Raw genomic sequence first — 72,089 nt, 5'->3', positions numbered from 1 at the left:
AGGAAAAGAAAGAAGAAGAAAAAAAGGAAAAAAGGCAAAGGGAGGAGGAAAGGAGGTGAAGAAAAAGGAAGAAGATTCTTTCCCCTTCCCCCCTTCTCCCTCTCCCTCCCCCTTAAAGAATTAAATTTAAACACCAATACCCCCCAGCCTTTGATGCCATTCTATTTTACAAACTATATCTATAACCTTAACAACCTTACAGTTTAATAAACAACTTTACATTTCAATACCATATCATCAATCTTATATTCAAGAAACAGGTCTACACTTCATTCGCAGTATCCTAGATTACTACTACTACTACTACTACTACTACTACTAAAGGAATATAGTGTTATATAATAATAAAATTTAAAATAAACCTTAAACAGTCAGTTATATATTTTATATTTTATACTAGATATATAAGTACACATTGTACCCTCAAACAATTAATTTAAATACAGCATACCATATCTATTTTGAAATAAAAAATATAAAGAAAAGCAAGAAAAAACAAAAGATGAAAGAGAATAAATGAATATATATATAATTTATCTTCTGACCTAGCCTGGATCATGTAGACTAAACACATGAACAGTTAACAAAGCTTGTTTAAAGATTCCAGTTCATGGGGTTGTAACAGGAATCTCGCACATTTTTACATTCAGCCATGCTGCCACCATTTCATGATTTATAAACTTCTTCATCTGACCTTCAGACACAATACAAAGTGTAGCAGGATATTTTAAGTAATATTGTAAGTTCATTTGTTTTACCGTATTTTTTGCTTTGATAAATTGCCTTCTTTTATTCACCACCTCTTTGATGTAATCTGGAAATAACATAACTTTATCTTGTTTCCAGGAAAGGCTTCCACCCTCTCTTGCCAAACGCAGAATATAATTCTTTGTGGAGACTTTTGCAAATTGGACTATGATGGTATAGTCAGTCCCTTTTGCATTTGGCACGCGAAATGCCTGCTCAATATCAAGTAAATATCAGGTGGGATAGAGAGTATCTCATGCAAAAGCGTATCCACAAAAATAGGCAATTTTACATCATTAGACAGCTTTTTAATCCCAATAATACATATATTGGATCTTCTCATGAAGGCTTCCAGTTGAGAAATTCTGTCAGGTATTTTTAAAACAAATTTTTGTTGAAGTTTCATTCCCTACTACTCTGTCTTCTAGCTCGTTAATTCTTATCTCCATTTTTTGCCATGACGCATTAATTAAATCGACAGCTCCTTGCAAGGCGGTGATGGAATTTTGGATTAAATCCAACCTTTTGGCTTGCTCCGTAAATTGTGAAGATAAAGTCTTTATCAGAGTAACTAATTCCCCTATATCTTCTGTTTTCGAAACTTTTGACACAGGAGGTACGGGGGGAGTTGGCGGTGAAACCATCCCCTTTCTTCTCCTCAGTGCATTCATGTTTCTCTCAAACAGATCTTATAGGTCCTGAAATGTTCTCAGATGTTAATATTAAAATCATCCCACAGGAGTTGTTGATATTTCTTGAAGCATATATTATTATTATGGAACACATTAGCCCTGTTTTCTTCTATGAAATAGGAGTCTCATCACAGCTTTTTGCATTGGTAAAGCTCTGGGGAGATAATCCTGGAATCCAGCCCCCCCCCACTAACTCGAGTGGGGTACTTTTCTCCAAGATGTTGTCCAGATGCCGCCTTGCCTCCCGGTTTAATTCCAGGGGGGAGATGAAAAGGTTTTTCAACCTTTTAAAAAGCTGTTTGAGAAAGCTCCCACTGGAGAACCCATGGGAACCTGCCAGAGCAACATCGGTTCTAACCAGAAGTCCCCCAGGTCTTCTGTTAAGGGTGGTTCCATGGTGTCATCTGGCTCTGGGAGCTCTAGCTGCTTAGAAGAGGAGGATTCCTCCAGTGGGGGCAAGGCAGAGACGGTCTCAAGAAGAACTACATAAATAACTCTTACTTAACACCCAGTTTCTTAACACAAAGCAGTTCTTCCATATTTTCTGAAAGTATTATTTATATAGTGCCTTTGATGTAGATAGCATTTTACAGAGCACATGCTTGGCATGCAGAAGGTCACAGATTCAATCCCTGGCATCTCCAAGAATGGCAGGAAAAACTCCTTCCTGAAACCCTGGGGAACCTTTGCCAGTCCATGTCAACAATACTGGGCTAAATGGTCTGACCCAGTATAAGGCAGCTTTGTATGTTCCTATATACCAGGGTAACAGATGCAAAAAAGACAAGTCCTAAATGCAAGGAGTTTATAATCTGTATTTTGATAGGGGCAGGGAAACAACGAAAGGGTAGCAGAGGGAACAAAAATTCACTTTTAAATGTAATTAAGCAAATGCTTTCAATCCTAATAAGATGAGATTACAGTATATTGGATCAAAAAGTGTTCAAGTAATCAGAGCCATTCTTATGGTTTAGCAATTCTTCAAAATGGTACTGTCTCCACTCTTTAGGATTATCTCTCACCTATGTGTCTTGGAGAAAATGACAGTTCAGAAGTCAGTGTTACATTAACATACCTAAATACGTGAAAAATGAAGTTAAAATGTGTTTGGTCTGGTGTGATGGAAGTCTCCTGCTAACAGCATACTTCTTGCACCACGGAATGCTATACTGATGTCCTCAAATAACCTTTGCCATATCCAGCAGTTCATTTCTAATGAGAGGCAACAGACCATCAAGAAAGAGGAACGCATTCGCAATCATAGAGGTAAGGCTGAAAAGTATATAGGAAGACAACAGCCCAGTGCTGAAACCAATGAAAGAATTTGTTTCCTGCTTTGCTGTGAAACCTGTTCATCTGTCCTTGGCAAGACACCAGCACACATTTCTGCAGAGCAAGACAATGGCACAGGTCTGCAAAGTAGAAAATCTAAGGAAACTTTTCAGTATGTGGGAGCAGCACCCCTCAGACAGCAGATCCGTCTGGAAGGTGAGAAAGATTAGAAGGTGCACACACAGCATGCAGGGCATCAGCAGTCTCGAGTGCTTGGCCAGTTACATAAGACTATGTCTTGATTACATTTTGAAAACAGCTGCAAGCAACAGAACACAGAAAGAGCCACTGTATTTGTTAATTTTGTTTACCAGAAAGCAACATGGTAACGAATGGAGCCAAAACCAAACTGAAGTGCATAAAACAGGATACGAACGCACAGACTCCTAAAATCTTATTTCTATTTGAATTCCAGCTCTTTCAATCTTGGTCCAAATAAGATCAGACAGTCTTTCCAGATGATGGTCGGGTTTGATGAGCCACCAGAGAAAGGAAATGTGCAGTTGGGGGGCAGTCTATAGGAACATCTATGTACCCTTGTCACGTGGACTTTGTGTACTGATCAACACCAACAGGATGATCTTGGAGTTTGCAACTGGAGAAGCAGGATGAGAAGCTATTTCCTGAAGCTATGAGGGGCCCAAGCAGCTCAAGGCTTTATAGGTTCACATCTTGAAATGAGCCTAAAAAGCAAGATGAAGCCCACGTAGACCCCAGAACACCGGGGGAACATCTCTCAGGCGGGGCCCTCCCCCAGCCTCTCAAGCTTATTCTTGTTATTGCAAGAAGAATTAAAAGATATGATCTTCAGTTGCTGCAAATATTACATCATGGTTATAATAGTAGTGCTGAGCTGAAGTCAGGGTGTATGTTCCGCAAGTAATTTCATGTCATCCCTAAAATCTATCTGCCCTTTTAGCAATTCTCTCTCTTGTAAAAGGTGCCAAAACAGCCAAGTTAACACCCCCTTACCTCACTCTATTCACACATAGTAGACTATTTCGGCCAGAATGTGGAAAGGAATACTAATTTGGATGAACACCTGAATGCACATCCCAGTGAAATGTCACCTTCTGTGCTACATTATATTCAATGGGATGTGAATTCAACTACTACCCATGTTCTGCCCAACTACACACAACTAGAGTTAGATCAGGACAGACTGTCAGAACGTAGCAATATAGCAATCATTGGCCAAGTTTCCTGGGCAACAAGGAAGCATTCCCCCTTCTTCCCACGTTCAGAATGAGGGCAACAGGAGAGGTTCATTGTCCCTCAACGTCATTACATAGCATAGCCAAATTTGATAGAGTATATGACACTATGACATCAGTATGTTCTCTATATGATTGATTCCTGATTGCCTGGAATTGTGTATTGAAGAAGCATTAAAAAAAAAATTAATGCAGAGGCAGCAGCAGATTGTCGACACAATAAGTGAAAACAGATGTGAAAAATGGACAAAAGATTAGGAGGTAGGTGGGATTTTTTAATGGATTCTTTAGCCCCTCAACCTTCACAGAAAAAAAATTAAAGCTCACAAAAATCCAGTACAACAGTAGTCATGATCCCATAGGGTAGATCCAGATGACCATCTATCAAGAAGTAATTTACCATGTTATGTTTGTAACTATTTCATACAAGTGGACAATTTTTGTGGTATGGTCAGCAGAAACAAAATATTCATATGAAACCTCCCCAAAGCTCCTAATTTTTCCCCTCCATTTCTAAATTTTTTGAGCCCCCCTAAAGAAATAATTTTAATTCCGTTATGTAGTTTGTTTTTATTGGCCAGACAGAAGACAGCCTCAGATGGCCAAGAAGAATAAACGTCTGTCAGCTCATTTAACCCTCAAGTGTCATCTCATGCCGCCTAAACTATATAGCAGCATGGATAGCCTCAGTTATAGTCTCTGTGAACGATAAACCAGGGAAGGGAAAGTAGAAATAAAGCTAACACTACATTTGTGATATGATTTTACTCTACTTGTAATCCACTTCAATGCATATGTTTACAATATCTGCAATAATAATTATTAAATATAGTAAAATACCTCCAAACTTGGCTCCTAGTATAATTGTACTTCTAGTGAGAAGGGAAAAAAAATCTAAAGTTTTGACAGCATGCCACTTCCTCCTCCCCCAGCTTTTAACAGAAGCAGCCTCCAGTGAAATAATCCAAGCTGTGTTCAAGAAGTTGGCAAGTGGGTCCAATTAAATGTGGTTTTAGTGTATTCTGGCATTTGCATATCTACTGTGCCAAGATGTAATGTTTTTTTGTTTTTTTTAAATCCTGCTTTTGTCCAGACACAGTCAAACAGATAATGCTGCATTTTCAAAAATAAGAAATTAAGGCTGGAATCCTAAACATACTTACCAGGGAGTAAGCCCCATTGGACACAGTGAGTCTTACTTCTGAGTATACATGCATAAGATTGTGCTGTAAGAAGTTCCACTACCCCATTCGCAGTTTGTAATGTGTTATAGTGTGGCATATTTTCCCATACATTACATGTGAATCAGTAATATGAAACAAGACACACATTTTTATCTTCCAATTCATCTTTTTAGGAAATCATAATTATATTTTAGAGCGATTAAAAAACTTATTTTATACTGGTTCAATAATTATAAAGGCAGGCCAAGCAATTTTATATATCCTTTATTCAGGACTGTTATTTGCACAAAATTTATACACAATCACAGTTGTCGTGTGTGTTTAAAAGATGGACATTTTCCCATTAACATCCATCTTCATGTGCCATACCACAGCCAACACGTATACAGGTCTGAACATCCATTTAGCTCAAATGCATGCAATACATTTAAATGAAGTCCTCATTCACTCTCCTATCTAGCTCCCCTCTGTTAAAAACAAGAGAGGACCAGGCACCCAATACTTTTATATTTTAAAGTAAATGAAAAAGATCAAACCTTTCTACAAGCAAAAATATCATCCCCAGTTGGGTGATAGTTTAAAATGAATGCAGAATGCAATCACACAGAATCCCAATTCCTTTTATTAAATTAACAGTGTATTAGCAAGACCAATTTCGCAGTAAAACTCCCCAACTCCAATCGGTGCAATGGAGCAGTTAATTTCTTTTGGACTCAGGCTATGGCATCAAGCTGCTTTTTCCTCCCTGTTTAAGAATGAAATCTTCACCCAAACAAACAATTAAATAATCAACAAATAAGAATATTTAACCAAAAATAAACACACAGAACTACCAGAATCTGAAAAGCTACAAATTAAATTTGTCCAGACACAAAAGAAGGTTGAGTCACCCACTAAGCAAAGGAAAGCTGAAATGCATTCTGTTTCTGATGGGGTTTTTTTTTTTTTGAAGTTGGCTACCTCAGAGACATTGAACATGCAGATGCCCACAATGGCAAGATTCTGAATTTCTCAAGGACAATTCCCCCTTCACCCTGCAGCTCCCATTTCCCACCATTTTAGAGGCTTGGGGAACCTTCAGAAAAGTGCTGGAGGTGTCACAGAGGCTGGAGGGGCAGGGAGAAGTGGTGGAAATCACAGTCATCTCCCTCCCTGTTCACTGACAGAAGCCTCCCCTGGATCAAAGAGGCTTCTATCAGCAGAGGGACAGCACTGGATACAACCCAGTGGTGACTGAAGATCATCTTGTGATGCTTTAACAAAAAATGCTAAGAATTCCTTTTATTATGAAATGCATTGCTTGAGAATGCAATAAAGGAAGTCAAAGAAAGCCATCTAAAGATCAAATACATTTTAGTCAATGTACTTTTTTTCATGAACGGATTCAGGAAATGCAACCCCTCCCCCGCCCCATGTGAAATGTCTTTATGGAAACCAAATGAGGGCCTAAGGCCCTCATCTTTAAAACAAGCAAGCAAGCAAGCAAGCAAGCAAAAACACTCAAGTTGATGGCCTTTGACTTTGATAGAACTACCAGCATGAGCGGTGGTTCCCCCCCCCACCCAAGCTTTAAGTTAAGAAAAAGAAATTTTGCAAACAGGATGAAAGACTATTGCATGAGCTTAATGGCCAGTGTTTATTGTGGCAATTTTGGTGGAGATTTTTGACTTGCTTCTAGATTAAGTAGGTAAATTAATACAGAGCTGAAGGGGGGGGGGAGTTTTGTTCAGTTCACATTAGACAAATCATATTTTTGGTATTAACAAGTATGGAATTACACAGCAAATGTGTCTGCCAATTATCATGAATGTAGGGGCAAGGTAGAGCATTTGAAGGGGGCGCTTGGTGGGATGAGGGAAGTTCTTAGTCCTTCCCACACCTACCAGTGTTCTCCTGCAAATACTCCCACTTCCCCCTTCGTCTGGGGGAATCTCATCTCAGATTTCCTCAATCTCAGATCCTAAATGGGAGAAAAACAGTTAAAAATGTGTTGTTCATGTGTATATATATATATATATATGTTTGCAGTGGTGTGGTGGAGCCAGGCCTTGCAGGGACACTGTGCCAACACTTTTTGATTAGCAGGGACACCAACATCATCTGCCAACCCACCCCGCAAAATCCCATTCCCTCTGAGTTTAGCTGCAATCCTCACAGTAGCTGGAGTAGGAGGGATGAATTTTCTCAGGTACTATATATAATTGTGAGCTTTCCTAGCTGTAATTCTAGTGTTTTGGGGTGCCTGGTCTTGAATAGGCTATTAAGACCCAGTAGCTTTATAAAAGACCTGATCCTGGTAGAGATCTGAAAACTGCTAGAATGGATTTGTTTATATGGATCAACACAGCAGCCTGCATTTTGGGGTCTCTCCTTGGGGGCATGGCAGTGGGGATCATCATGATGAATGCTCACACTTCGAAATTTACCACCACCACTGCATGGTGGTGGTGGTGGTTTTCAATCATTTGTTTACATTAATTTTAGTGTGTTTTTCTGTCTCTTGCTTTTATTTTAATTTTTTGTTGCTCCCTGTGTGTGCCAGAAACAGAGCTGATTTGTTTTTCTGGTGATCTCCCGGTGGCTACCATATTTCCCCATTGCAACAACCAGGGCATTCTGGAAAAACAAAATGCCAGTCACCAAGATATTCTAATGGAATAAAGAGACTAAGGGGGCAATCCTATGGTGATTGGCAGCCGCCTCTGAACTCGGAGGCGACTGCCTATCTAATGCAGCCTCCGGGGAAGAGGGTGCCGGATGACTCATAGGATGTGTCATACCGGCATTTCTGCCTTCCCTGCCCCAGAATGCCCCCCAGAACGCCCCGTTTCCACTGCTCCATGCTCCTCTTCCATCTTTGGTTCCATCTTTGAAACTGCTATACGTGTTACGCTGACTGCACAGAGAAGACTTGACATAGCTTCAGTGTGGCCAGTGCTCCTTGCTGCAGATGAAATGTGTAACGCCTCTTACCAGGTAGAATATAGCCACCATGCAGAGATCCTCTATGCTGTTGTCACATGTTCCTGACTGTAGCCTAAATTGGCATGGTCATTCGACACGATAAACTGGTCTAACCATGATAGCTGTGGCTTAAAGGCTATTTGCAGTGCCCTCCATGTGGCAGATATAACATAGATTGACCCCAAGCACATAACAGGAAGAAACCTGGCATCCCGCTCTAGCAATTCAGAAGAAACTCTGCCACTTGATAACCAGGCACAAAACTCTGTCTGAAACACATTCTGGAGGTGTTACATATCAGCTGCACATAAATCATTTTCATCTCTGCCTGGTGCACACGGTCAACGGGACAGGGTTCTTTTCAGTACAGATCCCATACCTGAAACCTCCACCACAAAAAGAGCATGGCCATACTGCTCCTCAACCTATTCAGATGTTAGTAGGAGGTTGTGATGTTTAGCAAGATCAAAAGGTCCACTCTTGAATACATTAAAGGATAAGCCACAAAAAGCAGGATATTTTAGAGCATTTCTCATTATTTTTAAATACCTCATTACTATAGCAATGTTGTTGGTACAGGACCAAAAAGACAACCCTTTTATTAAGCTATGGCATGTGCACCTTCATCCCATTAATGGGTCTATTTGTATCAGTCACTCATGGCCCTTTCAGTTGGAGGGCTCCTAGTGCTACCACTCAGAAGACCTTGTGAAACTATTCCCTCTTTCCCTCTTTAATGGATTTTCTGCAGTAAGGGAAAAGATGGAAGAAGTGGGGGAACAACATGTGAGGGCTACAAGTGGAAGACAGTGCCATCTGCACCCCCTGTAAAATTCTGTGAACGAGGCAGGGAGATGCCATGATAAAAGCCTCATCTCGAAGCACCCTCAGTATGCAGAACCAGCGAGTTGGCCAGGAATGTGGATGCTCTTGAGGAATTATCCAAATCGGTACACAGGGGGAGGAGGTGGACGGATGCCGTCTCCTGTATACTGAGATCACACGGTCCTGTCATGTGGTAAGAACGATCACCAGTTCTGACTTTTCATCTTACAAAGAGCCTAAAGGCTCAATCCTATGAATGTTTAGAAAGAAAAAAGTCCTACAACTCCCACCATTCCCCAGCCAGCATGGTTGGTTAGGGAATGCTGCGAGTTGTAGGACTTTTTTCTGTCTAAACATTCATAGGATTGTACCTTAAATGGAGCAGACTAGACACCCTCACTATCACATGGCTGTACTATTCACAAGGCTGAAATCTGGCTGAAACTACTTTGCGTGTATCAGTGGTCAAAGACTACTGGCCCCATTTAAAATCGCCAGATTTTGGAGTCTGACCCTTAGTGTTCAGCTTTGAAACTGCTGCATACTATGGTTTATGGCACAAGTAACTGGTAAATTACTTCGTCAGAAATACACTGCAGAAAAAAAAAGACTCTTATCTCAGATGGAGACAGGTGGGCAAATCTGAACAAGGCACAGTGTAGTCTCATGGAGATTGTTTTAGGGCTTGGGCTAAAGTTTAGATGTTTCCCAGGTTGGTGAGAACCTTCCCATAGCAGTAAAGCAGCCTTCCCCAACTACTGTTCTCCAGCTGTTTTAGACTTCAAGTGCCATCAGCCCCAGCCAGTATGGCCAATGGTCAGAAATGCTGGCAGTTGAAGTCCAACACATCTGGCAATCTACCTTCTGCCCACTCTTGTTGTAGAGGAATGTCCATTTTCTGAGATCTCCTCACTTTTTGAGTTTCAGGTGAGAAACTGCAAAGGGGAAAGTGTTGCTGGGGTGAGGGTGAAAGAAGTATGATTCGGTGGAAGAAATGGCAGGTGGGGAAAATATTAAGCACTCCTCTCCAGCCCCAATCACCCTCTCTGAATGTATCAAAAAAAGGGCCTTCAGGCTACAGTTACATGTATTTGCATATAACGTGCCTTGGTCCTTTGTCCACCTTTAGGATTGATTTGTTGAGTCTCTATTTCTTGGTGCATCGGTTTCTCTTATTATTTAAGTTATTCTTTCCCATTTTTAATTTTGTCTCTTTTCCACTCTCTACCAGTTTCTGAAACTAAAAATATGATGGCAAATATTTGAGTAGAACTTCATATAAATTACTTTGGGGGAAAATGTCCATGTCCCCAGTTCCAAAGAAATGTCTAGTTTTAGTCATAGGTTCCTCAGAGCCTTCCGTGCCCCCTCCCATAAATACTGTAAAAAAACTGATACTCATCTAAGGAGGCTGACATATGGATTATGTTGAACAGGACAACATAGGAGGTATTAGTTTACTATTCAGTAGACAAGAATTATCATATAGGCAGCTCATTCATTTTGGCTTTGAAAATCATCCCAGCGATATAATTACAGAATACTGTAAACAGATGACTATTTGGAAGAACTTTACTATGCAGTTTTGTGAGATGTTAAGTCCTTTTCTTGGGAAGATTTTTCCTACTATTGAAGTTGCCTGTCACTTGAATGCATTCCCATAAATATTCTACTACATAAATTATCCACATATTAAATACTTAAGAGGAAAACATTGAATGTATGTGGGATCTTAATTATATGCTACACTTAAAAAAGAGTATGATTAAAATTATTAGTTTAGTTGGAATTTGTACTTTAAGCAGGTTATGTTATCAAGTATTGAGCGAAACAAATATTTGTTAAACAAATACTGAAAGCACATTTTAGCTGTAAGTGATCATTTATTGCATTGCTACATGCTATTGCCACTCTTTTTTTTTTTTTTAAAGCACCAAGCAGGAGGTTAATCCACTTGAAAATGTGCTTAGGTTTTTCAGGGGAAAACAACCTAGAAATGCTGTCTCACTTTTACTAGAGACTTCTAAGCTAAACATGCTGCCCTTAAAATGGTAGTATCCTTAAATAAATGTCAATCACATTTTCCTGTTTTAGCATCAACAGAAAGTACATTAGCTCAACATTTATCAGTAAGTAACACTGTAATAAAATCCTTAAAATGCAAGTATAGTTATTCAAGAAGTTTATTCCAGATATTAAGCAGTTTATATTTCACTCTGGCTAGAAGTCACGTCCATTCTCAAAGATCTTAATTAACTTCATCACCCTGGAATAAAAACTAACAGGATACGCTATGGCCAATTTATAAACTCAAATAGGAAAAGAAAGATAACACAACCACTAGACAGTTTTCATACTCAAGCCCCAATGGAATTAATGGGAGTTTAGCAAGAGCAGCTCATTACTTGAGTAACATCCATTCAATTCAGAGGAGCATGTTTAAGAATCCTAATGGAGTGTGATCATTGCTTCTGAAATCGTATTTTTAATACTCTCATCTAAGCAATATGCCTCTTAAGAGTTCCATAAATGTTATCTCTATGGGTTGGATCCAGATTTAATAATTCTTAGAGCAGACCCATTGAAATCACTGGAACTAATAATCATGACTAAATTTAGTTCTGTTGATTTCAGTGGGTCTACTCTAAGCATGATTAAGTATGGGTCCATCCCTATGCATAGAAACAATTTAAGACATCCCAAAATGAGTTTAAATACAAAACATTCCCCCCTTTAGTGTTTAACTACAAAAAGCAGGAAACATCGAAATATAAAACATGTTTAACAATGTAAGAACAGTGAAGTATGCTTTTAGGAAGTTAAAGGACATATTTTGACATATATAGAAGAGATTTGTTTTTTTTTAATGAGGACATATTTTGAAATATAAAGAAATTTAAATGTTTTCATTTAAAATGCTTCATTTTTTTAAAAAAAGTTTAATTTTCCAGTTTCTAGGTTACATTTATCCAATATAAACTTTTCCTAATTCAAAGACAGGTTTCATGCCCTAATCTGAAGACTGAAGATCACCCATATCAATCTATATGAACCATATACCTATGATTAAAAAATGGAATATATTAACTCAAGAAAAAGTATCATCGTGCAACTATTACAGGATATCATGCCTTCTATAAATCCTTATTGAAATTACCCCAAAATGCTGTTTGATAGCACGAACCTATACATGTCTACTCAGACATATATCCCATTGCACTCAATGGGGCTTACTCTCAGGTAAGTAGGTATAGGATTACACTATAGATAGCTCTCAGCAACAGAGTTTATACTCAAATCACATCCACCAATGTTATAACAAAATATTGTATTAAAATATGCAATGTTAAGTCTGAAAATAGTTTGAGAACGGAGTATTTGTTTTCATAACTATCTTTTACATCTGTTAAGGTTTAAATAAATTAAATTGAACTAAGTTTATTACAGGCCCAATTTGTGTATGATCCCCGTGAATTATGAAATCTTTAAGAACCATGGAACTATAATTTGGCAGAACACAGAAATGTGGCAGGACAGAAAAGATGCATAAAGTTTTATTGGATGCTCATCACTCTCACTCAAGACAATTTTAAAACACAGAAAACAAATTTTAACCAAATCATGACTACTGTTTAACCCTAAAGCATCTCATAGAAGCAAGAGTAAGGAGGATCCCCATCAAACCACAGAATGCAAAACGGCAACGATGTATGAATTAATCCGAGTACAATGCAAGTACTATTTTAAAGTATTAATTTTAAATGGAAGAAATCCAGGCTGATATTTCACCTAATTTTGCAATATCTGTTGGTACGTAAGCGTGTCCAATGAAATGATAAGCCACAAACTTTTGATTCTTTAAAAAAAAAGATTTACAGCAAAGATGTGCTGTGTAATCCCATACATGTCTATACAGAAATAAGCCCCACTTACTCCCCCATAGGTGTGCATTGATTGCAGCCTAAAATGAGGGTGAAATACCATTTGACAGAGCAGCCCTGCTGGTACTGAAAATCTTCAACAGTTAAAGCCATTTTTTTCAAACCCATAATGACAAAAATGATTTTAAAAAACCCATACACATGATCTGTCATCAGTAAGACCCTTTAACAGGTTTAGTTGGATTTTATCACACTAGAATGATCTTCTAGCTCTAGGCTTTAACCATACAGCATTCTTTTTCACAGAGCAGTTGTAGTGACAGAATATAATACTATCTTAACTCTTCACTAATAACTTTAAAATGGGAAAACAAAAGTCAGTGTTGTTCTGCCAGAGAGTGAAATTAACTTCAGCGTGCTGAATGATCCAAATTATAGTGCTCAGTTCAAAATATCAAATGGCTACATTGACAAAGTGTACAAGACAACACTGGGGAAGATAATATAGTCTAGATCAATTTTGACTTAACATTAACTACATCCTCTTATTTACCATATCTTAAATTATGGAAGAATTTTTGATGCCAACCATTCTTTATTACTTTCAATAAAAGCAAATTATCATAGCTGGATCAGTAGTCCAGATAATCTAGATGTCATGCATGCTTCAGTACTGAAAATGCGTGCAAAAATAGCCGCACATTTAATTTTTCATTTAGAACAGCTAATTCATTGAGTTTAACTTTGTACTGGCAGAACCATAGTTTTTAAGCAAACTTTCTACCATCAAGATATCAGCATTATTCTACATAATGTAGCATTCAGAATAGGATTTTGTATCATTTTGTTTTAAAGACAGTTCACAGTAGGTCTGGGGTAACTAAAAGAAGCAAAATACTCATGATCATGTTAAAAAGTACAGAACTTAGGAATGATGATACATTTCTCAAAGACTGCTTTAGCTTTAGCAGCAAAGCAAATATTTTAATTCAGCAAGAAAAATGAACCTGGGTATACTTCATGAATAGGTGAACAAATGCAACTGGTAATAAGAAAAGCAAACCACAAAGTAAATAGTTTATTTTATATTCATTTGTACAGTCATTTCATTTTGGAAACTGTATTATCTCGCACCATTGTTTAGCAGGGTTGTAGATTATTTCTGTGTGTTTGTGTACACACACACACTGTTGCACATGTGTGTGTAAGAGGAGGGAGTCCGTTCTTTCCACATTAAAAGTGTAAAATACTACTTTATGTATTACTTACCAAAAGTAATGTGCTTATTGCTTTACGTTGTGTGATGTATGCAAGAATAAGACTGCAGCTTTTAAACTATCTTTAACATGTGCAAAACGAAGCAAATTCACTGAGACCAGTTTCAAGTGTAATCATCTAACATGCCTTGTAATTTTTAGGATTAAAGCACTGAACAACTCCATGCCATTTTCTATCATATTCAAGAAATTTGCCCAGCTGACCTTCTCATGCTAGCTTTGCTGACAAAGGTGAGAAAACTCAGTTCCTGTTTATATCCTGGTGCTTTATTACTTTACTTCCATACCCCAGGAGGATTTTGCCACACAAAGTTAAAAGTTATTACAAGTAGCATCATACCCTATGGAAGGATAATTTTCATTTTTATATGGAAAGACTAATGAGTTGGGAATTAAAAGTGCATATCTGTAGCATTTATACACAATCTTATTCAAATATACAATTGAACCTGAGTATTTGCTCTTAGATTACAGATACCCTCCTGTCCCCTGCCCAAACACACATTAAAAGAAACATTACAGAACTTGATATTGATTTTAATCACAACTTCTCACAGACTTTTAAAAGCCCTAGGTGGAGGAAGAGGCTAGTATAGGTAAATTTAACCAATCCTACCACCACCACCACCACCACCAGAAGTAGCAAATTCTAAATTCCTTCATTGATATGTCAATTGGAAATTCAAACTGCAGAAATATAAGCCTCCTACTTTCAAAGTGACAATCCGAATTTTACTTGCCATAAATGATCTTAAAATTCACAAGGATGAAGCCCAGGCCATGTATTGAGACAGACCTTGCAGAGAATACACCAACCCTCATGAGATGAAGATTTGTATGTTAAATAATTTTTAAAAATGTACTCCTGTTAACTTACATTGAGTTATTCTGTCACTTGTTTCAAAAAACTAGGATGCGGGTACTAATCTAAGCATTATGGAAATTGCACTGTACTAAATGGTAAAGGAGCTTTTCCTTAGTTTATGATAATCTGTCAATATTTTATTTTGTGAAACCTCCAGACAGCGTTGGTTATTGGGCAGTACAGAAATGTAATAAATAAAATGTGCACCATAGCATAGCCTTCTAAAGTAGTTAGACACCGATTAGGATCACAGACTCAGCCTCTAGTCACTAGAGTTTCGTGTAATGAAGACAGACATCTTTTAAGCTAGACAATCAATAAAGTATTTCTGCTTTAAAGATTTCACTAGGAATGTTTTGGGAACTTGGTCTATCAAGCTATGTGGTATTCACCAATTAATCTGACAGGGGCAGGCTCGTTCTTCTCCCATAATGAAAAATGGGGTCGGCAATTTCTGATAATTTGAATGCAAACTATTTGGGATAGCCACTGTTTCTGTTCTGTGGGTGCCAGTCACTAGCCAGCCATTTCTTCGAGCTGTCACTTTTTTCTGTCTACCCAATCCCAACCCACTTTCTAGTTAATATAAATCAGATACAGTTTAGTGCCTTCATAAAACTTAGAATGATGTTACTTGGTGAATACCATAGTTTATTATCATCCTGTAGATAAAAAAATAGTTAAATGCTGTTTAGAAGTACAGCATTTAAAATGTTAAAATTTGCCTGATAGAAATCATTTTTTGTTTTTGCAGCACTTCAGACAGTAACCCCATTATTCCATAAAAGAAGAGGAATCTGTACAGAAAAGTAAAATATATGGGTATTATAAAAAATACTCTGCAGTGTTAACATTTAAAAAGGGGAGAAGACAACTAATTGATTTCTCAGTATGTATAATTTATTGCAGTTAGCACACAAGTTTAAAAATTCACCAACACACCAATAGTACAAAACTAAACAGCATTATAAGTTATTCCCCTCCCCCTCAGGAAAATAAAACATACTATGATTGTCAAAGCTAGATGTCAGTCTAATTTTTAGAACCAAATAAGAATGTGAAACTAAAGGCCAACCCCCCAAAAACAATCACTCACGTCCACAAAAAAAGTAGTCCATTTTTCCAGACACTGATTGTCTTTTCTAAATTAATAAAAAGAATGTATTTTTAAAACCTAGAGACTATTCAAGTAACTAAAAATAATGCTCCAAGGCCATTTTCACAGCTTTTTTGTTTTAAATGCCATTACAGCCAAATTAACATACATTTGACCAAAATATTTCCAAAACAGTCCAGCGATACACAATGGAGTTTTCCATTCAGTTTCTTAAGCACAAAAATAGGCTATGTTTACAGTAGTTAAGGCGATCAAATTCTAAACAAAAGCGGAAAGAAGAAAAAACAATTTTCCATGCTACTCTCATAGACCTTATTTGTAAGTGCAAGACAGGAAAACAAACACTGTGCAAAATGCTTTTGCCCTGTGTGTTGATCATTAAAACCACACACCAGGCTGCAGTCTTTGCTGCTTGGATACACAGTTCACAAACCCTCCCCCAACTTTTCTCCCGCCGTTCCCCCACCCCACCCTATTCCACCCCATGTCAATCAAGGTTTTCTAGTCCTTTCAGCCTGGAGCTTTTTCACTCCATAGAATCTTTTCAAGGGGCGAAAAATGAATGACCTATTGTTAATTTGTGCAGCAGGAATTCTAAAAATGCTTATATGGGTAATGTATGCATCTAAAGTTGGAGCTGGCATGGGTTTTGTGCAATCAGATTTTTTTTGATAAATGTACACTGCACATGCAAATCTCTAAGCCTGTTTGTAAACATTACTATCTTCCTTTACATAGCTAAAATCAACATGTAGCTTTTGTTCAACTTAAAGACAGTGGGCAATTAATTTAAATTATATAAAATAAAAAACAGTGCATTTATGTTCTTCATAACACCAAGTTTCCCAATGGTGTTTTTTCCTACAAAAAATTAAATAAGTTTTAAAACTCACTCATTAAAGTTATACAATGCAAACAAAGACAAAAATATACTGAAACGCATGCATTTCTGTAGCATTAATATTTACTTTTCAAGACTCAACTGAGAGCATTAACACAACTTGTCAATTTCCTTGACACCCCCCCAGCCCATTTAATCAATTACAGTATACAACAGTAATTCACATTTTTAAATGCACAGTTCGCAACTGCTGAAGCTGCAACATCCTTTTTCATCCCAAGCACACCTTCACAGAGTCCCAGCAATTCCAGTGTATTTTCAAAAATCTGCGGTGGTGGTAGTTGGGTGTTTGTTTTTTTTAATTGGGAACTGTTGTAATCCACAAATTACAATAATATCTCGACTGCTTGTTTAAAAATAGATACTCCAGCATTTCAGAAATTTATCGCTTGGGTCTAAAAGCATTCAGGTTTCCCACAGCTAGAAAAGATGCATGCAGTTTTTAAAATTTAACCAAATTATAAAGCACTGGAGGGGATATCTGTTTTTGTTTTAAATGGAGTTTAAAATGATGCAGTGTTGCAAGTAAGGTTAAATATCACACTTGTTCATTTGCAGTTTTATTTAACAGAAGTACTTACTTGATGGGGAAACATGGGGAATTTTTTATGAAGTTTATTAGTCTCATTTCTATATTTCATATTATCAGAGCACTAAGTAGTGAAATGTTCATGCCGCCTTAAAGTGCATAAAACAAGCTAATGGCCAAACTTTCAGTTCAAGGAAACAAGACTGCTTTTAGACTGTACCACAACTATATAGATTTATATATATATATATTAATTATATATATAAAAATTCTATTTCCAAAGTTCTTGTGAGCTATCTTCTAATGTCCAGTCTCTGACAGTAGGTAAGCTCAGTGCTTCACTTTTGACAGACAATGAGTTCACCAACTCACAGTGAAACTTCCGAATATGTCTGTAAAGGTCTCCAGACTGTGTGAACCTGCGCTCACACCACTTACAGGCATGTGGCTTCTCCCGTGTGTGAACTACGGCATGGCGGCTCAGATTGTGGGAGTACTGGAAGCTCTTTCCACACTGGGTGCAAGTGTAGGGTTTTTCGCCTGAATGAGTCCTCTCATGACGCTTCAAGGTGTACATGCAAGAAAAAGTCTTACCACACAAGGAGCAGGTCGGGACATTGACATCAGTGGCAGGCTTGCTGCGGATCCCGTCCTGCTCTCGAAAGTGCGTACTTAAATGAATCTGCAGAATGTGGGGACTAGGAAAGACTTTGTTGCAGAGGGGACACATGAAAATTTGGCCTGCAGGGTTAAGTATGTTGGAGACATATGGGAGCAGACTGCTGTCCATATTCCCTTCCACCTGAACTCTCTCATTCTCTGGAGTTATCATTTCATCATCACTTGCTTTGTCCTCTCTATCTAGCTCCCTCAAAACAGAATCTTCCCTCATAGGAGCCAGATGGGCTGGCTCATACGGTACCCTGTTATTAGTGCTCACACTTTCTTTCACAGTGCTATGTTCCATGTCATAGTCATTAGTGCCAACATCACTCTCATCACAGGAAGCCTCTTTCTCCATCTTCACCTGCACCAGGTTGTTTCTAATTATGTCCTGTGAAGAGAAATAAGAACTGTTCAAATTCTCAACTCCAGAAAGGCTTGACTTGACAGACAAGTCCAGGACACAGTCAACATCTGCTGAATCCCTCATGGAGGTGACAGACCTCTGGGACAAAGACTCTGTTGAGCTGCAGGGGCTGGCTACTGTTTTTCCAGCTGCTGTTGCGTGTGTCTCTGCCTCTCCACCACTCTGGGGAATGCCTGCTGAGTCCGAGGGCAATCTCATCCACATGTTCCCAGGCTCGGCCGCCAAGTCCCTTTTGCTAGGCAGGATGCTCAATTTTTCATCTTCCCCTTCATCTTCATCACTGGGTATATCTCCAGCAATGTGGCTACTTCCATCAGAGAGGCTCTCTACTTTATCCGAACAACTCGATGCATCTTCCTCTTTTTTAGTACTGTCTGCCTCTGTGGTGGCTTTTTCTTTTAGCTTCTTTTTGCAGACTTTGACAATGTCATACATGTGGAGATAACTGGCAGCTGCTAACACATCTTCAATGGGCAGATCTTTGAACTGGAGTTTCCCTTCATACATGAATTCAAGCAGGAGAGCGAAAGCTGGGGCTGTAACAATGTCGCTGTTCAGATGAACAATGTCTCTTTTGTCCAGCTGGTCCTTGTAAAATAGGTGGAAATACATGCTGCATGAAGCCAGTACAGCTCTATGTGCTCGGAATTGGGCATCTCCTACCAGAACAGTGCAGTCACAAAGAAAACCCTGATGTCTCTGCTCACTCAGACATTGTAGTAAATGCCTACTATGGTCAGGAAACTCCATGCTGTCTTCATAACCTAGGAGAAAAAAGATTTAGTTAAACATTACTAGCAATCAATACACCTACACATGATTACACTTGATAATTTAACAATTTCTACAAGATGTGGTGTTATTAAGAAACCATATTTGTAGCATGCAGCAAATTGTATGGCTAAATTAGTCAGCTGTTCATGGCTTCTTCCTGTTCAGCTATCTTCTGCAGCTTCCAGGGTTATATTAACAGTTTATTTAACTGTAAAGAAGTAGACTGGGGTTGGGGGAATCAATTATTCAACTTTCTGAAGTTAAATGTTACAACAGATCTGACTATGTGAAGGCAGAAACAAAAACTGGAGATGTAACATGCATAATCCTATAGAGATTGGGGTGAAAATCATCTTTAACTGATCAAAAAGACAATGGCTTCCAAAATGCTTTGACAGAGATGAATGTGGTCTCATCTGTGAATGCTAGCCTTTTCAAAAAATCTCTTTGACAAAACAACTGAACAGGCAAAAACTTTAAAAGAATGCATCAAAATGCAATTATACAGAAGAGGTTGCCCCTCCATTAAGAATCTAAAACATATGGAGAAGGTTTCCACTGGTATGTCGAAATAATAAGAATAAAGTATTTCAGCAAGCTTTAGTCATTTTCCCTCTCTTCTGGCTAGTATTGTTATGATTGTTTCAGCCATTATAACCATTCTCTTTAGAAGGAAAGGTTTTCAAAATGAGCATGGAAAGTTTCTACTTAAACACCTTAACTATTTTCCTCATTTCTGTGACTTGTAATCACAGTTGTGCTAAACCAATTACATATAGCAGCTGCATGTTTGAACATAGAGATATGTTCTTAAAGTTACAATCCTGTCCCAAGTATATTCTACAAAATACTACTGCTAGAATAAAGCAAGAAGATTTACAATACAATCACTTTAAGTGCCCCACAGCCAACATCAATCCTAATCCTTAAGAGGGCTAAAAATAAAGATTGGAGGGCAGCTCACAAGGTAGCTGTGATCAAATTAGGAGGCTGAAAGGACAGAGAGGGACGAAGAAGGAAGCTTATAAACATCTGATCCAGCTGACTGTGGCCATATGGCAGCTGCTGCCCAGATAAAGAGATTAAGAATAGAGGAGTGCGATTACAGCTGTCTGGCCAATTCAGGCAGCTCAAATCTACAAGTTCTAAATTAGTCGTGAACACAAAAACCTCCCCTCAAACAATTATTGTTATATTGAAATAAACTTCTTTAATATATGACCAAGAAAGAAAAAAGTGGGGACTAGCCAAGCTATTCTCGGAGGAGGGGGGGATCCTAAAGTTTAACGCACACATGATTTCCATTTTTTTCAAAAACAGGATGGTTGTAGATTTCTAGAGTTCTCAACAGCTTAGTCTTCAAGCATAAAGTTGAATAGTGGAAATCACCATGTACTTCAGTTTCTGTCATACATGTTATTTTTTTCTCTTCTTTATCCTTAAAAGCAGTACTATTAGAGCATTCATAACTACTATATTGCCATAATAATTCCTCCCTACATTATAAATTGCTGTATCAGTGCTCAAGAGAATAAAAATAGTGGGACTACACCATTTAAAGAGTTACTTTTGATACAACTGCACAACAACAAACAGGTCAATACATATTTTCCAAGCTTTAATTGCACTATGAACTGTTATCCCCTTTTCTCTGAATTGTATTTATTCTTCCTAAACCTCATTAAACATGTAATGGGATTTTTATTCTGAAATTAAATAAACACCAAGAGAGAAACATACTGTAGCTAGCCTACCGCTGTTCCTACCTTTAGCACACATAAACCTGATTAAGTCCTTTTGTCCAAGTCTTGCTGGCTCCAGGTCTGTTAGATCGGTGGAAAAAAGCAGACTAAGACAGAGACAGATGCAAAGTGGAGATGATGTTAGAGAGGAATGAGATACCTTCCCTACACACAGATCTGCAAACACACTCACTCCCTGTCTGTGTGTTAGAATAAAAGGCTGAGGGATGGCAGGCTGTCAGCTGCTCTGACATCATGTTCAGATGGAAATGCTACCTCCAGCTGTGCTCCTTTTAATGCCATATGCTACTCCTCTACACTCCTGCCACCAGCTTTTTCTTAGGAGAACTTTTCTTGTCTGTTAGTATAAACAAAATACTTCAAAGTCTCTTTTTTCAAAACTTTCTAACAGAGAAAAGTAAAAAAAATAAATCCTTAAACATATGGGGCTCCACTACATGTACAGTATAGCAACGCTTCGGTTATAACTTTGTGGAGTCTTTTCTACGCTGAGAACTTACTCAAGCCATACTAATCTGTTTTTTACAGAACCCAGAGGTTCATTTTAAAAGATTATTTTTTTATGTAATAGCTTTAAACTCAGTGCACGAACCACCCCTTCTATGGATTTAGGGTTGTTGTTTTTTTAAACACACAAACAACAACAGACAGTATAGATATCAATACAATCATATCTTGTCAAAGCATTTTAGTCATGGCTAAAAACAAAACAATTGACTACTTAAGATTTTGTACTGAAAAATGTCCCTAAATGTTGTTTCAACACACTTAACATAAAATAAATGGGTTGCAAACTCAAGCTGCAGTGCAGATTTTTCACTTGCAAACAAGTTGTTCTATACAAGGCCAGGAATGGTAATAATAAAAACCCCTCTCCTTCTCATACAACACCCTCTGCCCTGCAGAATAATGTATAGAGCTGTTCAAAGGAGTGTTGTAAAAAATAATATAGTTAGCCTGTGGCATGCAATATTCAACACTAATTTTGTTTTTAATTAGTGAGGCAACAGCATTACCACCTACATTAAAACACAGTTATTACCACTTTTACTGTGCAGGCATATAGAAAACCCACTAATGAGAATGGGAAAAATGTTATGATCTCCTTTTACTTGACAGGAAAGTATCATGAGTAATGGGGAAATCAAGTGAAATGAAATGAACTGTTCTACACAGCAGAGCGAACAAGTCACCAGCTTAACTTTCCTAGGCCATCAGCTAACTTTATGCTCAATGAACTAAGTTCTCTGCACCATTTACTCATAACTATGCACCCTTATTTTACTGCAATAGCTATCAACTCCAAGCCCTATGGTGGTTGCGACCATTAAAAGAATACCAAGGGGGGAGGGCAGGGGGAGCAGGGTAAATACGGGCACACAGCTTAGGGTAGACAAAAACTCACTCTTCATATAGAGACACGAAGTTGAAGATTAAGCCAATTATAACTTAATCTACCCCTCTGACACACTGTAAACTGTGCAGAGACCAGAAAAGGAGTGCACAGAGGGGGAGGTGGGAGAGGAACAGCAGCACAGACAGGAAAGAAGGAAGCAGCCAACTGCAGGAACAGACCAGAGCACAGTAGCCAAAGCAACAACAAAAGGAAAGTAACTAGAAGAGCTGAACATAAGAGTCTTGGGAGGGAGCAGAGCTCTCTTCTCACCCTTCTCATCTACCCTGCCTTGTCTCCACAGCTGCATTACTCCCAACATCACCTACCCCCCTGACCTTCTGAGCTGCAAGACAAAACACATACACACTGCCTCTGCCACACACAAAGGGCTCCCTCTCAATCTCCCCCCCCCATTCCTGAGCTCAGCCCAACCCCCAGCAAAGCCTCCTTCCCACCCTGCGTGTGAGGCTGCAAACTCAGAGCCTTGCAAACTCTTATTCAGGGGCTGATCCTTTCCTATCCTGCCCCTGTCGCTATGTAACCCCTTTCCAAGTCAACCCACCTGCTCCTACCCCAGAACAGGCTTCTCTCCATCCTGACCCATTAACCGCCTGACCCTTCTTCTAACCCCAACCCAGTCCTCAGCCCTACGACACCTCTTGCTTTCTCGCCCTAGACTGCAGGCGCAGATCCCACCTCTGCCCCACCCAGCCACCCCACATACGTACACACCCCCTCCTCACAGAGACCCCTCCTCTGCCCCACCTGCTAAGCCCTTTCCCCCTCACTTTAAGCTGCTCACCTAGAACACCTCAAAGCCTCCCAGTACCCACAACCTCTTTGAACCACCTGCCTCATATTCCTCGCGCCTTCACTGCCCTCTCCCCACAAAACCTGCCAATTGTCCCGTACCAACCTACCACCCCACCCCCATATCACCCCAGCAGCCAACCTGCTGCTCTCCTCCCCGCCTGAGCGACACGGGGCCGCTTCAGCCCAGCCCAGCCCAGCCCAGCCCAGCCGCACCCCTCCCCACGCCCCCTCGCCCAGTCCCATGGGGGTCCGGGTCGGGACTCACACTCTGGAGCGGCCCCCAAGTCCCAGCCGCGCTCCTCCCTACGCCGCCGCCACTGCTTCCTCCGGCCACCGCCGGCGCTGCCCCCCTCCGGGCTCCCCGCGCCCCCCGCCCGGCGTCCCGCTCGCTCCCCGCCCTGAGGCAGCGAGTGAGTGAGGGACCACCAAGCGGGGCGACGAGAGCGGGCCGGAGGGGGGGCTACGAAGGAACGGGGGAGGGAGCGAGGGGCCCCGCGCCGTCTCAGCGGCGCCCCATGGCAGCGCCCCGGAGGATCCCGGGCCGGGAGAGGGGGCGGGGAGCCAGGCGCACGCAGCGCAGGAGCACGCGCGGCGGCGGCACAGACGGGCCCGGGCTGCGGCAGCCAGATGTTTCCTTCACTCCCCTCCCTCTTTCCTTCCTTCCCCGACCAGTTTGCCTGACTGACAGCGCAGCCGGCCCACGGTGCAGCTCCCTCCAATCAGAGGGGGAGAGCCGCGCTGATCGACATTCAAAGCCCGCCCAATGGCAAGGGACGGAAGCGAAGAGAGCTCGGGGCTGCGGCTAATCATCGCGCCGGGGGGCGGGGCTAGCGCTCCACAGGCTGGGCGTCAGGCGAGTTGCCGGGGAGTGCGAAGGGGCGGGGATTTGTAGTCCCGGGTCAGTCCGCGCGCCCTTCTCTTCGCTGCAGTCTCCTCGGCCTCGGGAGGAGCGAGCGAGGGAACGGGCTGTTTCTTTCTCCCTGGGCGCGGTGCATGGTGGGGGAATCATGGCTCTGGGTCTCGGGTGCGATAGGCAGAGAGAGGGCTGCGCGCGCGAAAGGCGCGGCCTGCCTGGAGGGCTGCCCCAGTCGAGGACCTGCGAGTGATCCAGCTCTGCCTGCTGCGGGACGGCTGCCTCGTAACTCGTCCGCCTTTGCCAGAGGCGCCTTCTGTCATGTTTGAACAGGGCCAAGGAAAAATCATGTGACTCCTCCCGGCGAGTTGTCCCGTTGCCGAGCGGCTCTTTTAGTCGCTTTTCTACGGGGTTAACTCCTGTTTACCTTGGTTATGCTTCAAGCCTGTGGCTTCTTATCTTAGCTGCAGGGGATGGAGTGAACTGTCTCCCTTTGGGGGGTGATCTTCTTGAACGTTTTGAAAGGAATCAAGCTTTTCTCTGAAATTACACGGGTGCAGCTTTCCCCGTTACGGGAGGCGGGTGGGGGTTGTACCTACCTGACAGAAGCGATTTCTGTTTCAAAGAATGATGACTCTTAATCTTGCATTCTGCATCCTATATCATCCATTACTGTATGCTAAACAGATCACAACCAGAGCTGCTGCTTGTCCCCCCAATGGGCCTAAGGTGAAGGGCTTTTAAATCAACAGGCGTGACGTCCCAGCCTGGTAACTTTCGCTTTAGACATTAAGTACTATTTATGATGAACTGTGGTGCTGGAGGAAAATTCTGAGAGTGCCTTGGACTGCAAGAAGATCAAACCAGTCCATCCTCCAGGAAATCAAGCCAGACTGCTCACTTGAGGGAGTGATATTAATGGCAAAACTGAAGTACTTTGGCCACATAATGAGAAGACAGGATACCCTGGAGAAGATGCTGATGCTTCGGAAAGTGGAAGGCAAAAGGAAGAGGGGCCGACCAAGGGCAAGGTGGATGGATGATATTCTGGAGGTGACGGACTTGACTTTGGGGGAGCTGGGGGTGGCGATGGCCGACAGGAAGCTCTGGCGTGGGCTGGTCCATGAAGTCACAAAGAGTCGGAAGCGACTGACCAAATAAACAACTATTTATGAAGACATGGGTCTGTGACTGTTGCTCGGTGGGCCACTAGGCCACCAGCATGAATGCAGGAAGGGACAACATAGTTCACTTTTGCTTTAGGGGTAGTTCCAGATAAGGGGGTTTTTTTGGTCACTTGCACCACCTGAAACATGGAATATTACAAATGGTCCAGATGACACCATCTCCCATGTGTAACCCTCCTGTGGCTTCACTTTGTTTCTTCCATTTTACCACACAAAAAATCTGTTAACAAGGGAAAGACAAAATAGCTGCACAGTGCTGTTTGGTGGCATAAGAAGCTGTCTAGAAACACCCCCAGTCTGAGTCAGGATAGTCAGGTTCTGAAAGTAAAAACTTTGGGGGTCTTCTTAGCTTGTGTTTATATGATTGAAGATTCACCCGAGCCTGTGTCCCTTATCATAGAGTGTGTATACTGGTTTACGTTAACACCTCAAATGAGAGAAAATGCCTTCCATCATAGAATACTATTGTTTTCTTTAAAATCTTGTTGTGTGGCCCGCCCAGTTCCTTGTTTCTTTAAGGAAAGTTCAATTAAACAACTGGAGAGTTGTGTTTTGGTCTTCCACAGTTCAAGGAAATGCTGCTTTCTAGGTTTCCCTTCACTCAATGAGTGTCTTGAGCCTTACAAGATTTGGCATAATTAGGAAAGGAATCGAAAATAAAACTGCCAATTTCATACTGTCCTTATACAAACTGACCACACTTGGAATACTGTGTAGAATTCTGGTCTCCACACCTAAAAAAAAAGTTGTACAGTGGGAAAAAGTGTGGGAAAGGGCAACCAAAATGATCAAGGAGCTGGAGCAACTCCCCTATGAGGGAAAGTTATAACATCTGGGACTGTTTCACTTAGAGGGAGGGGAGACATGATTGAGATGTACAAATTGTGCATGATGTGGAGAAAGTAGAACCAGGGGTCATCCCATGAAGCTGATTGGTGGGGGAGATTCAGGACAGATACAAGGAAGTACTTCTTCACACAGCACATAGTTAAACTATGGAATACCACAAGATGTAGTGATGGACACCAATTTGGATGGATTTACAGAGGGATTAGGCAAATTCCTGGAGGATAAGGCTTTCAGTAGCTACTAGTCTTGCTGGCTATATGTTACCTCCAGTATCAGAGGCAGTTCCCAGGGAACATGACCAGGAGGGTGCCATTGCACTCATGTCCTGCTTCTGGGTTTCCTGTAGGCAGCTGGTTGGCCACTGTGTGAACAGAATGCTGGACTAGATGGACCGTTGCTCTGATCCAGCATGGCTCTTATGTTCTTACTAATTTGCTTTCATTAGGTGTCACTCTGTTGTGTACTATATCTTTACCTACGTTGAAGCAAACAACACTAAACCAACACCAAGTGACTGAAAACAAGCATTACAGCACAATTTAAGCATACAAAACAAAATGGGGAGAAGCATCTATATTTAGCAAGAGGGAGTTCGTGTTGAACTAAAGCGAGGAGGAGCTAAGGAACCTTATGACGAAGGTGAAAGAAGAAAGTGCAAAAGCTGGGTTGCAGTTAAACCTCAAAAAAACACAAGATTATGGCAACCAGCTTGATTGATCACTGGCAAATAGAGGGAAAAAACGTGGAGGCAGTGACAGACTTTGTATTTCTAGGCACAAAGATTCCTGCAGATGCTGACTGCAGCCAGGAAATCAGAAGACGTTTACTTCTTGGGAGGAGAGCAATGACAAATCTTGATAAAATAGTTAAGAGCAGAGGCATCACACTTGACAACAAAGGTCCGCATAGTTAAAGCCTGTAGTATTCCCTGTAGTTACCTGTGGCTGCGAGAACTGGACCATAAGGAAGGCTGAGCGAAGGAAGATAGATGCTTTTGAACTGTGGTGCTGGAGGAAAATTCTGAGAGTGCCTTGGACTGCAAGAAGATCAAACCAGTCCATCCTCCAGGAAATCAAGTCAGACTGCTCACTTGAGGGAATGATATGAAAGGCAAAACTGAAGTCCTTTGGCCACATCATGAGAAGACAGGATACCCTGGAGAAGATGCTGATGCTTCGGAAAGTGAAAGGCAAAAGGAAGAGGGGCCGACCAAGGGCAAGATGGATGGATGATATTCTGGAGGTGACGGACTTGACCTTGGGGGAGCTGGGGGTGGCAATGGCCAACAGGAAGCTCTGGCGTGGGCTGGTCCATGAAGTCACGAAGAGTTGGAAGCGACTGACCGAATAAACAACACCAGAAGCCTGAACCTTAATAGATGTAATAACTACAAAAAGGTGATCGCATACCGCTTTTATAAGAATTGTAGGTAGCTGTATAGGTCCATTAGAAAAAAAATCCAAAAAATGCTGACACAGCTCAGACTGTTGCCTACACTATGGAAAGGAGGCGAGGGAAGCAAACCAGCTAGCTTAGTTTGTCCTTCATCTCCTGGGAGGTCCTGCTTCCTGGCTGCCTCCGCAAGAACAGACCTTTATCCTGTTACATATGGATGCATACCTAAACTTATGTAGGGGGCAATCCTATTTGATCCTCCTTGGGTACTAGCATTTGAGTTACATGGGCGTTTTCTTAGGGGTGTACGAAACCCCGCTTACCTGGCTCTGCCGGGCTCCGCAGGTGGGGGGAGGCACTCCGTTCTTCCCCCCGGAATCCTTGCCGGGGGGGAGGTGCTCCGTGCCTCCCCCGGAATTCTGGCCAGCCGGCTCCACTCCGCGGCCAAGCCGCGGAGCTGCCAGTTGGCTCCGGCCACCCACAGCTGGACATCCGGCCGCTGGGCAGCCCTGCAGGGATGCAAATAGTGGCTGCCGTAGCTGCCATCATTTGCGTCCCTTTCTTTCGCCATGATAGGCTAAGTAAATATTTACTTAGCCTATCTCGGCAGGGGGAAAAAAACCCAGCATACGCAAATGGCGGTAGCCGCCGCCATTTGCATAGGCTGGGGTTCCCCCCCCCCGCCGTGATAGGCTACGTAAATACTTACGTAGCCTATCACAGCCTCCGCAGGGATGCAAATGGTGTCCCTGCATTAGCCGTGATAGGCTACGTAAGTATTTACGTAGCCTATCACGGCTGAAGAAGGAGGAAGTAAATGGCGGCCGCAGGACAGCCGCCATTTGCACAGCACCGCGGACGGGAGCAGGTAAGTGCTCCGTTTCGTGCGCCTTTCGTGGGGTGGGGGCGGCGGGCACTTCGTCCTGCGCGCCTTTCATGGGTTGGGGGGGCGGGGGCTTCGTTCCATGATAGTTTTCGGGGGGCCGAATGCACTGGCATTCGGCCTCACCGAGATCCGTTGCAGAATTCTCTGACATCCCTACTTTTTCTCCCATCTAGTGGAGGCTTCAGGGAGGGAATGAGGCTGGGGACAGCTTGTATCCCCATGTCCCCAGTCTCCTCTCCACCCCCATCCCGGCACGCCCCCTTCCACCCCTCCGTGAGTGTGTCATTGCAAGCTCGTACAGGCAGCCAGCATGGTTTTCTCTGTGCCGGCTGTGAGGGGGCGGGGTCAGGGAGTTCAGACTCCTGGGTTCAAGGTTGGAGTGCTGTCTCTGGCCTCGGATCCAGGAATCTGAAATATCCTATGTCCCCCAGACGCTGTCTAGGGGGCATAGGATTGCTCCCTTAAGTAGGTAATCATTTGAAACCATGGAATTGCACATGTGTTTGCATGACTGTGGCTTTAAATGTTAAAACCTGTCTAAATGGGGCTGCATTCCCTCTGAAGGATCATGTAAACAGCTTGGGGGTGCACTTGGATCCAGTGCTGCTCCTGGATGATCAGGTAGTGGCAGCGGCCAGAAGTGCCTTTGCCCAGCCTTGGCCGGTGTGCTGGTCCCTTCCTGGGGAAGGTGGATCTGATGAAAGTAGTCCATGCGTTAATCCCCTTGTGCTTAGATTACTGTAACTCTCTCTATGCAAGGCTGCCCTTGAAAAGTGTTTGGAAACGACAGCTAGTGCAAAATGCAGGGGGCAGGCTTTTGTCTAGTGGTCTATAGATTGCATAACACCAGTCTTGAATCAGCTTCACTGGCTTCCTGTTTGTTTCCAAGCCCACTACATGGTGCTGGTCCTTATCTATAAAGTCCTGAACAGTTTGGGACCAGGATAAAGCCTTCCTTCTCCCATATAAACCTGCCTGGAGCCTATGTTCTTCATCTGAGGCCATGTTAAAACTATATTGTTCCACTCAGCCTTTAATGATTAATGCAGCTCTTTGATTTTAAGAGATTCCCTTATTTTATTGCAATGTATGAAAGGTATCACTTTTGTTTCAATTTTAGTTTTGTTTGGACTGTTGCATTTTATTGTTTTTATTGTTTTATTTTAAATCACCTTAGAGTGCAATCCTATTGTGTTGATCGTAAGACTCCAAACTTGGAGGCTTATGGTTATCCTATACAGAGCAGGAGGAGCAGCAGAGGCGATCCTCCCCTCCCTGTCGTCCCACCCCGCATTTTACGCTAGACGGGCTTTTTTGTCCATTCAGCTGGGGCACTTCAGAGAGGGAAGGAAGGAGGCTGGAGCGGACTTAGGATAGCTCATATCCTGGCCTCTCCAGGCTCCTCCCTTCCCTGCCCACTGGAACGCCCCCTTCTCCCCTGCTCCAAGGTTGAGTTCCTGATCTCGGAGAGCAGCTGGCATGGTTCTTTCCATGCCAGCTGCGAGGGGGAGAACAAGGGGGATCCCCCCACCCCCGAGATCAGAGCACTGTTTCTGACCTCAGAACTGGGAATCCAAAGTACCCTATAACTCTTCAGATGCTGTCTAGGGGCCATAAGATTGCTCCTTCCAGCACTCATTGGGTGGGTGGGATTCAGGAATATATTTAAGTAAATAAAGTTGGAGACAGGGAGAGAATAAGGTCCACTGACTGTCGGACAAAGGACACAATTGTAGGCTTATGAAATGTGTTATGTAGAGAATAATACAAAACATAAAACATAGCTTCTATGCTTTAGATTGTACTTTAAGAATATGATTTGAATTAATGCAGATATTACAATAGCTACTCCGATTTTCTTGTGTTTACAGATTATTGTGGACAAAGTGTTCTAGACAACAGGGTGTGGATTTCCTCTTTGGACTGTCCAAAGCTAGCAGATATATCCCTTCCTCAGGATCATAGGTCAACAAGATTCTCCACCTTTTCAAATGTTACAAAACCCCCTTGTCCAGTCTGGTACCTTCCAGATGAATTGGACTGCAACTCCGCAGCTGGTTGTGGATTATGGAAGTTGCAGTCCAGTGCATCTAGAGGGCACGAAGTTGGGCAAGGCTGCCTTAGTGGGACTGGACAGCTGCTATACTTCTTGTCTTTCAGTAAACAGTTAAGGCGTTTGTTTTGCTCAGCATTTTATGATGGTTAATGAGGAACCAATTATTTGGTTCCATTTTTTCTACTGTTATTTTGTTTTTAAGGTGGTTGTTAAATTGTTTTAAATTTTGTGTTGTACACTGTCTTGAGGGCCAGTATAAAATATTTTAATCAATCAGTAATGAGCATTGCCAGGGAAACTATTCTTTTTTTTCTTAGCTATATTCAGGGAGGCAGGATCATTGTTTTCTTAAATAAGAGATGCTTACTGGTCCAGATGCCACAGTAATACACTGGTAGGATAGGAATTAAAAGAAATGGAGTGCATCTTCTGTAAGAATAGATTGGCTACCATTCTGCACACACACAGTTCCACATGCTTAAGCCCCATTGATGCATGAGCAAATGGTTTCAGTTGCAGTTACACTGAAGTGGAAACACCTTGAAATGTAAAATTGTACCTCCTACCATTGGTTTCCTTCTTTTCAAAAGAGTATTGTAAATGCCTTTGTGTCCATGGCGACATACTACAGCTGGGCTGTACTGGCTTGCTATTGCCACTACCTTCCACATATCCCTTTTATTTAAATAATTCTGTATTTGAGCGCATGACATTTTTAAATGGTGGTGCCAGGAAGACGGCAGCAGTAGCAACACAATAATCCCCAAGAGGCCACACAAAGAGTTGGCAAGAGACAACAAGGATATTGAAACTGGAAAGGGAATCAGGATAAGACAGCAGCTGAGGGATAGGGCAGCAAGTTTCTCCCCTTGCCCAAAACTAAGATCCCTGAGTCTTGAGTTCTGATTTGAACTTTGTTCCTATGCCCTGCTCTGTTGTGACGTTTTTAAGAATCAGGCTGTAATTGATTTTTAAAAGAAATTAATTAGATTAGTAGATTTTTTAAAATGTCACAAAAAATCCTCTAATGATGGAATTTGAAAATCTTCATGTCTTGAGATTTGATTGCTTCATTATACAGAGATTTGGAAACTGAATAACCTTGCTGCCTTTGGGAATCACACATTATGAGAGGAAGATGGTAAAATGAATGAACAAAATCCGTACATTGTAAAACATCCTATAGGGCCAAGTTGTGCAGGGGAATCCCCATATTATCTCCAATTGGAGATAACAAAGGGATTCCCTTTCGCACTGCTTGCCCTCTGATGGAGGGTGAGTGGCGCAAAGGGGAATACCTTTGTTTTCTCCAGTTGAAGATAACATGGGGTTTCCTCTCCAGCCAGGGTGCAGGGCTTGGGGAGGGCAGGGGTGCACCCACCGAGAGTGCTGAACCCTCCATAGGCTGGATTGGGCCTCAGCATAGGCCGGATTGGGCCTTTGGGCTGGAGTTTGCCCTCACTTGCTGTAGACAAAAGGTGCAACTAGGTAAAATGGTAGTGGGACTCAAGTTGCAAGATTTCTGCTGAGATGAGTTATTGATTTCAAGTGCAACATACACAGGTGTGTGCGTGTGTAATGTAGGGATGGTGGAGAATTCCACCACGGATTTCAGTGAGGCCGAATGCAGTGAGGATTTCAGTGAGGCCCCCCGAAATCCATGGCAGAACGGCCTGCCCCCCCGCCCCCCCGTGGAATCCCCCCGGGACGAAGCTTACCTGGGGCGGATGTTCCGGACAGCGGTGGCTCCGGCGGCAGCGGCGGCGGTTGGTCTTTCGACCGGTGGCCGCCGTTTGCATCCTGGTCTTTGCCGTCATAGGCTACGTAAGTATTTACGTGGCCTATCACGGCAAGCCAAGCCAACCCCCCCCGGCATACGGAAATGGCGGCGGTTACAGCGGCCGCCATTTGCGTTCCCTATTTTTTGCCGTTTTAGCCTACGTAAATATTTATGTAGGTTATTACGGCGGGAAAAAAGGGGAACGCAAATAGTGTAGTGGGAGCGGCCGCCATTTGCGTCCAGCCAGGCTGCCGTGGTAAGCTACATAAGTATTTACATCGCCTATCACGGCTAGGCAAAAAAACAAACAAACAGCGTATGCAAATGGTGGCAGCTACAGCGGCCACCATTTGCGTTCCCCATTTTTTGCCGATTTAGCCTAAATATTTACGTAAGCTATTACGGCGAAAAAAAGAACACAAATAGCGCCCACTACGCTATTTGCGTTCCCCTTTTTTTTCGCCATAATAGCGTACGTAAATATTTATGTAGGCTAAAACGGTGAAAAATGGGGAACGCAAATGGCGGCCGCTGTAGCTGCCGCCATTTGCGTACGCTGTTTGTTTGTTTTTTTGCCTAGCCGTGATAGGCTATGTAAATACTTATGTAGCCTACCACAGCAGCCTGGCTGGATGCAAATGGCGGCCGCTACGGAGTTTGCCCTCACTTGCTGTAGACAAAAGGTGCAACTAAGTAAAATGGTAGTGGGACTCAAGTTGCAGATTTCTGCTGAGGTGAGTTGTTGATTTCAAGTGCAACATACACAGGTTTGTGTGTGTGTAATGTAGGGATGGTGGATGAAGCCGCCATTTGCTTTCGCAGCAGCCCGTCCGTGGCCGGAAGTCCGGCTGTGGACAGCCCTGGCCGGCTGCTCCACGGAGCTGCCGCAGAGTGCAGCTGGCCGGGCAGGATTCCGGGGGGACGGACGGACGGAGTGCCTCCCCCCCACCGCAAATCAATTCCACAAAAAGGTAAGTGACTTTCGTACATCCCTAGTGTAGTGTGACCCTCAGCTCCTGCTTTTCTCCCCAGCTGCGTTTTAAAGCCACTTCTGTCCTGCTGGAGATTGTTTGCTGTTACAGACCATCATCACCAGGTGAAAAATAGTTAAATGATGGTTTGGGAGGGAAAGTATGGGTGGTTGAGAGTTTTTTTTAATTATAAAATTTATTAAACGCCCATCTGGCCGGTCACCCAGCCACTCTGGGCGATGTACAACAATAGAAACAGTTTATACAATAAAATTCAACATTAAAAACATCACATTTCTAAAATTACCCTAGCTCACTCTAAATGCCTGCCTGAACAACCATGTTTTTAATGCATGGTGGAAGCTCATTAAAGAGGGGGCATGGCGGAGTTCCCTAGGGAGGGAGTTCCACAGAGTGGGGGCACTACAGAGAAGGCCCTCTCCCTCGTCCTCACCAGCCTAGCTGTCCTGGCTGATGGGACAGAGAGGAGGCCATCCGAGGCTGATCTTGTTGAGCGGCCTATCTGGTGTTGCTGGAGGCGCTCCTTGAGATAGGCTGGGCCGGAACCATATAGGGTTTTAAAGGTCAAAACCAACACCTTGAATTTGGCCCGGAAAACAACTGGTAGCCAGTGCAGCTCCTTCAGCACTGGAGTGATGTGATCTCGCCGGCGGCTGCCTTTAATCAGGCGAGCCGCTGCGTTCTGTACCAGCTGCAGCTTCCGAACCGTCTTCAAGGGTAACCCCACATAGAGCACATTACAGTAGTCTAAACGAGAGGAGACCAGGGCATGTACTACCAATGGGAGCAGATGGTCAGGAAGGTAGGGGTGCAGCCTCTGTATCAGATGGAGTTGATACAGCACTGTCCGGCTCACAGCTGACACCTGAGCCTCCATGGACAGCCGGGAGTCTAAAATGACCCCCAGGCTGCAGACTTGGTCTTTCAAGGGTAACCATACCCCATTCAACACCCATGGGGAGTTTCATTCCCCATTCCTTGCCCATGCATGCTGCACTTCAAATTGCACACACAGATCATCATTTTATAAGGATCTGGTGGCAGACCAGATTCTGCAGAAGTCTGCTGCTGTCATGTCGGCTTTGGCCCTAAACTTGAGTGAGAAAAAAAATTAAATACAAACAGGAGCTGTTTAGCTGGAGTGCATTTTTTCCTGTACAACATCTGGCAATACATCTGGCCTCTACATACATTTATAAAACACCTTTCATGTCAGGCATCCCTAGATAATACACAAAACAAGCAAAAAACCTGAGTGATGAGTCTTCATAAGCCAGAGAGAACAGGAATGTTTCTCATTGACTGTAAAACAAGCTAATCCCGTTAATTCCAAAAAATAAAAATATCATTTGGGACGACGTATTACAGTGAATCTAGGAAAACCCTTCCACCTTTAAATGTGCCAACTTCAGTTTATAACCCCCAAGCAACACTAAGCCTGAAGCTTGCTGGCTCAGACTCATGCTGACGTTGCAATATGGAACTGTATGGGGAGGGGGGGGCAGTCTGGTAGCTCTGTTAGCGATGCACACAGAACAGATCTTCCATCTTCCTATTTTAAGTGGTTTTCAAGCCAGATGCCTAAGATCACATCCTGAGTGGAAGTAAGCTCTTTACCCAGAACCTATTGAATCCTAAGGGAACATCACCCAAGAACCAAGTTCTTCCAGGATCAGCCTTTTGTTTGTTGTACTATGGTCTAACTAACTGCATGGCTTGATACTATGTTTACTTGGAATTAAGACCCAGTAATTTCAGTGGATTTCCAAATAAGGGTGCCTAGGACTGCAGCCTTACACAGATCTTCATAAGTTCTGAATGCACGCAGTGTGTGTTGGCCTTTAACAAGAGCTTCTACCCTCCTAAGGCTTATTTGAACAATGTCTTTGTACTGAATTGTATTGAGATCTCTATCTATCTATCATCTATCTTTCCCTTTGGTGATACCCTGAAAGTATTTCTCTTATTCTCTTATTATGTTATTTTTCTCTGTTATGGAAATTTCCATAACTAATTATGTGAGATCATTTTTGTCCACCTCTGTTCACATTAATTAGAGATAAATCAGCTGGTAAAAATCAGGGTGTTTTAGAAATCATCTTAAATGTACTGACGGAATTGAGGTACCTGGTTTTTTTACAACTTGAATAATTATGCTGAATATATCTTTTTAACTCCACCTAAAAATCTACCTTTTGACTATGTAACTGAATTACCACATTTATTTGGGTTTCCAGTCCCACATCCTTTCTTTAAATGATGTTTGGAATTGTGAAGTACACCCTTTAAACACTGGCATGGTGGAACTTGTCGGGTGACTAGAGCAACAAGTCTTGTGAATACCTCCTTGAAAACCTTTAAACTAAAACAAGTGTCTATCTGCAGGATTCTTGATTTTGCAGAATGAATGAAGCAGTAGCTGTGCTTTAAAACTGTATACAACAATGAGTGATTGGTTGATCTTCAGAAAAGCTGAATAATAATTTTCTTTGGAATCCATCCTCAAATATATGTGTCAATATTTGTATGGTGCTCTACAGGGTAGAGCTGGTGTATTGCAAAGATATAATAAAAGAGTACAGCACATGGAACCAGCCTTTTTTGTTCTCCCCAATTAAGTGTTTTAATGTGTGGCTCCACACTGTAAGGATCAGGGAATAAAGGGGCTGTTCTGTTCTATGAATTTAGAATTCCCACCAGTACCCTTTCAGTCATTCTTACCAGCGGATCCTTAATTATCAATGACCCTAGACCCTAGAATAAGCCTAAACCACCTTGGTCACCGTGTGGGAAAACTTTGTTGGGAGATAGACAGGGGGAGTGCAACCTTGTTGATTCTCCTTGATCTCTCAGTATCTTTCAGTACTATCGACCATGGTATCCTTCTGGAGTGGCTGTCTATATGGGATGTGGGCAGCACAGGCACGAGATGGTTCCACTCATATCTCAGTGGTGATTTCCAGAAGGTGGAGCTGGGGGATTTGTGCTTGATCCATGGCAGTTGGGGTCCTGCAGGCTTCCATTCTATCCCACATGCTATTTAATATCTACATGAAAATGTTAAGTGAAGTAGGGATGTACGAAAGTCACTTACCTTTTCGTAGCTTGGATTCGCGGTGGGGGGGAGGTGCTCCGTTCCTCCCCCCGGAATCCTCCCTGGGCCGCCTCTGCTCCGCGGTGGCTCCACGGAGCTGCTGGCCAGGGCCATCGGCAGCTGGAGTTCCTGCCACGGCCGGCTGCTGCAGACGCACATGGCGGCCGCCGTAGCGGCCGTCATTTGCGTCCTGCCAGGCTGCCGTGATAGGCTACGTAAGTACGTAGCCTATCACGGCAAAGAGCAGGGACGCAAACGGCAGCCACTACACCGTTTGCGCCGCTGCTCTCTCCGTGATAGGCTATGTAAGTTAGGGATGTACGAAAATCACTTACCTTTCGGGGATTATGCTGATGGTGTAGGGGGAGGCGTTCCGTCCCTCCCCCTGGAATCCTCGCTGGGGGGGAGGCGCTCCATTACTCCCCCCCCCCGGAATCCTGGCCAGCCGGCTGTGCTCCGCAGCGATTCTGCGGAGCTGCCGGCCAGCTCCGCCAGCAGCTGGACATCCGGCCGCTGGCTAGCAGGGACGCAAAGGGCGGCGGCCGTAGCCGCCGCCGTTTGCGTCCCTGCAGTCAGCCGTGATAGGCTACATAAATGTTTACGTAACCTATCACGGCTGATTAAAAAAAAAAAAAATGCGCGTACACAAATGGCGGTGCCCATGGGCGCAGCCATTTGCGTTCCTTATTTTGGCATGTCTTACTCTACGTAAACATTTACATAGACTAAGACGGCGAAAATAAGGGGAACGCAAATAGCGCAGCGTCTACGCTATTTGCGTTCCCCTTATTTTCGCCGTCTTAGTCTACGTAAATGTTTACGTAGACTAAGATGTGCCAAAATAAGGAACGCAAATGGCTGCGCCCATGGGCGCCGCCATTTGCGTATGCGCGTGTTTTTTTAAAAATCAGCCGTGATAGGCTACGTAAGGATTTACGTAGCCTATCACGGTGTTTTTTTAAAATCTAGCTGTGATAGGCTACGTAAATCTTTACGTAGCCTATCACGTTTTTTTTTTTTTTAAACCTGGAAATGGTGGCAGCAGCAGCCATAGCAGCCAGCCGAAAGACCACCCGCCGGAGTCCCAGGTAAGTGTCGTTCCAGGGGGATTCTGCGGCCTGCGGGGTGGCGGGGGGTGGGAGGCCGTTCTGCCACGGTTTTCGGGGGGCCGAATGCGCTGGCATTCGGCCTCCCCGAGATCCGTGGTGGAACTTTCGTACATCCCTATCGTATTTACATAGACTAACACGGTAAAGGCAGCTACGCAAATGGCATAGTGGCCGCTGTTTGCGTGGCTGCCTTTACCGTGATAGGCTACGTAAATACTTATGTAGCCTATCACGGCAGCTTGGCAGGATGCAAATGGCGGCCATAGCAGCCGGCCGAAAGACCAGCCGCCAGAGCCCCAGGTAAGTGTTCTGGGGGGATTCCGCGGGGTGGCGAGGGGTGGGAGGCCGTTCTGCCATGGTTTTCGGGGGGCCGAATGCCAGTGCATTCAGCCTCACTGAAAACTGTGGCAGAATTCTCCGCCATCCCTAAAGTGAAGTCATCAGGGAAATGGAATCCAATGTCAACAGTATGCAGGTGATATGCAGCTCTACTTCACCTTTTCATTCCATTCAGGTGATGAGGTGTGAGCGCTGGAACAGTGTCTTTGATACAGGCGTACATTACAGGCGCAGGTAGCCTCTGTGGTGCAGAGTGCTTTTTACCAGCTTTGGCTGGTATCCCAGATATGATCAGGATGTGGATAGCCTTGCTTAAGGGTCTGGATGTGGATAACCTTGCTTCAATTATCCATGCTCTGGTAACCTCCCATTTGGATTCCTGCAATGTCTTGTACATGGGACTGCCTTTGACAGGTGTTATTGATCTATAAAGCCTCACACAGCTTGGGACCTCAGTACGTAAAAGAATGCCTCATATGTACCTACCTGTGTCCTAAGATAACTGAAGCCTTTCTATGGGTGCCCCTTCCATCTGCAGTACAGAGGGTGGCAACAAAAGAGAGGGCCTTTTCAGTGGTGACCCCCTCCCCAGCTGAAGAATGCTCTTCCTACAGAGGCCAACGTACAGTGACATATTTTCAGCACTAGGCAAAGACCTTTTTATTCATCCAGCCTCTTAACATCTTTTAATATTATGTATCTTGATTTTAAAGTTGATATTTGACTGTTATTTTAGTCTCTACTCTGACAGTGATTTTTTTTTTTTACCCCTATGGGATGATGATGATTGTTTAGGTTTTTAGCCCACTTTTCAGGGCAAACCCTTTTCTGTGTATTTAGATCTTCGTCTTGATGTTGTATTTTATGTTATTATTTGATAGTTTTATTGTATTATTAGATTTCTGTTTTAATTTTGTTGATTAGATTGTTGTACATCACCTAGAGGACTAGGTTAATAGGCGACTCATGCATGTATATAAAAATAAATAAATAAATAAATAAATGCTGCATGAGCAATTGAGAGGATGCTGCCACCAAGGTGCTTTCCCATTCTGCATGCCTCACCCCAGCGTCCCATTCTCTGGTTGGATTACTTAGTACTCCTGCTGATGCCTACATGTGAGGGCTCACCTGCTTGCGGTGAATGTGTTGTTACCAGGGCAATACGAAGCCATCATCAGTACAAGGCATTGCAAGCAGCGCCATCTGCAGCTCCTGCTTGATGCACTGTATGTCTCCTCGCTCTTATCCTGCAAGCACGTGTATATCCAAAGTGCTGGGTTGGGGCAGCAGTATCAATAACAGGAATAAAGAACTTAGTATTCATAAACAAAGGTGGCTGCGTACCCGCATTGTGGTCAACAGGCCAGCCTTTGAACACATAGCATACTAAGTCCAGGCGCTACTACCTGTTGAGTAAAAGAGGGTTATTGAAACAGTACACAATTTCCCCAATTGCAGGTGGCAGGAAGACACTTACTAGCCATGGTTGTTCAGCCGGTCTGCACATCCGTCTCTATTAAGAACTTAAAAAGAGCCCTGTATGGATATGTGAGTTCTCTTCCCTAGCTGAGTCTTATCTACCACTACCACTGACACTGTGGCATAATGGGGAGTTAGTTGGAATCATGTCGACTATTGTAGTGGGGGGGCTAGTGGGAGTTGTCTCTGGCGCTCCACTGACTACAATTAGTGGATATTAAAACAGCTATTTTGTTGTCTTAAATTCATTAGAAGAGGAGGGACTTTTCCCTTGGCAAGGATAGGGTCCAAACTAAGCTAGCCACTGCACCGGTCCTCACATATCATGCCCCCAAATCCATCCATTTCTTCTCCTTTACATCACTGTAGTTATTTATCTATCTATTTAAAACATTTATCTCCTGCCCTATATCATGAAGATCTCAGGGCGGTGTAGAGAGAAAATAAATTTAAAATGTATAAAACAAATAATTTACACAGCTAAAAACATTAAACCATTAAGCAAGCTAACACCAATTTAAAATCTAAAACAGTTAAAACTGTGCTACTTTAGGGAATGCATTTAGCCCTCAGAGGCTTTGGTAAAAAGCCATGTTTTTACTTGGTGCCGAAATGAAACCAATGTCTGTGCCAATCGGCGGCCAAGGGGAGGGCATTCCACAACTGGGGTGCCACAGCAGAGAAGGCCCTCTTCCACGTCCCACCATAGTGTATGTCTTGCACTGGTGGGATGCAGACAAGGGATCCTCTAACAGATCTCAATCCTCAGGCAGGCATATATAGGGAGAGGCACTCCCTCAAATATCGAGATCCCAAGCTACTTAGGGCTTTAAATGTCATCACTACACCCTCAAATTCCGACTGGAAGCATATTGGCAGCCAGTGCAATTCCCTTAAAACTGGTGTTACATGATTTTTATGAGATGTTCCGGTCAACAGTCTAGCTGCTGCATTTTGCAGTGGCTGCAACTTCTGAGTCGTCTTCAAGGGCAGCCCCATGTAAAGTTCATTGCAGTAGTCTAATGGGGAAGTGCATATTCTACTGTGGCTAGGTTATCCCTGTCCATGAAAGGCCATAGCTGGCGGATCAGCCAAAGCTGGCCCCAAGTACGCCGGGCCACGGAGTCCACCTGAGGCTCCAGTGACAGGGATGGATCTAGGAGTACTCCCAAGCTATGTACCTGCTCCTTCCGGGTGAGCGCAACCCCATCCAGGACAGGTCGCTTACCCAATTACTGGACATGGGAACCACCGATCCACAGAGCTTCTAACTTGTCATGATTTAGCTTCAGTTTATTGGCCTTCATCCAGCTAGGGGTGTCAGAGAATTTCTCGCCGAAACTTCGGGGGGCCGAGTGCCAACGTATTCGGCCCCCCGAAGTAGTTTCGGGGAGAAATTCTCCGCCCCCCCGCCCCCCGCCCCCCTCCCCCGGGATGGGACTTACCTTTCCCGAATGTCGCTCCCGGTGGCGGGTCAGGGGCAACAGGGGCGACAGGGGGAGGGGGCGGGGGCAGGCAGGGGCGGGGGCGGCAGCCGGTCAGCTTTGACGGCAGCTTCGGCAGCCGTTGTCCAGCCTGTTTCATTGCCTGTAGATCTTGGTTCTGTAAACCAAGGTGAATTACGGCCTCCACAGCACCAGAGTGGGCTTTTGGGAGTGATTGTATCAATGGCCTTTCCCATCTCACCATTGCAAAGTGAGACCAAGGCCTCGAACGAATCACCAGCCCTATCAGCCAGAAAATCCCGCAGAGCATTGAAGAATCCAACAGATTCCATAAGTCTCTGGGGGCGGATCATCTTAATTGGTCCTCCACCCCTGCAGTTACCCTAGTATAGGACTTTGACTGATTTAAGGTTATGATAATGCAGCAATGTTGCTATGCTGATGTAATCCAGAAATTACATTCATTCATTCTATTAAATGTATTAATCACCCAGCCACTCTGGGCGATGTACAACATATAATAAAACAGTTTAAAACAATAAAATTCTACAATAAAACATTTTCTAAAATACCCTAACCCACCCCAAATGCCTGCCTGAACAACCACATTTTTAATGCATGGCGGAAGCTCATTAAAGAGGGGGCATGAAGGAGTTCCTTAGGGAGGGAGTTCCACAGAGTGGGGGCCACCACAGAAAAGGCCCTCTCCCTCGTCCCCACCAGTCTAGCTGTCCTGGTTGATGGGACAGAGAGAAGGCCATCCAAGGCTGATCTTGTTAAGCGGCCTGTCTGGTGTTGCTGGAGGCGCTCCTTAAGATAGGCTGGGCCGGAACCATATAGGGTTTTAAAGGTCAAAACCAACACCTTGAATTTGGCCCCGAAAACAACTGGTAACCAGTGCAACTCCTTCAGCACTGGAATGATGTGATCTCACCGGTGGCTGCCTTTAATCAGACGAGCCGCTGCGTTCTGTACCAGCTGCAGCTTCCGACCCGTCTTCATGGGTAACCCCATGTAGAGCACATTATAGTAGTCTAAACGAGAGGAGACCAGGGCATGTACTACCGATGGGAGCAGTTGGTTGGGAAGGAAGGGGCGCAGCCGCCATATCAGATGGAGTTGATACAGCGCTGTCTGGCTCACAGCTGACACCTGAGCCTCCATGGACAGCTGGGAGTCCAAAATGACCCCCAAGCTGCGGACCTGGTCTTTCAAGGGTAGCCGTAACCCATTCAACACCAGGTCAACATTCCCCAGCCTCCTCTTGTCTCCCACCAAATGTACCTCTGTCTTGTCAGGGTTCAGCTTCAGCTTATTCCTCCCCATCCAGCCACTCACCATCTCCAGACATATGGACAGGGATTCTACAGCCAATCTTGGTGAAGATTTGAACGGGAGGTAGAGCTGCGTGTCATCCGCATACTGATGACACTGCACCCCAAACCTCATGATGATAGCCCCCAGCAGCTTCACATAGATGTTAAATAGCATTGGGGAGAGGATGGAACCCTGTGGCACCCCGTAAGTGAGTGGCCACGGGTCCGAAACCTCCTCTCCCAGTGCTACACTCTGGTACCTGCTGGAGAGGAAGGACCGGAACCACCACAATACGGTGTCTCCAATGCCCAACCCCTCCAGGCGGTCCAGGAGGATACCGTGGTCAACAGTATCAAAAGCCGCTGAGAGGTCGAGGAGAACAAGGAAGGAGCATTCACCCCTGTCCAGAGCCCTCCTCATATCATCCACCAAGGCGACCAAGGCCGTTTCTGTCCCATGCCCAAGCCTGAAGCCCGACTGAAATGGGTCTAGATAATCGGTTTCTTCCAAGTGTGCCCTCAACTGCATCGCCACCACCTGCTCAATCACCTTGCCCAAAAATGGCAGATTCGAGACTGGGCAAAAGTTGTTCAGAACTTGGGGATCCAAGGAGGGCTTCTCTAAGAGCAGTCTTATCACTGCCTCCTTGAGGGCTGATGGCATCACTCCCTCCTCAAGGGAGGCATTCACCACCACCCTGACCCCTCACCCAGTCTCTCTCTGCAGCCCATAATGAGCCAAGATGGGCAAGGATCAAGTAAGCAGGTGGTCAGCCTTACAGATGAAAGCACCTTGTCCACTTCATCAGAAAGAAGAAGCTGGAACTGATTCCACAAAACTGGTTTGCCACAGGCCGCCTCTTGTTCACTAACTGTATCCACAGCGTGCGGAGTAACACTCTTTATCCAATCAGTTTTATCTGCAAAGTGCCTTACCAAGGCCTCACAGGAGGCCTTAGAATGCTCCAGCAGTTCCAGAGCCACAGGACTGACCAGGCTCTGGACCACTTGGAACAGCCTCCTAGGACAGCACTCTGCAGACACGATGGAGGCAGCATAATATTCCTGTTTTGCTGCCTTCACCGCCACGTGATAGGCTGAAGATACAGCTCTAGCCCGTGTCTGATCGTCTTTGGAGCAAGACTTCCACCACCGGCGCTCTAGCCCTCTCACCTCCTGTTTCAGAGCTTGTAACCACGGATTGAACCATGGTGCAGTCCGAGCCCTGTTCAGGGGGAGAGGGCATTTCAGAGCCACCCGATCTAATGCCCCAGTGATTGCGGCATTCCAGCCACCCACCAGGGTCTCAACCGAGTGGCCACTGGCATGCTCCAGAGAATCCCCAAGTGCGTTCAGGAATCCATTCGGATCCATAAGATGCCTGGGGCGGACCATTTTAATGGGTCCTCCACCTCTGCAGAGGGATTGTGGAACCGAGAAGTCTAATGTCACCAGATAGTGATCTGACCATGACAAGGGGGTGTGTGGATATACCCCCAACTTCCAGATCACTCCCCGCTTCTCCAGAAATAAACACAAGGTCTAGTGAATGACCGGCTACATGGGTGGGCCCAGTTAGAATATGGTGCAGCTCCCAGGAAGCCATGGTCTTCATGAAGTCCCAAGGTGCTCCTGTGAGGATGGCCTCCGAATGTACGTTGAAGTCCCCCAACACCAATAAGTTAGGGGACTGCACACGCACATCAGAGACCACCTCAAGCACCTCGGCCAGGGAGTCAGTCGTGCAGTGGGGTGGACGGTATGCGAGCAGAATCCCCAGACTGCCCCTCAGGCCCAACCTCCAGTACATGCACTCAGCAACCTTGGTCTCCCTGAGAGGGGGTCTGGTGAAGACCAAGGACTCTCGGTAGATAACAGCCACACCCCCTCCCCGATCCCCAGCCCTTGGCTGCTGTGCATACGAAAATCCAGCTGGACACATGGCTGCAAGAGTTGGAGCAGCAGCCTCGGCCAGCCAGGTCTCCGTAATACATGCCAGGTCTGCACCCTCATCCAGGATCATGTCTTGGTTGAGGGAGGTTTTCTGGGTAACAGACCTAGCATTGCAGAGCAGCAAACGAGGGCCAGAAGATGGAGTCACGGCTCCCCCAGCCATCCTTTGGCTCTGGACTGGCCCGGAGCAGGGGACAGATACTACACATATCTCCCTTGTTCCCCTTACCTGGCATGGCCTGCCCCTAGCGCTCCACCAGCGCCTGCCGCCCAGCCTCGGTATATTCTGGCCCCCAACACTCCCCCCGCCGTCTCCATCAGGTGGACACATGCCCCCTCACTCCCGCCTATCAGGCAGGCTACCCACCCCTAAAAACACAACAGAATCCCCCAGAAATTAAACAACAACAACAATTAAAAAATCCCCTTAAAAATAATGCCAGGCAAAAGTCTGCGGGGAACGCCTGGTGTTGGTGGTGGCAGTGGCAGTGGCAGTGGCAGTGGCAGCAGCAGCAGCAGCAGGCCCAGCAGCAGCAGGCACGCCTCTTCCCTGGTGGTGGTGGCTTCTCCTGCAGGCCCTGGCTCTCAAGGATGGGGAAATTAGTTGCAATCCTAACATCATCCAGCTAAGTCAAGAGTAGGATTGCATTGTGAATTTTGTTTGTTTTACTGATCTGCTCTTGCATTATTGTTACTTTAAATGCATTTTAAAAAATCAGTTTTGAATTCCAAATTCCCTGAAACTGCCTAATGGTTATGTTGCATTTCATTTCCTGCTATAGCTGATTACAGAGACAGAAGCTGTCTTCTTCCAATCAGTATGTTTGTGCTGCTCAGTTCATTCACCAACTTGTCTAATTGCATGATGCTATATGTTATTATCTGGTGTAAAAGGTATGGAGAAAGAGGGCATGCACAAATTTACACAAAAGTGGCAGAATACGACAACACAGTCCCCACTAAGGAAAAATGAATGCTATAGTATCACTTTATCTGGATTCCTTGGGGGAACATGGAACTATTTGTAATTTAAAAGTGGCTGAAACAGAAGAAGACAAGGACAAAAGAGAACGAAAGTATCCAAAGAAACCAGATCCTAGATAACCAAGACTTAATTTAATGGAAGCTATCAGCAAGGCCTGAAAAGATAGGAGGCATATGTTCAGTATAGGCATATTTCACTAAGGAAGGAAGAAACAAGTTTTAGAAGAAGAAAGATTGGTCTGTGAACTTGTGCCATTCAGAATACTTGTTCCTGCCAGAGTGCAGCAAGGGAAGCAGTTCACACTTCTGTGGCTAGCTAAGAAGTTTCACGGTACAATCCTGTGCATGTTTAGACAGAAAAAAGTCCGACAACTCCCAGCATGCCCCAACCAGCATGCTGGGATTTGTAGGGCTTTTTTTCTGCCTAAACATGCACAGGCTTGCACTTCTAGGGTGTCTACACAAGCGATTTACTGCACGCTCATGATTGGTCACTGTCTCTGGAGTTCCAGCTCAGGACTTCATGGCCTCCATGACTACCATGGGGCTGTCTCAGTATGTCATCGGCCCAAGCAAACCCTTGCTTTGGTTTTTGCTCTAAGTTGTGAGATGGGTAGTCGTAATATTGGGGGGGGGGAGTAACCCCATTGTTATGGTCAGACCATTTCCTGGTGAGATTTGAACTTATGCTGTTACTGTCCTCCCGCAGGGGTGGGGGACCTATTTGGATGGTCATCTCCAGGAGACTGATGGAATCCAATGGATTTCTGAATGTTCCTGGGGATTTTCCAGTGGAGAAAGCTGGTGATGCAGCCGAGGCCCTAGCCTCACTGTGGAACAGTGAGAGGTGGAAGGCCATCGACTTGATTGCACCTGAATGCCCTCTCCGGTGCTGTGGAGCCCATTTTGCTCCCTGGTATACTGGGGAGCTGCGGTCAATGAAACAGGCTGGATGTCGGCTACAGCGCAAATGGCGCAAGGCTTGAAGTGAAGATGACTGAGTATGCTCTAGAGCACATAATCATGCCTACTGCGTGGCAGTGCAGGCAGCAAAGAAAGCTCATTTTGCTGCCTCCATTGCATCTTCAAGTAGCCATCCAGTGGAGCTCTTCTGGGTGGTCTGGGGGCTGTTAACATCTTCCCCAGTAAATGGGGTCCTGGCACCATCGAGGACCTGCTGTGACCAATTTGCATTGCAATTTGAGGACAAAATCGCTTGTCTCCATAGCGAACTTGACGCTGTTGTTAGTGCAGTACCAGTCGAGGTCTCTGATGCCACCATCTGCCTGATTTTGTGGGATCAGTTCCAGTTGTGGCCTGATGTGGACAAGGTGCTTGCAACAATGTGACCGACCACTTGCCCTCTCGATCCCTGCCCCTCCTGGCTAATAAAAGCTAGCTGAGGGGGTATGACTGGGTGGGTCCAGGGAGTGATAAATGCTTCCCTATGGGAAGGGGTGGCCCCTGCTGTCCTTAAGGAGGCAGTAGTGCAACTACTCCTGAAGAAGCCCACTCTGGACCCAATGGTATTAGACAACTACCATGCAGTTGCAAATACGCCTTTTCAAGGGAAGGTACTTGAGAGGGTCGTGGCGGAGCAACTGCAGGCACTCTTGGAGGATGCTGATTATCTAGACCCATTTCAATCTGGGTTTCATCCTGGTTACAGGACTGAATCAGCCTTGGTCGCCCTGATGGATGACCTTTATCGAGAGAGGGACAGGGCGAGTGCAACCCTGTTAATTCTGCTCTTTCCCTCATCGGCTTTTGATACCACTGACCATGGTATCCTCCTGGATCGATTCCGTGGGATGGGCATTGGAGGTATTGTGCTACAGTGGTTTCGGTCCTACTTACAGGGCCGATTTCAGAGAGTAACATTGAGTGACCATTCCTCAGCCCCTTGCCAATTGAGCTATGGGGTGCCACAGGGTACCATCTTGTCCCCAATGTTGTTTTACATCTATATGAAGCTGCTGGGAGCCATCATTAGGGGATTTGGAGCTAAATGCCATCAGTATACTGATGACATGCAGCTCTAGCTCCCTGTGACGTCTGAATCAGGAGAGGCTGTGCAAGTTCTGAATCAGTGCCTAGACTCAGTAATGGGCTAGATGAGGGCCAATAAACTGAAGCTGAACCCTGGCAAGACGGAAGCCCTGTGGGTCAGTGGTTCCCAAGTCTGGGAGATATGCTCATTGCCTGTTCTGGATGGGTTTGCACTCCCTCTCAAAGATGAGGTTCATAGTCTGGGGGTACTGCTAGATCCATCATTGTCACTGGAGGCCCAAATGGCTGCTGCAGCTCAGAGTGCCTTTTACCAGCTTCGGCTGGTTTGCCAACTATGGCCTCTCCTGGACAGGGATAGCTTGACCACTGTGGTACAGGCATTAGTAACCTCAAGACTGTATTACTGCAATGCGCTCTATGTGGGGCTGCCCTAAGGCTGGTCCAGAAGCTGGAGCTAGTGCAGATTGCAGCATCTCGGCTGTTGTGGGGAGCTGCCCCTTTTCAACATCTGTCATTCCCCCCTTGGACTCCTCTGAGGATGTAGGGGAAGAGCAGGCTCCAGACCCAGGGGAAGGGGCCAGCACAGAAGGAATCAGAGCCCTCTCACACCCTATGGAGGTTCCAGGCCCAGTTGCAGTCTCGCAAGAGGATTCGGAGGGTGAAATGCCACTGACCCCTGCAGAACGAAGGCAGCCTCATGTCCGTGAGCAGCATAGGCCAGCCTCTGTCCGTTTAAGACAGAGAGGCTCTCGGAGGCAGGAGGACTTGAGGACACGCCTCAAGTCGTGGCGGTTAAAAGGGGATGGCAGGCTGGGGCCAGACCGCTGAAGAAACAGCATCATGCTACTCACCAGTTCTCAGCCTCAGCCCTTGTGCACTGCCATGCTCGTGTTTCCTCGTGTGTTTTGGACCCCGGATCAGATAATGGACTTCTCTTTGCCTCAGCGCTTTGGACTCACTGCCTGGGTAAAACATCCCTTGCTACAAGCCGCTTTTTCGCTTCCCAGCCTTGGACAGGTTTACAGCCCGGTTATCAGCCGGTGATTTCTTGCCGCTAACTGTGGTCAGCTGGCAGGAGCCGACAGTTTGTTTCTTCAGCCAGCTAGAGTGAAAAAGCGGCTTGTAGCAAGGGATGTTTTACCCAGGCGGTGAGTCCAAGGCGCTGAGGCAAAGAGAAGTCCATTATCCAATCCGGGGTCCAAAACACACGAGGAAACATGAGCACAGCAGCTCAGGGGGCATGACAGCATGCAACTCCTTTGCTGAGGGAACTGCACTGGCTGCCTATTTGCTACTGGGCCAGGTTTAAGGTTTTCGTACTAGTGTACAAAGCCCTAAACAACTTGGGACCAGGATATTTGAGAGAGCGCCTTCTCCCTTACCAACCTGCCCCATGACTGAGATCATTGGAAGGCTTGCTGGTGGTGGTTCCACATGGACCTATGGCCCAAGTAGAGTTCACCAGGAGAAGAGCCTTCATTGTGGCAGCCCCCTTCCTCTGGAATCCCCTGCATTTGGAGGTCAGGCAGGCACCAATGTTGTGTTTCTTCCAGTGCCTCCTGAAGACATTGCTATTTTGAGAGGCCTTCCTTGCATGCCCAGCCACAGTTTATTAAATTCAACCTTACTGGAATTTGTCTTGTCTTTAAAAAAAAAAATGTTTTAACTATTTTAACCTGGTGTTTTATTCTTTTACTTTTGTTGTTCACTGCTCTGAAATATTCTGATGTGGAGCAGTATATAAATTTTGCAAACAAACAAACAAACAAACACATCTACTGTAATACTCCTGCTATAGAACAGTTCTCTTCAGGCACTTTTGGCAAGCCATTATGCACATGTATGGATACTACTGTCTGTACACGTGTGCAAGCGCATGTATTCTGTCAGTTAATGGAGCTGGTAAGATATAGCATCATGGGAAGCATTTCCATCAGGGAAATGGTACAAATGGGGGTGGGATTAGCCCCCTGCCCCAACACTTTGTCCTGCTCCCAACCTGGCCCTCCTGTGGTTGCTTTTAAGGTGAAGAAAGATATTGGGAGATCAAGTCACAGGCTTTTGGTTCAGCCAAAGCTTTCATGGAAAGGGTGGATTTTGAGCTGGATTCCTGCATTGAGCAGGGGGTTGGACTCGATGGCCTTGTAGGCCCCTTCCAACCCTACTATTCTATGATTCTATGAGCTGTGTGTGTGTGTGTGTGTGTGTGTGAGAGAGAGAGAGAGAGAGAGAGAGAGAGAGCGCTACACAAGCTTTTGCTTGTGTAGAAAAATGGCTACACACTCCTACCTGGTGCCCTCCAGATGTTTTGGACTACAACTTCCATAATCCCAGGCCACTGGCCATGCTGGCTGAAGCTGATGGGAGTTGTAGCCCTAAACATCTGGAGGACACCAGTTTGAGGAGGGCTGCACTACACCATCTAGGTCATCTGTCACAAAATAAACTACATCTGCTTTAGCTGCTAGATACTAAAAAATCACTATATTTAGTAAAAACCAACATTTCATCGTATTTTTGAGATACTGTGTCAAAGAAATAAGATCTGTAAGAAAACAGTAGAGTTCTCACTGGAGCAACTCACTCTGGTGTTAAGAGGCATAAATGTATACTTGGATCTTTCACTTGTTTTGGGGAGGCCACCTCTCAAACAATTAAGTTGGCCAAAGCTTTCTGAAGTATATTGGATTTGTATAGATAATTCTATAATATAATAATTCTGCATGTAAATCAGACTTAAAGTTGTTACAATAGTTGTTGGAAAAAGACTTTGGAGTTGCATGAACAAATTTATCCTGAGACTGTAAAAGCGTAAAAGATGATATTTTCATTTGCATGGTTCGCTGGCTTTTATGTGGCAGATTCAGTAACAACAGGCTACACTAAGCTCATAAAATATAGTGAGATCAGTGGCTCCTTTTTTAATGTCTGAATGCAATAGTTATGGCTGATGGCCTTTCATAATTCATCTTAAACTTGGATACTCCTTATTTATTATTGCTTAACTGAAAATTAAACTGTGAGGGCCATAAGGAGGCTCCTTGCATCTGTTCAGACCCTTGATTTAGAGCTTTTTTTCTTTTTGCAACACTACTGCAAAGCTTTCATTTAATGTACATTGCTACTGCTACGGTGTTCAGTGCATTGTATAAGGTATAATTCAGGTAGGCTGTGTGTAGCCCACACTATGCTTCTCTCAGCCATTGCAGAGATCCTCCTTCCACACTGCATCTCTGCATAAAAATAAAAGAAGTGCCAGTCTGGATCAGACCAAAGGCCTATCTGGTCCAGCATTCTGTTCACACAGTAGCCAACAGGCTGCCTGTGGGAAGCCCACAAGTACTACATGAGTGCAATGGTACCCTCCCATTCATGTTCTCCAGCAACGGGTTTACTGCCTCTGATACTGGAGTTAATATATGGGCATTATATCTAGTAGCCATTGATAGCAGTTGGTGACAATGGTGGTGAAAAGGCAGACTTACTGAGGGAGGGGGCCGTTGAAGATGTCTTGCCCAAGGGCCCTCAAAAACATGGAGCCAGCACTGATGATGAGGTATGTTCTAGGATGCCTTTACCTTTTGAGGATGGATGCTCTCCACCCCCTTCCACTTTCAACCAACACACATTAGGGCATGGGGTCTTATTCTTCAAATGCTTCTACATGACATATGACTGAAATGATCCTTAGCTACAAAAAAAGAAAGGATAATACCTTGATCATGGTTGCTTTAGCAGAGCTCTAATCTATTTGCCAGTGGCATTGAATTGATGGGACTGTTTACTCTCATATTCAGTTCCTTCAATCCATAACTGTGGCTGCCAATATATTTTAATTTTAATGTATTATTACACAGCTCTCTGTTTTCCTTATTTTCTCTTCTATAACATTAACACATTTCTGTGTTAAAAAATGTGTGAAAGATTAATTTGTAGAATGACGGGATATGTGGGTGCACAGCAGGGGACAGATGGAGGGGGTGTAACATGATGGTTTTCTCCTGCAGCATCATTTTTGTTTTTTGCTATTACAAGTGAGCAAAGTATATCCAAAATTATCATTTCTTCTCTAGGCAAAGCACAAAGAGCAGCAGGTTGACCTCTCTATCTCCAGCATCACCCTTCTGTATTATCATGCAGCTATACCAACTGAAGTCAACAGGCTTTGGTCTCCGGATTTGAACAGCACTCTGCTAATGACAAAAATGGACCTGCATGATGTTCTACAATTCTTTGCTGTACGGAAGATTGTTAAGTGAATAAACTGGCCAATGTGCCGGCCAGTTAGGACCATGCTCACATAGATAATTCTGCTGATTTCTTTGGGAAAGCTTCTAAGTAGTTGTTGCATTGCAACCAAATAGTGTGTGTTTTTCCCAAAACAATTAAGTCCCATTGATTTCATTGAGACTTACTCCCAAAAAGTGTGAATAGCATTTAAGCCATTTATCATTTCCCAGTTTCCCTTGCTCTGTGTAATAATGTTATTTTCCATATTGTATGTCTGCAAATGGAAAAACTGCACAAAACAAAGGTCACTTAGGGCACAATCCTATGCATGTTTAGACGGAGAAAAGGCCTACAACTCCCAGCATGCCCCAGCCAGTATTGCTTGCTGGGAAGTGCTGGGAGTTGTAGGCCTTTTCTCTGCCTAAACATGCATAGGATTGTGCCTTTAAATTTGTTTTAAACCTGTGTGTGTGTGCGCGCGTGTGCACACACACATGTGTGTGGTTTAAATGGCCAGGAAGAAGCATATGAAAGGTGGTAGTGGTGATCTGTGGCCAAATCTTAAATTTACACATACGTTTGGTAGGAGTTTAGTATAATAAATGTCCCTTTCGAAGAATAAAGCAATTAGCACAGCAACTCACTGTCATCTGGTACATAGAGACATTCCAAGAAAAAGTAAAACTTTGGGAGAGAAATTTAGGACAGCATGTGGGAGAAGAATATGGAGGCGCTTTTTATGCCACTCTGTGAAGAGCAGAGAAATGACAAACACAGTGATTAAAATTTTGATCGGTTCTTTGCTTACATAAAAAAAAATGAACTGATGTCTACAACAAAGATTTTTAGTCTCATCCTCATCTGTGTACAATGCTAGTACAGGAAGCATTTTAATGGGCAGGAGGTTTGGCCAGCCTGTTACACTGATATCCAAAGATTGACATTAGTCAGGCAACGGTGATCATCTTACACATTTTCCATCAAAAGTCACCCCTCTTGTGGAAATCTTTTATAGAAGGTGTTGGAAAAAGGGAAATAGTGGCCCCTCCGGAATGTGCTATCAGCCCCACATTGTTTAATGATGTGGAGAATCTGGGTCAAAGATGGAGAGTATAAAACCCCAACATTTTATAACGCTTTAATGAGCCTCCACCACATCTGACATTTAACTTGAGCCCTATTCTGGCGTTATGCAGGAACATATGTAAGAGGCATGGGGCCACGCATGCTGGCCCTTCTTCCAACATCTTCATGCATACCAGCCCCATCCTCTTAAAGTCCCAACTTTTCTGTATTGAACAGGGAGGTCTGAAGGGGGCTTCTACTCATGTTCACTGGAATGTGACTAGAAGCCTTCAAAGAACCAGGAACCCTGCTTTATCAGGGCTTCCAATCACACAAAGTGTCATGTTCAATCAATCATAGAAGAGCATGCATAGAAGAGCATCCTTTATGCTAATACCTGATGACATGACATAGAATCCATATTGACTCCCTGCCTGAGACAAGAGTCCTTCTGAAGAAATTGAACGTACTCACATACTCACCAACTGACAAGAAGTGAAAAATAGGTGGGATTTGGGTGTCTGTTAATTCACAAAGGGAACAGCTTGCATACACACATCCAAGCAAGCCATCCCCAAATGAGGTGTCAGGCAAACCTTCACGTCAGTTCACCAAACTTTTAAGGACATAGGAAGAGCCATGCTGGATCAGACCAAGAGTCCATCTAGTCCAGCATTCTCTCCACGCAGTGGCCAACCAGACCAGGAAACCACAGGCAGAACACAAGTGCAATAGCACCCTCCTGCTGTTGCACTCATGTCCTGCTTTTAAGATACATCTGTTTGCCCCCATAGCTAAGACATAGCTGCTCCAGTACTAGATCCCTTGGACTGTCTCTGGAACGGAAAGCTTAAAGGAGATGTTAGTCATCGCCTCAACAGTGGGAAAAAGAAAGAACTTGGAAAGGGAAAAGGTGAAAGTTCTAATGCATCGTTTCTGGTCATACAAAGATTTTGTAAGGCCCTAAAGGTCAATAGGTCCCCAGTGCCCTTTGTACTAGCACAACCTCAGAAAGGATCTCTCAAAATTGGGTGCATGGACCAAAAAAGGCAAATGAGATTCAGAAAAAGTAAATGTAACCTGATTCACACTGGGGGCAAAAAAATCCTGACTTCATATGCACACTGATGAGGTCTGAACTGCCAGTGATGAACCAGGAAAGAGATCTTGGGGTCATGGTGGATAGCTTAATGAAACCAGCCCTATTCTGGTGTTCAAGACTCAGGCATTTCCTGCTGCAAGAGAGGGAGAGCTGGGATACACCTGCTAGCCTTGCCCCCTGCATTACATTCCAAATGGCCTGGCCCCACCCCCTCCACACATTGGTGCTGAGTTTTTGAAGTGGGGAGCCTGCTGTATGTGTGTAGGACCACCGCGTTATCTAGAATCCTGTGCAATCAGGGTTCTAAATCATGTGGGAAACCCACACATGTAGAGCAGGATTCCTACTTCAGAGTTTCAGCCTCAACATGTGGAGGGCAGTGGGGCCAGACCACTGGAAACATGGTGGGAAGAGTGGATCTAGTGCACATGTCCCTGCTTTCCCCTTCACAAGATGGGGAATACATGAGGGGGAACACCTGAATAGGGCTGCCATCAACTCAGTATGCAGCTACAGTGAAAAAGTCAAATTCCATGCCAGGTGTAGCTAGGAATGTGACTGAAAATAAGACAGTCAATACCATCATGCAGGGGTGCAGAACTTCTTTCAGCCCAAGGAATGAAATCCATTCTAGTGGTGGGCACAGCTGAAAGCAAAAGGGGTGGGACCAAAAATAGCATATTTTCACATAAACTCTTACTGCCCAGAACAAAGCCTTGGAGAGGCATATCAACTGTTTAGAATGGAGGAAAAAACTGTACAAGAGCTGGGAAAGCACCATATGATCAATGGGTGGGGGAAAGGGGGGTGAACCAGGCAGTGCTGCAGCTAGGGCTCAACCTCGGGGCCAACCCTCAGGGCCAAAGTCCGAGGCCCTACAGGCCAGCCCCCCCCCCCCCAATGGCCACCTGGATAGCAGCATGAGATGAGGGCAGCAGAAGCAAACTCCATTTTATTGCTGTAGCGATGGTGGTGCTATGATTTAAGTGAGCTTAAAATGCAGAACTGCACATGCTCAGTGTCTTCTTAAAAAAAGAAAATCAGGGTTGGCAAACAGTTTTGTTGCTGTCTGAACATATCAGGAATGTAAAAGCAGTTTTAAAGCATGGAATGGCAGCTGGGAGGGGGAAGAGAAATGTTAGTTGTGTGCTTCACAACTGGAATAATAAACATGGACATCTAAAATGGCCCCCCATAAGCTCATGAAGTCTTAAAATTACCTTGCTGTGCTGCTGGGGCTAGATGAAGGGGACAGGGCCGTCTGAGGAGCCCCGGAGGGCCACATTTGGCCCCAGGCCTGATGTTCTGCACCCTGTCATAATGCCTTTATGTATAATATATCCCTGGCATGTCTGCATTTGGAGCAGGGTGTACAGTTGTGGTGTCCTTATTTCAAGAAGAATATCTAGAGCTAGAGAAAGGATAGAAAAGAGCAACCAAGATGATCACAGACTTGGAGCAGCTTCTGTATAAGGAAGAGCAGAATTTAGTTTTTAGGGGGAAACCAACAACAATTGAGCCGAGGGGACATGAATTCCTGCTTGCTTTCCCTTCTATTTCACATGATAGTACATTACTCTCTTTCAAGGCATACATCAATCTTGTTATGTTCTATGTCCAACCATTTTTAGGGCTTTTCCTTTGCCACTATGAAAAGTTCTTTTGAGTAAAGACAAATAAAGAAAAGGCTGAGAATCCAAGCCAGATGTTACACACTGGATTCCTTGATGTCAAAACACAATGAAACTTACAATAGTTTTGAGGGTGGGATTCTATTTTCCTGATTTTCTGAAGTCCTGGTCAAAACAAGCTAGGTCTTTGCTAGGCACTCAGTATATGAGCCAATGGATAATCCAAATTCACAATCACTTGCTGGCACTCAGCATATTTATTAGGTGCTGTTCCTGAATGAAGCTCAAAGTTTTGGTGGTATCCGTTAACTTTCTGGGCTAAAGTCCCAACTGCGTGGCAGTTTTGAGACTGGAACTAGATTATTACACCTATATTATGGCATTTTCCAGTATTGAAAAATACTTCATATTCGAAATATACATGTTCTTTAGTGGTAATTCTTGCTCATTCATACATTTTCTTGTTCACTTGTAGGCCACATACATTTGTTCTCTACCCACTCTCTCCACCCTTTTGCCATATGTTTATTGTGACTGTTCAAGGGAGACTGAAGGAAGGACTCTTTTTTTTTGTATTATCTTAACTGTGTGCCGAAAATAGTATTAACAATTAGTGCTATGAAGCCTTCTCTAAGTACTAGCAGGGGGAGGGACTCTTCCTTTGGCTGTTTCTACTAAGAATGTGTAGGATCTGCCATTCATAAACTGTAAGAGAGCCAGTGACTGACATAAAGATCATGCTGTCAACAGCTTTCATTTGCATTTTTATCCTAAGGGAGCATGGAGAAATGAAATATAAAAGTGTGTGTGCATATAAATCACTGTTCAGCTGTAGCAAGACCAGAGGAAAGTTTGGATCATTAAGCTGTCTAGACCACCATGAAGAATCCCTCTGTGGAAGAAATTCATATCTGAGTTTTAAGGTTTTGGCTTTTCTGCATTAGCACTTTGAGAATAATCCAGAATCAAAGAATGGATCCCATTTTACATCATTATTCTCCAGCAACTAAATTTATAAAGCTTTCCTTTTAATTCTTAGTTCTCCTAGCTAGAAGTAATAAAATATGCACACAGAAAAAATACCTGCCCAAGGCTGGATGCAAAGCACAATTTTAACCAAAGCAAGTAAACAGAGAGTGAAGAGGAAAACTTTCTTGATCAGGTATCTGTGCTATGGAAATTCACTGGACAAAAGTCTCTTCTGCTCTCTAGTGAGATGTTATTGACGAATAAAAATGCAATTCAGGTATATATTTATGAGACACTTCAGTTGCTGACTTTGGGGGATGTCTCCCAGTGGCCTGAACTAATATTCTTCCTCATAGCAAAATCCAATGTTGTGCAAGTTGATTTCTGCTCGATCAACAGGACTTCCCCTTCCTATTCTCCCTTTGCCCCCAGATCTGCTCCAGAGAGTCCTCCAACCCTTTGGAGGAGATTTTGCAGGCACATGGGTAGCTGCAGGGAGAGGGGAAATCCATTCCGCCAACAGTGTCTGTTCCATTGGCATTTGGACACTGTTGAATTGGACACGTTTGTTGATGTAGATATGGTGGACTTTTTCAAAACTGCTGCCCAAGCTGTCCAGTTAGGAAATTACCCAGATAAACAGCAGTTGCTTCTATAACCTTCTTTCTGGCCAATTGTGCCATGAATGCAGGAGAATAGTTTTGCCATAGGTCAGAGGTGAAGAACCTCATGCCCGGGGGCCAAATCTGGATCATTTGGGATCCCGCTCTGGCCTTCCGTGGTTCTCCAGATGGCTACACCCCCTTCCCCTGGCTCTACCTCCTTTCCCCCATCTACCAATCATGTTGGTGTTTTCCCAGTGTTTGTGCAGTTTTTTCCCCATTCTAAAAGGTTGAAATGGCTTTCCTAAGTCTTACTTGCTGGCAGTAAGAGCTTTACGCTAAAATATGTCGGTAGTTCAGGTATTTGGGGACCTGCCCCCTTTAACTTTGGCCCTGCCCACTGCTGGAGTGTGGCCCCTGAAAGCTTCTCCAAAAAGGATTCAACCCTCAGGCTGAAAGTTCTGCACCCCTGCCATAGTTCGATAGTCATATTGCTAATGACTTTAAACAAACAAACAAACAACAACGATTCATGATACATATGTCCTCCAGCACCGGAAAAAGCGAGTGAAAATCCTTCAGGGATCTCAATAAGCACACTAAAAAGTTCATGAAAGGAATTGCTGCAAGTTCTTATTCATCATCACAAAATAAAAGCAGCTGCATTCTTGGGGAGGGTGTCTGGGATTAGCACTATGAGGAGGACACAATGGGTAAGCCCCTAGGGGCCAAGCCCTCAGGCCACTGGTTGTCAGCCTGCACATTAGTACTTCAACTGCACAGAAAGTACATTTTGTAGAAGAATGACAGAGGGGCAATCTACAGTACAACTTTAAACTGGTTTCAAACCTGTTTTAAGTGATTATGGCTACCAAATACAGGAATTCTGGGAATTGTAGCTCTAGGAAGAGGGGCCTCTTGGGCAGGGGACAGGTGTCTCTAGCAAAGAATTCTCAGTACCCTCATGAAACTGCAGGATCCCTTTAGATAAACCGGTTTGAAACCAGTTTAAAGTTGTAATGTAGATTGGCTACTTTCCCTCACAGTCACCTTGATTTCTTGTTGATCTAATCTACCTCTTATCTGTTAGAGTCTGAGCACAGAACTGAGCTATGCCAGTTGAAAACTACGGCAAATTGAAGTGTGGCTAAATTATGGGGTACCATTTGCAGCATAACAGAAATGCCTATTGAGAGAAATATCAGTAGATTCTGTCAACCCTTGGCTTCTCCCCGGATGGTGGGCTGAGCAGGTAATGCTCCTATATTAAACACTGGACATCTCATTAGTTATTTGGATTTCCTTGGGCTGATTTGTCTAAGTGCAGAGGTGGGCCACTTGCAGCTAGGGATGCTGGAGAAATCCACTGTGGACCCAAATGAGGCCAAATTCCCAGGAATCTGACCTCGGAAGTCCGCAGTGGACTGCCCCCCCACCTGTGCATCCTCTGATTCCAGGCAGATCAGCTCTCCATCTTTCTGAAATGGCCACAATTTAGGTAGAAGTAAATGCTTTACAGCCACAAATGGCGTAAAATATACCAATTACAGCTGTAATTTTCCCGCAGCTGCCATTAGCTTATCGTGGCTTTTAGAACAACGGAGAGCTGCCCCACGAACTCCGGCAGCTGTGCCAGCACTCTGAAGAAATCTGTGGGGCCTCAAGCAACCTGGATTTCCCCGCATCGGGCCCCCCTGGACCAGATGTTGGGGGGATGCCCATCCCTACTTGCAGCCCTAGGGCTTCATTCAGCCCTCTGCCTATTTTCAAAAGCCCTCTGCGTACAAATAGTTCAGACCTCTAGCAAGAGTGATCTGTCCCTTCCCAAGCAGCCTGCTGTTTGGGAAAAGAGAGGGAGGGAGGGGCTGAAAGAAAAAGAGAAAAGGGGTGACCCAGCCAATTTTGGCTGTGGCCCTGCTCACCACAGACTTTGTCCTTTCTCACCAGCAATGTTGCCCCCGACAGATTACCCACGAGGGAGTGCAGTGCTCTGCAGAAAAGAAGTTGCGCACTCATGGTTTATGATTGTTACTGTGGTTTGAGAGTTTGAGAGAGTCAGTATAAGGTAGTTCCATAGGCATCGTTTCTTTCTCCTTTGTGATCTTATACATGCCACCATGTCTTGGTGCCTAAGTAGTGCTTTATAACATTCTGATAGCCGTGTGAAGTTTGGATGTTATAGGAATGTATTAATATATTACGCTGACACAAGTACAACAGAAAATCCTATGGATACATAACATTTATGAACACTCTGGGCTCCCTGAAACACGGAGATCTGCCAACACTAATCCAAAAGAATTACACACTTTAGGCCTGAATGTAACATACTGTATTCTGTAACTCACATCAGATCAACCCATATGCTACTGTTAATGTGCCAACTGACACATGTTAAGCCACAAACACAGGGAAGAATTGGAATTAAACTGAATTTTTATATTCTGCTTATTCGCGAGGTCCATATATTAAATTTTATTTAAACACCACCATATTTCTCCTTTCTTCAATAAACATTCTGCTCCAGCTACTGCATCTTCTACACCCCCTAGTGCATTTCTTTCAGGATATGTGTTGTCTCCTGAGGATTATATGGTCCAAATGAGTGGAGCATACACCATGACCCCGTAGATCAAAAAAATGGATGTGTGGAAACCAGCTTCCTGTAATATCCACCCAGGTCACGTTGATTCCAGTCCTAATTATTGCTGTGCCAGGATCTTGGTGCCTAGGATGGACTCTGGTTACTATTGCATGAGCCCAAGTATTAAAACATTCAAGAAGATCACTCTGATACTTCAGGTAAATTACTATTGTCCTGCGTTTGCTGTCTGATTCCTGTGAATGGTCTGTCATTCTCCTTTTGTGCAAAGCGATGTCTGGTAAGAATCCTGGATTGGACCAAAGAGGAAGGGTGTCATACCCAGTGGCATCTGGTGGCTCCAATGTCAGTGGGGTGGTGAATCCACTCCAGTTCCAGTCAGAACCAGTCAGAACTCTAAAGGAGCCATCCAAGGTGCTTCCACCAGAACGTTAGAATTCTGACTGGTTCTGACTGAAACCCAGAGTGGATTCACCGCCCCACTGACATCGGAGCCACCAGCCTCCACTGGTCATTCCTTTAATGGCTGTGGACAGGGCCCTGAACCAGCAAGTCACTGGCATCGCTGGGGTCTGAGATGGACACCTGGCAAACTGTGTGTGAGAAACAGTGGTTTGGCAGTTTTGAATTTGGTGAACTGGTAGTTCATGAGCAAACACGGTGGTTCTGTAAAGCTTTCCCACGCAGGCTGCCTGCTGGCATGCAAAACTGTGATTTGTGCTTGTGGCCAGGCACTCAGCAGGTGTACAAGAACAACAGTTGACCCATCATCAGGAGCTATGCTAGGAGCACACTACAAGCAAGAAGGATCTTGGAATTGTTGTTGATCACAAGCTGAATATGAGCCAACAATGTGATGTGGCTGCAAAAAAGGCAAATGCTATTTTGGGCTGCATTAGTAGAAGCATAGCTTCCAAATCCCAGGAAGTAGTAGTACCCCTCTACTCAGCACTGGTTAAGTCTCATCTGGAGTACTGTGTCCAGTTCTGGGCACTGCACTTTAAGAAGGATGCAGACAAGCTGGAGAGGGTTCAGAGAAGGGCAACAAAGATGATCAGGGGACTGGAAACAAAGCCCTATGAAGAGAGACTGAAAGAACTGAGCATGTTTAGCCTTGAGAAGAGAAGACTGAGGGGAGATATGACAGCGCTCTTCAAGTACACGAAAGGTTGTCACAGAGAGGAAGGCCAGGATCTCTTCTCCATCATCCCAGAGTGCAGGACACGGAATAATGGGCTCAAGTGACAGGAAGCCAGATTCCGGTTGAACATCAGGAGAAACTTCCTGACTGTTAGAGCAATACGCCAATGGAACCAATTACCACACTGGAGTCGTTCAAGACGAGGCTGGACAGCCATCTGTCGGGGATGCTCTGACTTGGATTCCTGCATTGAGCAGGAGGTTGGACTCAATGGTTTTGTAGGCCCCTTCCAACCCTACTCTTCTATGATTCTATGATTCTATGAGTCCGTGTCTAGGAGCTCTGTTGTAGGCACAGAGAAAACCCTGGGGGATCAGTGGCACCATTATAAAAACAACAGAAAAGAAAAAGTCCTCCATTGGGGCATCTGGTCACACAGAGCAACAAATCTAAGAGGCCTGTAGCTTGGTAGTAGAGTCTATGCTTTGCATGCAGAAGCTCTCACCTTCTATCCCTAGTCTTTCCAGGTAGGGCTGGGAAAGACTCCAGTCTGAAACCCTGAACCCTGGCTCCTGCCAGATGTTGTTGGACTGCAATGCCCATCATCCCTCACCATTGGCTGTGCTGGCTAGGTCTGATGGGATTTGCAGTCCAACAACATCTGGAGGGCCACATGTCCCCATCCCTGGTGTAGATGATACCGAGCTAAATGGACTTGACTCAGTATGGGGCAGCTTCCTATGCTCCTAGGCATGTCATATAGCAGCCTTCTCCAACCTGGTGCCCTCCAGATGTTTTGTACAACAACTCCCAGCATTCCTGACCTTTGGCTATGCTGGCTGTGTCTGATGGGAGTTGAAATCCAAAACATTTGGAGGACACTAAGTTGGGAGCGCTGATATATAGCAATACAGTCACAATTACAATAACGTCATTATGGTCTTCCAAAGTCGGGGTGGGGTGGGGGGAATAAGGAAAGCAGGACTAAAAAGTAGGGAGCAATCTAAGACCTCATATCTAGAGAATCAAAGACTTTTCTACATGAGGCTGTTAATCCACTGCATCTACTTTCAGTTTTGTCACAGAATCAAGATCCGAGCACTACACGAGGAACATCTCTTTTCTTGCTTTTCCACTACATAACCTCTAGGTGGCACTGTAGTGTAGCAGAATAGTGCAAATACACAAGTGGAAACAGCATTTTCTTTTGCCATCAGAAATAATACCCCATTTTTCCTGCTCTAAAAAAAAAATCAGCAAAAGTGCTGTTTACAAACAGAAGTGAAACTGGAGAGTCATGACATCATCTAAACACCCATAATCAACCCTGAGTAGGGAATGACAAGCACACAATAAATGCCTCATGTAGAAAGCTCAGATTCTCAAGTAGGGCCAGGCCAGTAAGTTAATGGCCTGTCCTTGGCCATCTTTAGTGACACTCAGAAATTACAAATGTTCAGGTTGTTGATGGAGGAGGCAAACTTTGGTCCAACTTGGACACACTGGAAAGAACTGTTATAACCATATGGTTGGGATGGGCTATATTAGGTTCAACCTACTTAAACAATCCTAAGGTCTATACTGCAACTATAATGGCAACCAGCAAGTTCTGTAAGGATTTACACACAAAATAGAATGGTAACCCTTGAGGTCCATTGTAAACAATAAATGGGGCTTATTTCCCAGAAAGTATACTTAGTTAGCAGCTTTATGTGCAATTATTCCTTACTATTTGGTATAATCAAAACATAAATATTCAGTATGTGATGTCACTGTTTTATACAGTGATGAAAGACCACATGCCAAATTCTGTGTGAACAATTTTACTGCGAGATATTTTAATACTGTTCCCATGACAAAGCAACTCTCCATTTCTAGAGAACTGAGCACCTCTGCAACACATAATTGCTGATTGACTTGATTTTCACTGCAGCTGAAAACAGATACAAATGACCTTGTCAGATAAATGTTTCAAATATCACCTATCATACTGTGTCAAGTACAGTGAGATCCAAAGGGAAGCTTTCCAGAGAGGTAGCTGTGTTAGTCGGCCACTGCAAAGAGTCTTGTGGCACCTTAAAGTTTAACATTTCCACAAAAGCTTATGCCAAAATAAATCTGTTAGTCTTTAAGGTGCCACTGTGTTCTAATTAGTATTAGAACACTAATACTCATTCTACTAAGAAGCAGTTATTTTATTATTTGGAGGCGACACCAATGATAGTATGCACAATAAATTCTTGAAAAATGTAACCTCATAGAATAAGGACACGTTCAATACCCTGAAGAGAGAAATACCTGCCTAAACCATTACATATATTCCCTGTTGTTTTTTAGACATGCTACAAATAGTTACAAGAAAATTCAATATCTTAATAGGCTGATCTAAACTTATATCTCCACCACAAATATTGTGTGCTACAAACATTTCCAAAAGGATGGTTTAGAATATAAGAAGAGCCCTGCTGGACCAGACCTAACGCTATCTAGTTTAGCATCCTTCTTCTCACAGTGGCCAACCAGATGCCTATGGGAAGCCCATAAGCAAGGCCAATAGCCCTCCCCTGCTGTTGTTCCCTAACAGTTTTCAGTTGCCTACTGTCTCTGATCTAGGAGGCAATAAAACCATCATGATGAGTAGCCATTGTTAGCCTTATCCTCCATGAATTGGGGGCTGTCCTCACGGGAGATTTGCTGCAAAGTGGGAGCATTTTGGCAGCAGATGACATCATGGCCAATCTGCAGCCACCCTGGAGATATCCAGTGGAGAAGCCAGATTTTCTGAGACTACTTTTACTCTATTTCTTTAATTTGGGTTCTCTGTGCTCCTGGTGCTATGTGGCCCTGTCCTCCGCATTTACTTCAGCATGATAGCCCTGTCCGGGGGGGGGGGGTGTTTCACCAGGCCACGACCTCACTGAGCCTTTCTAGCCTTCAGAATCACCCTGCACTTCCATTTTGCCAGTAATTTGCCTCTGTGATGATACACTTCTCTGATGTTTGCATTACTTCACTTCTCCGTTGTAGTATTAAATCGCACCTCCGATATTGTGTAAAGTTGCTCCTTTGATATTGACATTGGGGAACAGGGGAGAGAGGAATAGCTCCATGTTAGCTAGAATGGGGCAAAATTGGGTGGGTGGGATGTCTTCAGGGGGAGCCTTATCTTATTTTTATTTTTGTATTCATTACGTTTATACCCCACCTTTCTTCCACGGTAGAATTCAAGGTGGCTACATGTGGTTCCCAGGTGGTTTCCACTCCAAGCACTGACCAGACCCAGACCTGCTTAGCTTCAGCAAGGTGGCTGCCTCTTCTGCCTTCAGACTATGACTATGATCCTTCAGATGCTGCACTTGTGAACTGGGGATTTGGGCTTGTCAAGGCAAAAGTGACCACATGGGGAAAAATGGGGTGGGATCAATAACTCCGCAGCAGATTGCTGGAATGCGACGAAATCGTCATCGGCCCAACACATGTAAAAGGACACATGCTTGATCTGGTTTTCCCGCCTGGGCAGGAGGATGGTGATCTGAAAGTGGAGGAATTAACATCTGTCCCTTTGTCATGGTCAGATCACTTCCTGCTGAGGTTTAGACTCCCGGAAGACTTTCCCCTCTGCAAGGGTGGGGGACCTAATAAGATGTTCTGCCCCTAGAGGCTAATGGATTCCGATGGATTCCAGAGGGCTCTGAGGGATTTTCCTGCTGGTATGGCTGGTGCTCCTGTCGAATCCCAGGTTGCTCTGTGGAATGCAGAGATGACTCAGGCGGTTGACATGATCACGCCCAAGCGCCCTCTCCCTCTGAGCAGAGCCCGGCCAGCTCCTTGGTATACACCCGAGCTGAGGGCAATGAAGGAAGAGGGGAGATGGCTAGAACGCAGGTGGAAGAAAACTTGTGCTGAGCCTGACCAAACACAGGTGAGAGCCCACTATCGAGCCTACTCTGTGGCGGTGAGGGTGGAAAAGAGACAGTTCTTTTCCACCAGCATTATATCCTCTCAGGGTCGTCCAGCGGAGCTTTTCCAAGTGGTTCATGGCCTGTTACATTCTGGGCCAGGGAGAGAGACTTGGAACCCTCAGTTGCATGCTGTGATGAGTTTGCACAGCACTTTGAACATAAAATTGCTCAGATTTGTCAAGATTGGACACCATGATTAATGCAGTTCCATTGGTAGAGGCGTTCAGAGCACCATCTGGTCCAGTTTTATTGGATGAGTTTCAGTTATTGAGGCCTGAGGATGCGGACAAGGTGTTTGGCCAAGTCCGATCGACCACTTGTATGATTGACCCTTGCCCTTTATGGCTTATTACATCAAACAAGGAGGGGATGTCTGGCTGGGTCCAGGACGTGTAACTTCCTCCCTGAGAGGCATTTATTGGCCCTCATTCAGTCCATTACTGTGCCCAGTCACTGATTCAGGCCACTGCCTCACCTGGGTTTGATAAAAAAGAGAGGTAGAGCTGGGGCTCATCCGCATATTGATGGCACCTCAGCCCACACCTCCGGATAACCTCCCCCAGCGGTTTCATGTAGACGTTAAACAGCATGGGGGATAAAACAGAGCCCTGTGGAACCCCATGGCATAATTGCCTATTGCCATGACGCAGAGCAATAATCCCCCAGCACCACCTTCTGGACAGGTGGATAAGATGCCCTTATCTGGACAGAGATAGCCCAGCTACAGTTGTCCATGCTCAGATAACTTCTCACTGGATTACTGCAATGCATTATACGTGGGGCTGCCTTTGAAAATGGTCCGGAAACTTCAGCTAGTTTAGGGCAGCAAGATTGTTAACAGGGACTGGCCAAAGAGCTCATATTATGCCAGTACTTTTCCAGTTGCACTGGCTGCCAGTCCATTTCTAAGCCCGATTCAAAGTGCTGGTATTAACATTCAAAGCCCTTAGCAGCTTAGGACCAGGTTATCAGAAGGATCGCCTTCTCCCATATATGCCTGCCCGGACCTTAAGATCATCCTCAGAGGTCCTTCTCCATGAGCCCCTGCCAAAGGAAGTGAGGCAGGTGGCTACCAGGAACAGGGGCTTGTCTGCTGTGGTAGGCCGGCTGTGGAATGAGCTCCCTAGTGAGGTTCGCCTGGCACCTACATTGTATTCCTTTTGGTGCCAAGTGAAGACCTTTTTATTTTCCCAGGCATTTTAGCATTTTAGTTTTCTAGTCTTTTAGCTTTGCTGTTTTAAATCTGTATTTTAAATCTCTGCATTGCTGCTAGGTTTTATTCTGGTTTTATTGTGGTTGTATTGTTATATTATGGTTTTAATGCTTTTATATTTTATATTGTTTTACTGTGTGCTTTTTGGTTTTTAGTTTTGGAACCGCCCAGAGTGCTTTGGCTATTGGGGGGATAGAAAATAAATAAATAAATAAATAAATAAATAAATAGAAATTGTGCGGCGCCGGGGAGATGCTCTCATAGGGAGGCTATTAGTTGCTCTCCATTCATATTAACATAGTAGCAAGGGGGATTTAATTTTTGTGAACTGCCCAGAGAGCTTCAGCTATTGGGTGGTATAGAAATGAAATAAATAAAATTAAAAAATAAATAAATCCTGGACATGGGCCAGGAAACAAGCCTCTCTCATTGGTTGAGCAGCCCCTGCCAGGTTGATAACATTCAGTTCTACTCCCCCCACTGCACCAAGAAGTATGTTCCTTTCAAGTGCTGTGTGACCCCTGAAAACCAGTTTTTAAAGGTACGATACACTCGGTTTATCTTGCTTTGTGTGTCCCTGACAGACCAAAGCCAATTCCATGAAAATCTGGATAATACTCCAATACGCTTCTCATTCCACTGTTGTGAAGATCCCCCTGGTCTAATCCCCTTTTAAATAGGGATGTTAAAAAATTCTGCCACGGATCCCAGGGAGGCTGAATTCCAGTGAATTTGGCCCCCCAGAATCCGTGGCGGAATGGAGCAACCTGCCCCACCACCCCGCGAAAGCCCCGCAAAATGGAGCCTACCTGGCTGCGGCGGTGGCTCCGGTGGCTCCAGCCGCTGCTGGGCTGTGGCCACAAATGGTGGCCGCTACGCCGGCCACTATTTGCGTCCTTGGCAAGCCGTGATAGGCTACGTAAGTATCTATGTAGCCTATCACGGCTCAGGGCAGGGACACAAATGGCGTAGCCGCCATTTGTGTCCGTGTCTTTAGCCGTGATAGGCTACGTAAATATATACGTAGCCTATCACGGCAATAGGAAGGAATGCAAATGGCGGCCGCCGTAGCTGCCGCCATTTGTGGCCGTGTCTTTAGCCGTGATAGGCTATGTATATATTTATGTAGCCTATCACGGCTAAAGACACGGACGCAAATGGCGGCGGCTATGGTGGCTACCATTTGCATCCCTGTGCAGCCCAGTGGCCGGATGTCCGGCTGCAGACGGCCCCAGCCAGCAGCTCCGCAGAGTTGCTGCAGAGCGGAGCCAGCCAGGGAGGATTCCGGGGGGAGGGACGGAGCGCCTCCCCCCCACTGCGGATTGCCTGGCATGGAGCTAGGTAAGGGTTCCGTACATCCGTACTTTTAAACTGTTTAAGTTGGTGGCTATCACCACTTCTTGTGGTAGTGAATGCCATACTTTAACTATGTACTTTGCGAGGAAGCACTTCTTTTGTCTCTCTTGAATCTTCCACCATTCAACTTCCACAGATGACTATGGATTCTACTATTATGAGAGAAGGAGAAAAATGTCTTCTATCTACTTTCTCCACACCATGCACGTTTCTATACACCTCAGCCACATCCCTACCTCTTACTCACCTAAGAACATAAGAAGAGCCATGCTGGATCAGCCTAAAGGTCCATCTAGTCCAGCATTCTGTTTACACAGTGGCCAACCAGCTGTGACTTTTTTCTAAACTATATGGCCCCCAATTGTAGTAAACTTTATTTATATGAAGTTGCTTCAATCATCTTGGTTGCTTTTTTTCTGCATCTTTTTCATTTCTTGCAGTATCCCTTTTTGAGATGCAATGAACAGAACTGAACACAGTATTCTAAGTGTTGTTGTTGTTGTTGTTCAGTCGTTCAGTCGTGTCCGACTCTTCGTGACCCCATGGACCATAGCACGCCAGGCCTTCTTTTCCTGCGCTGTCTCCCGGAGCGTGCTCAAGTTCATATTCATTGCATCCGTGATGCTATCTAGCCATCTCATCCTCTGCCGTTCCCTTCTCCTTTTGCCTTCAGTCTTTCCCAGCATCAGGGTCTTTTCCAGGGAGTTTTCTCTTCGCATTAGGTGGCCAAAATATTGGAGCTTCAGCTTCATTATCTGTCCTTCCAATGAGCACTCAGGGTTGATTTCCTTTAGGATGGACTGATTGGACCTCCTTGCAGTCCAGGGGACTCGTAAGAGTCTTCTCCAGCACCACAGTTCGAAAGCATCAATTCTTCGGCGCTCAGCCTTCCTTATAGTCCAGCTCTCACAGCCATACATTACTACTGGGAAAACCATAGCTTTGATTAGACGGACCTTTGTCGGCAAGGTGATGTCTCTGCTTCTTACTATGCTGTCTAGGTTTGCCATAGCTTTCCTCCCAAGGAGCAAGCGTCTTTTAATTTCATGGCTACAGTCACCGTCTGCGGTGATCTTGGAGCCCAAGAAAGTAAAATCTGTCACTGCTTCCATTTCTTCCCCTTCTATATGCCAGGAAGTGATAGGGCCAGATGCCATGATCTTCGTTTTTTTAATGTTGAGTTTCAAACCAGCTTTTGCACTCTCCTCTTTCACCCTCAACAAGAGGCTCTTGAGATCCTCTTCGCTTTCTGCCATTAGGGTGGTATCGTCTGCATATCGGAGGTTGTTGATAATTCTCCCGGCAATCTTAATTCCGACCTGTGATTCATCCAACCCGGCATTTCTCATGATGTACTCTGTATATAAGTTAAATAAGCAGGGTGACAATATGCAGCCTTGTCGTACTCCTTTCCCAATTTTGAACCAATCGGTTGTTCCATGTCTGGTTCTTACTGTTGCTTCTTGACCCTCGTACAGGTTTCTCAGGAGACGGGTAAGGTGGTCTGGTATTCCCATCACTTTCAGAATTTGCCACAGTTTGTTGTGATCCACACAATCAAAGGCTTTAGCGTAGTCAATGAAGCAGAAATAGACGTTTTTCTGGAATTCTCTTGCTTTCTCCATGATGCAGCGAATGTTGGCGATTTGATCTCTAGTTCCTCTGCGTCTTCTAAACCCAGCTTGTACTTCCGGTAGTTCTCGGTTCGCATACTGCTGAAGCCTAGCTTGTAGGATTTTGAGCATCACCTTGCTGGCATGTGAAATGAGCGCAATTGTGCGGTAGTTTGAACACTCTTTGGCGTTGCCCTTCTTTGGAATTGGAATGTAAACTGACCTTTTCCAGTCTTGTGGCCACTGTTGAGTGTTCCAGATTTGTTGGCATATTGAATGCAGCACTTTAACAGCATCATCTTTTAGGATTTTAAATAGCTCGGCTGGAATACTGTCATCTCCGCTAGCTTTGTTGTTACTAATGCTTCCTAAGGCCCACTTGACTTCACTCTCTAGGATGTCCGGCTCAAGTTCAGTGACTGCACTATCATGGCTATCAGGGACATTCAGATCTTTCCTGTATAGTTCTTCTGTGTATTCTTGCCACCTCTTCTTAATCTCATCTGCTTCTGTTAGGTCCCTGCCTTCTTTGTCCTTTATCATGCCCGTCTTTGCACAAAACGTTCCCTTGAGATCTCCAATTTTCTTGAAGAGATCTCTAGTCTTCCCCATTCTGTTGTTTTCCTCGATTTCTTTGCATTGTTCATTTAAGAAGGCCTTCTTGTCTCTCCTTGCTATTCTCTGGAACTCTGCATTCAGTTGGGTATATCTTCCCCTTTCTCCCTTGCTTTTCGCTTCCCTTCTTTTGTGAGCTACTTGTAAAGCCTCATCAGACAACCACTTGGCTTTCTTGCATTTCTTTTTCTTTGGGACGGATTTCGTTGCTGCCTCCTGAACAATGTTACGGACCTCCGTCCATAGTTCCTCAGGCACTCTGTCTATCAGGTCTAATCCCTGAAATCTATTCCTCACCTCCACTGTATATTCAGAAGGGATATGACTGAGGTCATACCTGAACGGTTTAGTGGTTTTCCCGACGTTCTTCAATTTAAGCCGAAATTTTGCAAGAAGCAGCTCATGATCTGAGCCACAGTCAGCTCCAGGTCTTGTTTTGACTGACTGTATGGAGCTTCTCCATCTTTGGCTGCAAAGGACATAATCAATCTGATTTCGATATTGACCATCTGGTGACGTCCATGTGTAGAGTCGCCTCTTGTGCTGTTGGAAAAGAGTGTTTGCTATGATCAGCATGTTCTCTTCGCTAAACTCTATTAGCTTTTGTCCTGCTTCATTTTGTACACCAAGGCCATGCCTGCCTGTTATCCCGGTTACTTCTTGACTTCCTACTTTAGCATTCCAATCCCCTATGATGAAGAGGACATCTTTTTTTGGTGTTAGTTCTAGAAGGTGTTGTAGGTCTTCATAGAACCGATCAACCTCAGCTTCTTCGGCCTCAGTGGTTGGGGCATAGACTTGAATTACTGTGATGTTGAATGGTTTGCCTTGGATTCGTACTGAGATCATTCTATCATTTTTAAGATTGTACCCCAGTACTGCTTTTCCCACCCTTTTGTTGACTATGAGTGCTACTCCATTTCTTCTAAGGGATTCTTGCCCACAATAGTAGATATGATGGTCACCTGAATTAAATTCGCCCATGCCTGTCCATTTTAGTTCACTGATTCCCAAGATGTCGATGTTCAATCTTGCCATCTCATGTTTGACCACCTCCAGCTTACCTTGATTCATTGATCTGACATTCCAGGTTCCTAAACAATATTGTTCTTTACAGCATCGGATTTTCTTTTCACCGCCAGACACATCCACAGCTGAGTGTCCTTTCGGGTTTGGCCCAGCCGCTTCACTCTTTCTGGCGCTACTTGGAAATACCCTCTGCTCTTCCCCAGTAGCATATTGGACACCTTCCGACCTGAGGGGCTCATCTTCCGGCGTCATATCTTTTAGCCTTGTGATACGTTCCATGGGGTTTTCTTGGCAAGAATACTGGAGTGGGTTGCCATTTCCTTCTCCAGTGGACCACATTTTGTCAGAACCCTCTGCCATGACCTGTCCGTCTTGGGTGGCCCTGCACGGCATAGCTTATGGCTTCACTGAGTTACGCAAGCCCCTTCGCCACAACAAGGCATAAATTTGTAATAAAAGCATTACGATATAGGCACTTTTATTTATGATCCTCATGACTCCAACATGGCATTAGCCTTTTTTGCAACACACACACACACACACACACACACTGCGATGAGGTTTTCACTGAGCTATCCACCATAATCCTTTCCTGGTCAGTCACCACCAGCTGAGACCCCATCAGCGTACACGTGAAGCTAGGATTTATTTATTTTTTGTCTCAATATGCATCACTTTACACTTACTTACATTGAACTGCAGTTGCTATTTTAATGCTATTTTATTCACCCAGCAGAATGGATTTAAAGATGGTCTTGCGAGTGAGGGTCATCCATAGTGAATCCATGACATCAACAAAATAACATGGCTAAAGTACCGGTGAGATACTGGAATACTGTGTTTAGTTCTGGGAATTGACAACTCAGGAAGTCAACCCCTTGAACTGAATTCAGAAGAGAACTGTAGGGATGATGGTGGGCTGTGAAGATAATTCATATAGGCAAAAGCTGAAGGAACTGACTGGGTTTAGCTTATGGTATAGAACAGGGATGGGGAACTATTTTCAGCCCCAGGCCTGGGCCAGGATATTGGGGGTTGTATGCCAACAGTGGGTGGGCTACTGCTGGCATGCACCCCCCCCCCATTTTCACAAACACTGACACACACACATACACACAGTCCATCCACATCCCATTCTCTCTCTCTCTCTCTCTCTCTCTCTCCCCCCACTCATTCTCACACCCACAGGCATTTCCCAACAGCAGATTAGAGATAAGCCATGTCCCACTGGGTCATGAGAAAAGGGTTGTTGTTCAGTCGTTCAGTCATGTCCGACCCTTCGTGACCCCATGGACCATAGCACGCCAGGTCTTCCTGTCCTGCGCTCTCTCCCAGAGTGTGCTCAAGTCCATATTCATTGCATCAGTGATGCTATCTAGCCATCTCATCCTCTGCTGTCCCCTTCTCCTTTTGCCTTCAGTCTTTCCCAGCATCAGGGTCTTTTCCAGAGAGTTTTCTCTTCACATTAGGTGAGAATATAATATTTGAGCTTCAGCTTCAATATCTGTCCTTCCAATGAGCAGTCAGGGTTGATTTCCTTTAGGATGGACTGATTGGACCTCCTTGCAGTCCAGGGGACTCGTAAGAGTCTTCTCCAGCACCACAGTTCGAAAGCATCAATTCTTCGGTGCTCAGCCTTCCTTATAGTCCAGCTCTCACAGCCATACGTTACTACTGGGAAAACTATAGCTTTGATTAGACGGACCTTTGTCGGCAAGGTGATGTCTCTGCTTCTTACTATGCTGTCTAGGTTTGCCATAGCTTTCCTCCCAAGGAGCAAGCGTCTTTTAATTTCATGGCTACAGTCACCGTCTGCGGTGATCTTGGAGCCCAAGAAAATAAAATCTGTCACTGCTTCCATTTCT

At 44.5% G+C, this 72,089-nt stretch overlaps 1 protein-coding gene across 2 annotated transcripts; it reads right to left on the bottom strand.

Moving 5' to 3' along the window:
• Nucleotides 1-17,700: 17,700 nt before the first annotated feature.
• ZBTB18 (zinc finger and BTB domain containing 18) lies at nucleotides 17,701-24,045 on the bottom strand. 2 transcript variants are annotated; one of them, XM_084828249.1, is made up of 2 exons: nucleotides 23,630-24,045; nucleotides 17,701-19,382 (listed from the first exon to the last, which is right to left on the bottom strand). In XM_084828249.1, the coding sequence occupies exon 2, from the start codon at nucleotides 19,366-19,368 to the stop codon at nucleotides 17,800-17,802; it is 1,569 nt and encodes a 522-aa protein (XP_084684375.1). In that variant the 5' UTR covers nucleotides 19,369-19,382; nucleotides 23,630-24,045; the 3' UTR covers nucleotides 17,701-17,799. The 2 variants fall into 2 exon arrangements, with proteins under 2 accessions (XP_084684375.1, XP_084684373.1); XM_084828247.1 differs by lacking the exon at nucleotides 23,630-24,045 and adding an exon at nucleotides 21,159-21,235.
• Between the last annotated feature and the right edge of the window lie 48,044 nt (nucleotides 24,046-72,089).

This window comes from Heloderma suspectum, chromosome 1 (genome assembly GCF_057233095.1).
Source record: "Heloderma suspectum isolate Gila_16-S chromosome 1, 16-S_ref, whole genome shotgun sequence".
Taxonomy (NCBI): domain Eukaryota; kingdom Metazoa; phylum Chordata; class Lepidosauria; order Squamata; family Helodermatidae; genus Heloderma; species Heloderma suspectum.
This window is presented reverse-complemented; position numbering and strand designations above follow the sequence as displayed.